This window comes from Ranitomeya variabilis, chromosome 8 (genome assembly GCF_051348905.1).
Source record: "Ranitomeya variabilis isolate aRanVar5 chromosome 8, aRanVar5.hap1, whole genome shotgun sequence".
In the NCBI taxonomy this organism is placed as follows: Eukaryota; Metazoa; Chordata; class Amphibia; order Anura; family Dendrobatidae; genus Ranitomeya; species Ranitomeya variabilis.
In genome coordinates, this window is record NC_135239.1 from 443,277 (window position 1) to 515,365 (window position 72,089).

At 47.2% G+C, this 72,089-nt stretch overlaps 1 protein-coding gene across 3 annotated transcripts; it reads left to right on the forward strand.

Annotated features, from left to right (window-relative positions):
• Positions 1-4,247: 4,247 nt before the first annotated feature.
• EFCAB14 (EF-hand calcium binding domain 14) lies at positions 4,248-52,920 on the forward strand. 3 transcript variants are annotated; one of them, XM_077276663.1, is made up of 10 exons: positions 4,248-4,559; positions 18,284-18,432; positions 18,597-18,742; positions 18,966-19,064; positions 46,644-46,751; positions 46,840-46,884; positions 46,971-47,126; positions 47,200-47,250; positions 50,361-50,454; positions 51,716-52,920. In XM_077276663.1, the coding sequence occupies exons 1-10, from the start codon at positions 4,321-4,323 to the stop codon at positions 51,832-51,834; spliced, it is 1,206 nt and encodes a 401-aa protein (XP_077132778.1). In that variant the 5' UTR covers positions 4,248-4,320; the 3' UTR covers positions 51,835-52,920. The 3 variants fall into 3 exon arrangements, with proteins under 3 accessions (XP_077132778.1, XP_077132779.1, XP_077132780.1); XM_077276664.1 differs by having other exon boundaries at positions 4,252-4,559; positions 50,323-50,454; XM_077276665.1 differs by lacking the exon at positions 50,361-50,454 and having other exon boundaries at positions 4,253-4,559.
• The last annotated feature ends 19,169 nt before the right edge of the window (positions 52,921-72,089 follow it).

Consider the following 72,089-nt stretch of genomic DNA (forward strand, 5'->3'; position numbering starts at 1 on the left):
AAACAGACATCCCCCTATATACAGACACCACTCCTATATACAGACATCCCCCTATATACAGACACCACTCCTATATACAGACATCCCTCTGTATACAGACACCACTGCTATATACAGACATCAATCTATATACAGAAACCACTCCTATATACAGACTTCCCTCTATATACAGACACCACTCCTATATACACACATCCCCCTATATACAGACACCACTCCTATATACAGACATCCCTCTGTATACAGACACCACTCCTATATACAGACATCCCTCTATATACAGACACCACTCCTATATACAGACTTCCCTCTATATACAGACACCACTCCTATATACAGACATCCCCCTATATACAGACACCACTCCTATAAACAGACATCCCTCTATATACAGACACCACTCCTATATACAAACATCCCTCTGTATACAGACACCACTCCATTATGCAGACATCCCTATATATACAGACACCACTCCTATATACAGACATCCCTCTATATACAGACATCTCTCCTATATACAGACATCCCTCTATATACAGACACCACTCTTATATACAGACATCCCTCTATATACAGACATCTCTCCTATATACAGACATCCCTCTATATACAGACACCACTCCTATATACAGACATCCCTCTATATACAGTCATCTCTCCTATATACAGACATCCCTATATATACAGACACCACTCCTATATAGAGATATCCCCCTATATACAGACACCACTCCTATATACAGACATCACTCTATATACAGACACCACTCCTATATACAGACATCCCTCTATATACAGACACCACTCCTATATACAGACATCCCTCTATATACAGACATCTCTCCTATATTCAGACATCCCCCTATATAGAGACACCACTCCTATATACAGACATCCCCCTTTCTACAGACACCACTCCTATATACAGAATTCCCTCTATATCAAGACACCACTCCTATATACAGACATCCCCCTATATACAGACACCACTCCTATATACAGACATCCCGCTATATACAGACACCACTCCTATATACAGACATCCCGCTATATACAGACTCCTGTATACAGGTCAGAGTTGTGGGTCACTTACTTTTTACACATGAGGCCGGGGGGGCACTTACTTTTCACACACGGGGCCGGGGGCGCACTTACTTTTGCACACGGGGCCGCACTTACTTTTGCACACGGGGCCGGGGGCGCACTTACTTTTGCACACGGGGCCGGGGGCGCACTTACTTTTGCACACGGGGCCAGGGGCGCACTTACTTTTCACACACGGGGCCGGGGGGGCACTTACTTTTCACACACGGGGCCGGGGGGCACTTAATTTTGCACACGGGGCCGGGGGCACACTTACTTTTGCACACGGGGCCGGGGGGGCACTTACTTTTGCACACGGGGCCGGGGGCGCACTTACTTTTGCACACGGGGCCGGGGGCGCACTTACTTTTGCACACGGGGCGGGGGGCGCACTTACTTTTCACACACGGGGCCGGGGGGGCACTTACTTTTCACACACGGGGCCGGGGGGCACTTACTTTTCACACACGGGGCCGGGGGGGCACTTACTTTTCACACATGAGGCCGGGGGGCACTTACTTTTCACACACGGGACCGGGGGGGGCACTTACTTTTCACACATGAGGCCGGGGGGGCACTTACTTTTCACACACGGGGCCGGGGGCGCACTTACTTTTGCACACGGGGCGGGGGGGCACTTACTTTTCACACACGGGGCCGGGGGGGCACTTACTTTTCACACACGGGGCCGGGGGGCACTTACTTTTCACACACGGGGCCGGGGGGGCACTTACTTTTCACACATGAGGCCGGGGGGCACTTACTTTTCACACACGGGACCGGGGGGGGCACTTACTTTTCACACATGAGGCCGGGGGGGCACTTACTTTTCACACACGGGGCCGGGGGCGCACTTACTTTTGCACACGGGGCCGCACTTACTTTTGCACACGGGGCCGGGGGCGCACTTACTTTTGCACACGGGGCCGGGGGCGCACTTACTTTTGCACACGGGGCCAGGGGCGCACTTACTTTTCACACACGGGGCCGGGGGGGCACTTACTTTTCACACACGGGGCCGGGGGGCACTTAATTTTGCACACGGGGCCGGGGGCACACTTACTTTTGCACACGGGGCCGGGGGGGCACTTACTTTTGCACACGGGGCCGGGGGCGCACTTACTTTTGCACACGGGGCCGGGGGCGCACTTACTTTTGCACACGGGGCGGGGGGCGCACTTACTTTTCACACACGGGGCCGGGGGGGGGCACTTACTTTTCACACACGGGGCCGGGGGGGGCACTTACTTTTCACACACGGGGCCGGGGGGGCACTTACTTTTCACACACGGGGCCGGGGGGCACTTACTTTTCACACACGGGGCCGGGGGGGCACTTACTTTTCACACATGAGGCCGGGGGGCACTTACTTTTCACACACGGGGCCGGGGGGGGCACTTACTTTTCACACATGAGGCCGGGGGGGCATTTACTTTTCACACACGGGGCCGGGGGGGCACTTACTTTTCACACATGAGGCCGGGGGGGCACTTACTTTTCACACACGGGGCCGGGGGGGCACTTACTTTTCACACACGGGGCCGGGGGGGCACTTACTTTTCACACACGGGGCCGGGGGGCACTTACTTTTGCACACGGGGCCGGGGGCACACTTACTTTTGCACACGGGGCCGGGGGGCACTTACTTTTGCACACGGGGCCGGGGGCGCACTTACTTTTGCACACGGGGCCGGGGGCGCACTTACTTTTGCACACGGGGCGGGGGGCGCACTTACTTTTCACACACGGGGCCGGGGGGGCGCTTACTTTTCACACACGGGGCCGGGGGGGCACTTACTTTTCACACACGGGGCCGGGGGTCACTTACTTTTCACACACGGGGCCGGGGGGGCACTTACTTTTCACACATGAGGCCGGGGGGCACTTACTTTTCACACACGGGGCCGGGGGGCACTTACTTTTCACACACGGGGCCGGGGGGCACTTACTTTTCACACACGGGGCCGGGGGGCACTTACTTTTCACACATGAGGCCGGGGGGGCACTTACTTTTCACACACGGGGCCGGGGGGGCACTTACTTTTCACACATGAGGCCGGGGGGGCACTTACTTTTCACACACGGGGCCGGGGGGGCACTTACTTTTCACACACGGGGCCGGGGGGGCACTTACTTTTCACACACGGGGCCGGGGGGCACTTACTTTTCACACATGAGGCCGGGGGGGCACTTACTTTTCACACACGGGGCCGGGGGGGCACTTACTTTTCACACATGAGGCCGGGGGGGGCACTTACTTTTCACACATGAGGCCGGGGGGGCACTTACTTTTCACACACGGGGCCGGGGGGGGCACTTACTTTTCACACATGAGGCCGGGGGGGCACTTACTTTTCACACAGGAGGCCGGGGGGGCACTTACTTTTCACACAGGAGGCCGGGGGGGCACTTACTTTTCACACACGGGGCCGGGGGGGCACTTACTTTTCACACACGGGGCCGGGGGGCACTTACTTTTCACACATGAGGCCGGGGGGGCACTTACTTTTCACACACGGGGCCGGGGGGGGCACTTACTTTTCACACATGAGGCCGGGGGGGCACTTACTTTTCACACACGGGGCCGGGGGGCACTTACTTTTCACACACGGGGCCGGGGGGCACTTACTTTTCACACACGGGACGAGAGGGTGTCATATTCACTTTATTCTGATGTTTGACTGTGATAAATGATCATGTCCTAAAATGGACACCGTACATTTGCATAGCTGCCATCTTTGGAAGGTCAAGTTGCGGGTAATGGAAAGTTCGCCATTATTTCCTATGGGAAATTTTTTTTTTTAAATGCGATTTAAATAAAATCTACATATCGGATCGACTATAAAAGTCATAGCACACCTGTCCCCACCGAGGCCTTCGAAACGCCGCCTGAACGGGGTCTCTGCGCCGAGCGGTTCGGGCCGCATTAATTGCGGAAAACGCGGAGAAGAAGAAGAATAAAATATAAGAAATCGGATTACAATATGGTGCTTGAACCTAGGAGGTTCAAGCACCATAAATATAAGAAATCGGATTACAATATGGTGCTTGAACCTAGGAGGTTCAAGCACCATAGTAATAATACTAATAAACATGTCGCACTAGCCCCGCCTCCAGTGTGACGCAAACATTTACTCCCGCCCCCGGAGTGACGTAAGGTGAAGACCCCGCCCCCGGAGTGACGTGGCGCCGCAGCCCCCGATCCCGGATGTGAGGAGCGCTCGGCCTGGGTACATGGGCTCCGGCGCTCTGTCCGCCGGGATTCCGGCCGCCCCTGCAGCGAACAAGAAGATGAAGAAACGCAAGGAGCTGAACGCCTTGATCGGCCTGGCCGGAGACGGTGGGAGGAAGAAGGCTAAGAAAGGTTCCGGCCACCGGCTGCTGCGCACCGAGCCCCCGGCTTCAGATTCCGACACCTACACGGAGGAGGACGAGTTCTCTGCCCTGGGGGAGGGCCGCGGCCGCTGCGGGAGGTCGGTAAATATGTCCGGCTGTCGAGTCGTTTGCGGCTGACGGGCGGCCCTGCGGGTTCGGCCGCCTCTGGTGTCTGCTGGGGGTGGTGGTGCCTGCGGGAGGGATCGCGGCTACCTGACCAGAGGGGGCATCTGGAGGGGGCAGGACGTGACCGGAGCTCATCCGCCCGTGAGGAAGAGCGTCCTTCTCAGAGTAGGGCACCGGGAAGACGCCACATCATGAAGAATCATCCCCATTCCAGGCGGAGAGAGATGACCAATATAATTTCCAAATCTTCCAACACGATCAAACACCTTGTTCTTCTATCACATCCACCTTTAATTACAGCCAAAGTTCAGAAGACGTTCCATGATATTTCGGTGCATTATGTGCCTAAAGCGTCTTCACAAATCTTTGTCTCAAAAGGCCCCAAATCAGGTACATGGAAGTGTGGAGACTAAAGCATGGAAATATAGCGCACAACAGACGCTTCTCAAGACTCCGTGGGTGAGCAGAACTCTAGGGGTCTGCATCTCATCAACTGTAGAACGACCGGTTATTTCTAAGCTGCATGTCCCGGTGGACTGATTGATATTGGTACTGGTTATAAGCTACATGTCCCGGTGGACTGATTGATATTGGTACTGGTTATTTCTAAGCTGCATGTCCCGGTGGACTGATTGATATTGGTACTGGTTATTTATAAGCTGCATGTCCCGGTGGACTGATTGATATTGGTACTGGTTATTTATAAGCTGCATGTCCCGGTGGACTGATTGATATTGGTACTGGTTATTTCTAAGCTGCATGTCCCGGTGGACTGATTGATATTGGTACTGGTTATTTATAAGCTGCATGTCCCGGTGGACTGATTGATATTGGTACTGGTTATTTATAAGCTGCATGTCCCGGTGGACTGATTGATATTGGTACTGGTTATTTCTAAGCTGCATGTCCCGGTGGACTGATTGATATTGGTACTGGTTATTTATAAGCTGCATGTCCCGGTGGACTGATTGATATTGGTACTGGTTATTTATAAGCTGCATGTCCCGGTGGACTGATTGATATTGGTACTGGTTATAAGCTACATGTCCCGGTGGACTGATTGATATTGGTACTGGTTATTTCTAAGCTGCATGTCCCGGTGGACTGATTGATATTGGTACTGGTTATTTCTAAGCTGCATGTCCCGGTGGACTGATTGATATTGGTACTGGTTATTTATAAGCTGCATGTCCCGGTGGACTGATTGATATTGGTACTGGTTATTTATAAGCTGCATGTCCCGGTGGACTGATTGATATTGGTACTGGTTATTTATAAGCTGCATGTCCCGGTGGACTGATTGATATTGGTACTGGTTATTTCTAAGCTGCATGTCCCGGTGGACTGATTGATATTGGTACTGGTTATTTCTAAGCTACATGTCCCGGTGGACTGATTTATATTGGTACTGGTTATTTATAAGCTACAAGTCCCGGTGGACTGATTGATATTAGTACTGGTTATTTCTAAGCTGCATGTCCCGGTGGACTGATTGATATTGGTACTGGTTATTTAATAAGCTACATGTCCCGGTGGACTGATTGATATTGGTACTGGTTATAAGCTACATGTCCCGGTGGACTGATTGATATTGGTACTGGTTATTTATAAGCTACATGTCCCGGTGGACTGATTGATATTAGTACTGGTTATTTCTAAGCTGCATGTCCCGGTGGACTGATTGATATTGGTACTGGTTATTTATAAGCTACATGTCCCGGTGGACTGATTTATATTGGTACTGGTTATTTATAAGCTACAAGTCCCGGTGGACTGATTGATATTAGTACTGGTTATTTCTAAGCTGCATGTCCCGGTGGACTGATTGATATTGGTACTGGTTATTTAATAAGCTACATGTCCCGGTGGACTGATTGATATTGGTACTGGTTATTTATAAGCTACATGTCCCGGTGGACTGATTGATATTAGTACTGGTTATTTCTAAGCTGCATGTCCCGGTGGACTGATTGATATTGGTACTGGTTATTTAATAAGCTACATGTCCCGGTGGACTGATTGATATTGGTACTGGTTATAAGCTACATGTCCCGGTGGACTGATTGATATTGGTACTGGTTATTTATAAGCTACATGTCCCGGTGGACTGATTGATATTGGTACTGGTTATAAGCTACATGTCCCGGTGGACTGATTGATATTGGTACTGGTTATTTCTAAGCTGCATGTCCCGGTGGACTGATTTATATTGGTACTGGTTATTTATAAGCTACATGTCCCGGTGGACTGATTGATATTAGTACTGGTTATTTCTAAGCTGCATGTCCCGGTGGACTGATTGATATTGGTACTGGTTATTTATAAGCTACATGTCCCGGTGGACTGATTGATATTGGTACTGGTTATAAGCTACATGTCCCGGTGGACTGATTGATATTGGTACTGGTCATTTCTAAGCTATATGTCCCGGTGGACTGATTGATATTGGTACTGGTTATTTATAAGCTACATGTCCCGGTGGACTGATTGATATTGGTACTGGTTATAAGCTACATGTCCCGGTGGACTGATTGATATTAGTACTGGTTATTTCTAAGCTACATGTCCCGGTGGACTGATTGATATTGGTACTGGTTATTTCTAAGCTACATGTCCCGGTGGACTGATTGATATTGGTACTGGTTATTTCTAAGCTACATGTCCCGGTGGACTGATTGATATTGGTACTGGTTATAAGCTACATGTCCCGGTGGACTGATTGATATTGGTACTGGTTATTTCTAAGCTGCATGTCCCGGTGGACTGATTGATATTGGTACTGGTTATTTATAAGCTGCATGTCTCGGTGGACTGATTGATATTGGTACTGGTTATTTATAAGCTACATGTCCCGGTGGACTGATTGATATTGGTACTGGTTATTTCTAAGCTGCATGTCCCGGTGGACTGATTGATATTGGTACTGGTTATTTATAAGCTACATGTCCCGGTGGACTGATTGATATTGGTACTGGTTATTTATAAGCTACAAGTCCCGGTGGACTGATTTATATTGGTACTGGTTATTTATAAGCTACAAGTCCCGGTGGACTGATTGATATTGGTACTGGTTATTTATAAGCTACAAGTCCCGGTGGACTGATTTATATTGGTACTGGTTATTTATAAGCTACATGTCCCGGTGGACTGATTGATATTGGTACTCGTTATTTCTAAGCTGCATGTCCCGGTGGACTGATTGATATTGGTACTGGTTATTTCTAAGCTGCATGTCCCGGGGAACTGATTGATATTGGTACTGGTTATTTATAAGCTACAAGTCCCGGTGCACTGATTGATATTGGTACTGGTTATTTATAAGCTACATGTCCCGGTGGACTGATTGATATTGGTACTGGTTATAAGCTACATGTCCCGGTGGACTGATTGATATTGGTACTGGTTATTTCTAAGCTGCATGTCCCGGTGGACTGATTGATATTGGTACTGGTTATTTCTAAGCTACATGTCCCGGTGGACTGATTGATATTGGTACTCGTTATTTCTAAGCTGCATGTCCCGGTGGACTGATTGATATTGGTACTGGTTATTTCTAAGCTGCATGTCCCGGGGAACTGATTGATATTGGTACTGGTTATTTATAAGCTACAAGTCCCGGTGCACTGATTGATATTGGTACTGGTTATTTATAAGCTACATGTCCCGGTGGACTGATTGATATTGGTACTGGTTATAAGCTACATGTCCCGGTGGACTGATTGATATTGGTACTGGTTATTTCTAAGCTGCATGTCCCGGTGGACTGATTGATATTGGTACTGGTTATTTCTAAGCTATATGTCCCGGTGGACTGATTGATATTAGTACTGGTTATTTATAAGCTACATGTCCCGGTGGACTGATTGATATTGGTACTGGTTATAAGCTACATGTCCCGGTGGAGTGATTGATATTGGTACTGGTTATTTATAAGCTGCATGTCCCGGTGGACTGATTGATATTAGTACTGGTTATTTCTAAGCTGCAAGTCCCGGTGGACTGATTTATATTGGTACTGGTTATTTATAAGCTACAAGTCCCGGTGGACTGATTGATATTGGTACTGGTTATAAGCTACATGTCCCGGTGGACTGATTGATATTGGTACTGGTTATTTATAAGCTGCAAGTCCCGGTGGACTGATTGATATTGGTACTGGTTATTTCTAAGCTGCAAGTCCCGGGGACTGATTGATATTGGTACTGGTTATTTCTAAGCTGCAAGTCCCGGTGGACTGATTGATATTGGTACTGGTTATTTCTAAGCTGCATGTCCCGGTGGACTGATTGATATTGGTACTGGTTATTTCTAAGCTGCAAGTCCCGGTGGACTGATTGATATTGGTACTGGTTATTTCTAAGCTATATGTCCCGGTGGACTGATTTATATTGGTACTGGTTATTTATAAGCTACATGTCCCGGTGGACTGATTGATATTGGTACTGGTTATTTATAAGCTACAAGTCCCGGTGGACTGATTGATATTGGTACTGGTTATTTATAAGCTACAAGTCCCGGTGGACTGATTGATATTGGTACTGGTTATAAGCTACATGTCCCGGTGGACTGATTGATATTGGTACTGGTTATAAGCTACATGTCCCGGTGGACTGATTGATATTGGTACTGGTTATTTATAAGCTACAAGTCCCGGTGGACTGATTTATATTGGTACTGGTTATTTATAAGCTACATGTCCCGGTGGACTGATTGATATTGGTACTCGTTATTTCTAAGCTGCATGTCCCGGTGGACTGATTGATATTGGTACTGGTTATTTCTAAGCTGCATGTCCCGGTGGACTGATTTATATTGGTACTGGTTATTTATAAGCTACAAGTCCCGGTGGACTGATTGATATTGGTACTGGTTATAAGCTACATGTCCCGGTGGACTGATTGATATTGGTACTGGTTATTTCTAAGCTGCATGTCCCGGTGGACTGATTTATATTGGTACTGGTTATTTATAAGCTACAAGTCCCGGTGGACTGATTGATATTGGTACTGGTTATAAGCTACATGTCCCGGTGGACTGATTGATATTGGTACTGGTTATAAGCTACATGTCCCGGTGGACTGATTGATATTGGTACTGGTTATTTCTAAGCTGCAAGTCCCGGTGGACTGATTGATATTGGTACTGGTTATTTATAAGCTGCATGTCCCGGTGGACTGATTGATATTGGTACTGGTTATTTATAAGCTGCATGTCCCGGTGGACTGATTTATATTGGTACTGGTTATTTATAAGCTGCATGTCCCGGTGGACTGATTTATATTGGTACTCTTTATTTATAAGGCTACTTTCACATTTCCGTCGGTACTCGCCCGTCACAAAGCGTCGGCGCGATGTACCGACGGAAGTTTGTCCTTTCACATTTCCGTCTAGTCCCGGGGAGGAAAGAGAGTGAGTGCGAGATTTCCTGCTGGGCATGCGCAGTCAGAAACACTGGATACAACATACAGAAAAACGTTCCCTTGAACGTTTTTTTGTGAAAGACGGGCTGTCACATTTTGCAGGATCCAGTGCACGATGGACGAAACGTGTGTCCATCCGTCGTGATACGTCGCTAATACAAGTCTATGGGAAAATGCAGGATCCAGCATTTTAAAAAATCGACGTATTGCGACGGCAGAGGAAAGACGGAAATGTGAAAGTAGCCTTGGGCTACTTTCACACTAGCGTTAACTGCAATACGTCGTTTTGCCGAAAAAAACGCATCCTGCAAAAGTGCTTGCAGGATGCCTTTTTTCAGCATTGACTAACATTAGCGACGCATTTGCGACGCATTGCCACACGTCGCGACGGTTGCGCCGTGTTGTGGCGGACAGTCGGGACCAAAAAACGTTACATGTAACGTTTTTTGCTCCCGACGGTCCGCTTTTTCCGACCGCGCATGCGCGGCTGGAACTCCGCCCCCACCTCCCCGCACTTCCCCGCACCTCACAATGGGGCAGCTGATGCGCTGGAAAAATGCATCCGCTGCACCTGTTGTGCGGCGGAGACAACGTTAGCGTCGGTGACCTCGGCCCGACGCACTGCGACGGACCGAGCCCGACGCTAGTGTGAAAGAAGCCTTAGGCTGCTTTCACACTAGCGTCGGTACGGGGCCGTCGCGCTGCGTCGGCCTGATGTACCGACGCATACTGTGAAGAAAATGCCCGACATTGGCAGTGGAAGCAGTCTTCAGACGCTTCCGCTGCTTCATTGTAAGGTCCGGGGAGGAGGGGGCGGAGTTTCGGCCGCGCATGCGCTGTCGAAAATGGCGGTCCCGACGCACAAAAAAAGTTACATGTAACTTTTTTTGTGGCGGCGGTTTGCGCCAAAACACAACGCAATCGTCGCGCGACGGTTGCGACGTGTGGCACTGCGTCGCAATGCGTCGGTAATGTTAGTCTAAACGACGCATTGCGACGTCCAGCCAAAAACGCTAGTGTGAAAGTAGCCTAAGCTACATGTCCCGGTGGACTGATTTATGTTGGTGAGAGCGGAGTGTGTACTTTGGAACACATCAAAACCGCAGAAAAATCTCTTAAGAGAAGGTGAATGCCATTGCCAAACTTAAACCTCTGGAAGACTCTTTCGGGATCGTCCCCTCAGCAGTGGCATCTCCTACTTGTCAAGAGGATTGTATGTGGGCAACCTAGCCCTTTATCAGTAGGGGTACTGTGTTTTTTCTGTTTGCGCTTCCTATGCCCCCATGTAATATGGCTGTGAGAACGCTGTGCGCTGACTGTGTGGGTCATCGGACTGTGACCTTGGTCACGCGTCGGTGACGTAATTCCAGTTGCAGGCGGGACAGTGTACCGGAAGCCTGGGCCTGCAGTGGTGCCAGATAATATGGCACTTCTGATTTGTAATTAATTACAGCTGTTCTCGCCATATATAATGCATCTCCTTCCACCTCACTCCCTGACGAAGCAGCAGCGAAACATGCTCTGTAGCAGGTGGAGGGGGCTGTGTTGTGCCTATGGTCAGTATCTGGTTTTGATATTGTTTACTTATTTTTACATTAACTCATGATCCGATTGATTAGTTGATCCATAATTGGTTAGGCATGCATTCTCCATACATTAATTCGTATGCGCAGGCTATTTACTCTGTGGGTGTGCATGCCTATGTTGATACTATTCTTATGCACTGTGTATATATATTTTACTCTGTCGCCTCATTGGGGGACACAGGACCATGGGTGTTATGCTGCTGTCCACTAGGAGGCGACACTATGCATAATCTGAAAAAAGATTAACCGTGGCTCCTCCTCTGCAGTATACACCCCTGGACGGTGTCAGCCTTCTCCAGTTTTTGTTTAGTGTCGCATAGGAGGCACACCTAAAAAATTTTTTTTTGCTCCGCTTTTTCCAACGGAATTACAGATGAAGAAAAGTGGGTCTCCTGTGAGACTCCCGGCATGGCTCCTTCCTCGGCCCCCTATTACGGGGTGCCCGGTTGAAGTCGAGATGGCCGTTCCCCATGTCGCTCCTTCCCCAGTCCCTCGGGTGCTGGTTCGAAGTCGAGACCCCTTTCCTTCCCCAATTCCTTTTGGTTTCTGGGTTGAGGTCGAGGCGAGGATAAAGCCCCCTGATGGTGGCAGCTGCACCCTCCCTAATCCCCCTTTGGGGGCATTAGGTTGAGACGCCTCAGGTAGGGCCTGTACAGGCAGCACTCTGCAGCTCCCAGCAGCATGGGCCAGCACAATGCGCCTGCATCCAGGGACCCCAGCCCAGCTGCAGGCTCCTGTCAGGGCCGGGGGCGTACAGGCAGGGATGGCACATCTGAGACACAGGGCTCCCTGCACCCCTGTCTCTGCGGCAGCACCAGCTCTACAGTGCCTCAGGGGGACCCCTCACCGGGCCCTCCCTTCCGCTTATAGCCCCACCGCTATCCTGCCTTTAAATCCGGGGGGGGGGTGTCTGGTTCAGATCCGACCCCCTCCCGGACTTTCGCGCCAGCCTGGAGCCTTTCTGGGCATCAGGCATCTAATTTAGGCCACGGCTTCTGCCTAGCTGAAGCCGCCGCCTCCCCTCCGCACCCTCCCCCCTGGCCCGCCGCCAGGATGATAAATATGACACTTCACAGTGTCAGAGTGGGCGGATCGAGACAGAGCACGTTTTTTACACAGCTCTGCCGCCCTTTTTCAGCTCTCCGCCCCCTTCTTCCCCTTCCTCTTCTTCTCGGCGGCCATTTCTGCTGCAGGCCAAGGATTAACCCTGCATCTCCCGGTCAGCAGGACACAGGCCAGCCAGTCTCCGGAGGGCACAGGACTGTGGATCTTCGGCACTGGACCTATGGGCAAACTGGTGGGGTAAGATCACAGCTGTTTTTTTTTTGTTTTGTTTTTTTTTTTTGTTTTTTTTTTTTAACCTCGGCTGTGAATCCATATTCCCTATAAGGCTCCCCTATAGGGTCCTCTGCATAGCCAGCCCTTCTGCACTCTGTGCACTATGCCGGCCTCAAGGTCCAAGAGAACCAGGCAGGACTGTTATTATGCATTCTGCACAGCCTGCAGGACCACTCTCCCCAGTGGCAGCACGTACCCGCACTGCCAGGACTTCATCCAGACTACTGTGTCAGAGCCCCAAGGAGCCCCTGCCAATGCTTCGGTGTCTAATGCTAAGCCGGAATGGGTCACTTAGATGTCGTAATCTATGACGCAGTCTATAGATAACCGAAGCTCCACATTGCTTCAGGCTCTGCAGAGTCATGCCTCGGCTATGACCGTTACCCAGCAAAGGGAGAGCTAGACTCAGGAACAGGACGACCCTGGCACATCCACGTCTAGGTCAGGACGCAAGCGGACCTATAGGTCAAGTCCGTCTGCATCATCCCATAGTACACGGTCATCCCCTTCTAGGGAGAGACACTGTAGTTCCAGGTCATCTAGACCGTCCCCTTCCAGGGGCAGACAATGCAGATCTCCGCAATCCCCGACCAGAGGAGGCCTCTGCCCCAACTCACCCAGCAGGGGACGCCTCAGTGATACACAGGATTCGGAAGGCATCTGTGACTCCGACTCAGACAAGGAAACGGAGGGGTCCCTGATCCCAATCCCCCCCTAGCAATACAGCTCTAGTTGAGGACATAATCTTGTCCATCCATCGGGTGCTGGACATTTCTAATCTGCCACCAGAGGCCCCAGAACACAAGATTTGCTAATCGCAAATATCTGAAGGCGAGGTACCCCTTCCCGCAGAAGGACACCAAGGAATGGACAGATCCACCCGAAGTGGACCCCCCAGTCTCGAGGCTAGCAGCACATACCCTCCTTTCACTGCCAGATAGCTCAACCCTCAGGGATGCAGCAGACCGGCAGGTAGAACGCATGGCTCGTTCAATTTTTGAGGCTGCAGGGGCATCCTTGGCTCCCGCGATCGCTTTAGTTTGGGCTGCCAAGGCCATTCTGGCCTGGGCCAAAAATTCGGTTCAAATAGCAGTTGTAGCAGATTACATGCTTCATGCAGCTCTGGATTCAGCAAGGGGTGTAGCAGGGATAGCATCAAACGCCATCACAATTCGGCGTATCCTCTGGCTGCGAGAATGGAAAGCGGACGCAGCCTCAAAGAAGTCCTCCCCTACCTTAGTGGACGACTTTTCGTTGAACAGTTGGACGCGATGATATCCAACGCCACCGGGGGTAAGAGTACCTCTCTTCCCCAACTGAAACCTAAACGCACTTACAAGAAGCGTAACCAAACTCGATTCCGATCCTTTCAGGACTCCTCGGGCTGGTCCGTCTCGCGTCCAGCACAAAATCGTAACCGTTCCCCACGCAGGGACAACTCACGATTGACGCAAAGGTCGGACAAGACCTGGCAGTCAAAAGCAGGCCAGTCTAAGCCCAGAGGAGGAAAATCTCAGACTTTCTCCTCATCATGACTCACGGAAGGGAACTAGTGTCTTTCGGATACAAGATAGAGTTCACCTCCAACCCACTGGATCTATTCTTCCTCTCTGTCCCCCCAAAACCACCATCCAAGCCTCGTGCCTTCCACCAAGCGGTCTCCTCGCTTTTTTCAAGCAGGAGTCATAGTTCCGGTCCCCACGGCAGAGTGCTTCCGAGGGTTCTACTCCAATCTATTCGTAGTTCCCAAGAAAGGTGGCAGCGTACGACCCATACTGGCCCTAAAACAGCTCAACCAATATGTACGGGTCCGTCATATGTTTTTTTTTGGACTTCCGCATGGAGTCCTTTCGTTCCATCATTGTGTCTATGGAGAAGGGAGAATATCTCGCCTCCATAGACATACAAGACGCATACCTGCAATATACCTACTGCACCCGCCCATCAGAGATTTCTCAGGTTCGCAATCGACCAGGACCACTACCAGTTCGTGGCTCTCCCGTTCGGACTCGCCACGGCTCCCAGGGTGTATACCAAAGTCATGGCAGCCACCATGGACGTCCTGCACTCAAGGCATAGTAGTCGTTCCATACCTGGACGATCTACTCATCAAGGCTCCCACCTTCAAGGACTGCGAGCTCAGCGTCTCAATCACAACCGACACTCTGAGTCGCATGGGCTGGTTAGTCATCCTACAAAAATTTATCATCAACCCCGAGTCAGTCTCTAACCTTCCTGGGAATGCTATTCAACGCCTCCTGGGGTCTAGTGCTCCTTCCCAAAGACAAGGCACTGGCTCTCCGCCTAGGAGTTCGCACCCTCCTCCGCAAACCCCCTCAGTCTCTCCGGTTTGCCATGAGAGTCCTCGGCAGGATGGGGGCAGCAATAGAAGCGGTCCCATTTGCCCAGTTTCACCTCAGGCCTCTCCAACTAGCCATTCTCAAGTCCTGGGACAGGAATCCCTTTTCTCTCGACAGGGAGTTACAGCTGATGTCAACCAGGAGGTCCCTACACTGGTGGCTCAAGCCAACCTCGATAGCAAAGGGGAAATCCTTTCTCACAGGTCAATGGAGGGTTCTGACCACCGATGCGAGCCTGACGGGTTGGGGTGCGGTACACCTACGGCACAGGGCAAGTGGTCTCCAGTGGAAGCGACCATGCCCATCAACAACCTGGAAATTCGTGCCATCCTCCTGGCATTGAGGGCCTTCCATCACTTACTGGCAGCCTCTCACATCAGAATACAGTCGGACAATGCCACGGCCGTGGCATATGTGAATCACCAAGAGGGACCCGCAGTACCCAGGCAATGCGAGAAGTGTCACACATCCTCTACTGGGCGGAGGACACAGGTTCGGTTCTCTCGGCGGTCCACATTCCGGGTGTGGACAACTGGGAAGCAGACTTCCTCAGCCGACAAGGAATAGACTCGGGAAAGTGGTCTCTCCATCCCGAAATTTTTCGCCAGATCTGCCATCGCTGGGGACTCCGGATGTGGACCTAATGGCATCCCACTTCAATGCCAACTTCTCCAACTTCATGGCCGGAACACACGATCCGCAGTCGCTCGGAGCAGACGCTCTGGTTCAGGACTGGACCCAGTTCCAGCTTCTGTACATTTTTTCACCTCTCCCCCTGATATCCAGAGTGGTGAGGAAGATCAAGCAAGAGAGCGTTCCAACCATCCTAATCGCACCGGACTGGCCCAGATGTACACGGTACGCCAACATCGTGCAACTTACAGCAGACGCCCCCTGGTGCCTCCCCGACCGTCCGGATCTTCTATCACAAGGCCCGTTCTACCACCAGGACTCAGGGGCCCTCAACTTGACGGCGTGGCCCTTGAAACCTGGGTTCTAACCCAGGCAGGGCTCTCGCCAGACGTCATTAGGACCATGATCAGGGCACGGAAGCCAGCCAAGATCTATTACCGTACCTGGAAAGCTTTCTTTACCTGGTGCGAATCTCGTGGCCAGACCCCATTCCCTTATTCCCTCCCCAAACTACTTGGTTTTCTCCAATAGGATCTGGAAGCCAGGCTGTCCTTGGACTCGCTTAAGAGCCAGGTGTCAGCCCTCTCAGTGCTTTTTCAAAGGCGCATTGCTACCAAGTCGCAAGTATGGACATTCCTTCAGGGGGTTTCCCGATTGGTTCCCCCCTACAGACGACCACTAGAAACGTGGGACCTCAACCTGGTCCTGACAGCATTGCAGGAACCACCCTTCGAACCCCTTAAAGAGGTCCCGCTCCGCCTGCTATCCCAGAAGGTGTTTTTTCCTGGTGGCAATCACCTCGCTACGCAGGTTGTCTGAACTGACAGTACTCTCCTGCCGACGGCCCTTTCTGGCTTTTCACCAGGACAAGGTAGTCCTCCGTACGGTCCCATCCTTCCTTCCGAAGGTTGTGTCCAACTTCCACCTCAATGAGGAAATTTCTCTGCCTTCCCTTTGTCTGGTTCCGGTTCATAGAGTGGAGGAGGCTCTGCATACGCTTGACCTTGTCAGGGCATTGCGTATATATGTGTCTAGGACTGTGTCCTTCCGGAAGTCTGATTCTCTTTTCCTTCTTCCGGAAGGTGGCCGCAAGGGTCTGCTAGCTTCCAAAGCTACCCTTGCCAGGTGGATCAAATCCACCATACAAGAGGCCTACCGCCTTAAAAATTCTCCTCTTCCAGCCGGTATTACGGCACACTCTACACGGGCGGTAGGGGCCTCCTGGGCCATTCGACACCAGGCTTCGGCCCAACAAGTGTGTAAGGCGGCCACTTGGACTAGCCTACACACGTTTACTAAACACTACAGAGTTCATACCCAGTCCTCAGCGGACGCGAGCCTAGGTAGACGGGTTCTGCAGGCGGCGGTGCCCCAAGTTTAGGGGCCTGTCTGCACAATATTCGTCCATTGCTTCCCACCCAGGGACTGCTTTGGGATGTCCCATGGTCCTGTGTCCCCCAATGAGGCGACAGAGTAAAGGAGATTTTTATGTACTCACCGTAAAATCTTTCTCTTGGCCTCTAGTTGGGGGACACAGCTACCACCCTGTTGCCCTTTCCGGGCCGTTGTTACTGTTGAGTTCTAATATTGTTTTCTTGAGCTCGTACATAGTTGCCTTCTTATAGGCATGGTTGTTATTCATGTTACGTTCCTCCTAATGCTTTTTCACAAAACTGGAGAAGGCTGACGCCGTCCAGGGGTGTATACTGCAGAGGAGGAGCCATGGTTAATCTTTTTCAGAATATGCATAGTTTCCCCTCCTAGTGGACAGCAGCATAACACCCATGGTCCTATGTCCCCCAATTAGAGGCTAAGAGAGATTTTACAGTGAGTACACAAAAATATCCTTTTTTCTAATTAATGTAATTTAGTCAATATTCATTATTTATATGCACTTCCTTGAGAAATTCATGAATGTTATGATATATACTCCTTCTATCAAATCATTGTATTATTTTGAATTTATTTATAAATCCAGTATAAGCACTTTATTGTAATTTATTAGTAGGGTTAGTTGTTGGTGGCTATTACTAGGCACTGATCAATTGTTTTCTTATTCATATTACTTTCTACTAAGTGCACACTCATCCCCCTCCCTACATACATTTTTTTAAAATCCTTTTCCACCCCCATTTTTTCCTTGCTAACTTTATCATGTCTGTTTTGTGTCTCTTTTTTAAATTGTTTAATAAAGGTGACAAATATGTTACAATTCTATTTTGTGCCCAATTTTGGGATATAGTTGTTTAGGTTTATATATGCGGGCATTTCCTTAGGCTTCTATAAATTGGCGTTTTTTTCATCTTGTGCAGGTGTGAGCAGTCTATATTAGAGCCTTCTATCTTTCCTGTTCTCCCAGGTGGAGCGTTCTCCGATGCTGCCGGCTGTGCTACCCGCTCTGCGGCTTCATCGTGCTGGCAGCGTGTGTGGTGACGTGTATCGGCCTTGTCTGGATGCAAGTCGTTCTGAAGGAGAACATAGATGCCCTTAGAGAACAGTTCAAAGCAAGTAAGAAAGTGTCAGCCTGGCATGTTCCCCATCAGGAGCAGGAACTTAACCCTTTCACATCCGGATGGTAACTATTAGATCCCTGGCAGTGGAAGGGTTAAAATTAACCCAAGCTGACATCTGTGTGAGATGAGGACCCTATGATTATGACCTCCTTTTCACAGTGGAATCCACTCAGCGGAGCTCAGGCCAAGAGATCCCCAAGATCAATGAAGACTTAATGGTGAAACAGAGGCGCCTCGAGGAAATAGAGAGTGGAGACAAGGGGTTAAATAGACTGTGGGCAAACATAACGGAGGTGAATAAGCAGGTGAGTGGTGATCGTGGGCACGAGACTACCCTCATTACAATAGACCTGACGCCCCTACTGCTGAGAACCAGGAAGGATGGAGAAGAGTAGATCTGATTTCTCTTGCAGCACAGTGTCCTCTACACCGCTGCAGCTCGGCTGTTGTCCAATCGGTTACCGTGCTCTATACTGTTCCTTGTATGCTCAGATTAATGTATTCTTTTGTTTTGCCATTTTCTTGCAGATTGCACTTCTGACCACCGCTGTCACTCAGCTGAAAATTAGTCTTAAGTCTGCGTCTAATATGATCAACCTGCCTAAAACAATGGAGGAGCTGCAGAAGGTATGAACTGGCCCGGACCCCATACTCCTCATATCTCTTCCCAGCTACACATTGGTCTCTGCAATCTTGTGTTGTGTTGGTCTCCCACCTACAGTGGGTACAGAAAGTATTCAGACCTCTTGAAATTTTTCACTCTTTGCTTCATTGCAGCCATTTGCTAAATTCAAAAAAGTTCACTTTTTTTCTCATTAATGTTACTCGCTGCACCCCATGTTGACTGAAAAAAACAAACGTAGAAATTTTTTGCAAATTTATTAAAAAAGAAAAACTGAAATCTCACATGGTCATAAGTATTCAGACCCTTTGCTCAGTATTGAGGAGAAGCACCTTTTGAGCTAGTACAGCCATGAGTCGTCTTGAGAATGATGCAACAAGTTTTTCACCCCTGGATTTGGGGATCCTCTACCATTCTTCCTTGCAGATCCTCTCCTGTTCCGTCAGGTTGGATGGTGAACGTTGGTGGGCAGCCATTTTCAGTTCTCTCCAGAGATGCTCAATTGGGTTTAGATAATTAGTAAAACACACCAATGTTGACAGGGTCTCATAAAATAATTATTATAATAAAATAGACTATATAAAAATTTAATAAAAAATACCCGGAAAAACACCCAGTGTGTTAATAGCGTAGTGAGACACTACATTTAACTAGAGAACTCGTGCTCATCACATAGCAAGGTCAAGAAAGTAATCACAACAGGGACTGTAATTATATGAATATCCATTTATTAGGTACCAATTATTAAAATATACCATACAATATTAAAATCAAGAATAATTGAATATATGTGTATATGATATACTAGTGCCCATAACTATCTGGCTGCCATAATAAATAATATATCACTATCCATAAGGTCATTAAAAACCGCCCAATATAAAAAACAATGAAATAAAAATGTTTTTGTATATAAAAATGTGCCACGATGTGCATAATACAACATAGGATGGACAAGCAAAAAATCAAGTGATAGTGCAATAGATATTAGGTGCAAACCAATGCAAAAAAGTGCTTAAAGTGTTAATTAATAGGTTCTGTAGAAAGACACTTACTTCAAATATATATAGGTAAATAAATATGGACCGCCAGTAGAATATAGGGCACCCCGACGCGCGTTTCAGACGCACTGTTCCTTCGTCAGGGGGTGTTGACGAAGGAACAGTGCGTCCGAAACGCGCGTCGGGGTGCCCTATATTCTACTGGCGGTCCATATTTACCTATATATATTTGATGTAAGTGTCTTTCTACAGAACCTATTAATTAACACTTTAAGCACTTTTTTGCATTGGTTTGCACCTAATATCTATTGCACTATCACTTGATTTTTTGCTTGTCCATCCTATGTTGTATTATGCACATCGTGGCACATTTTTATATACAATACATTTTTATTTAATTGTTTTTTATATTGGGCGGTTTTTAATGACCTTATGGATAGTGATATATTATTTATTATGGCAGCCAGATAGTTATGGGCACTAGTATATCATATACACATATATTCAATTATTCTTGATTTTAATATTGTATGGTATATTTTAATAATTGGTACCTAATAAACGGATATTCATATAATTACAGTCCCTGTTGTGATTACTTTCTTAACCTTGCTATGTGATGAGCACGAGTTCTTCAATTGGGTTTAGGTCGGGGCTCTGGCTGGGCCAGTAAAGAATGGTCACAGCTGTGTTCTTAGGGTCATTGTCTTGTTGGAAGGTGAGCCTTCAGCCACCTCTGAGGTCCAGAACACTCTGGAAGAGGTTTTCATCCTGGATATTTCTATACTTGGCCGCATTCATGTTTCCTTCAATGGCAACTAGTCGTCCTGTCCCTGCAGCTGAAAAACACCCCATAGCATGATGCTGCCACCACCATGTTTCACTGTTGGGATTGTATTGGGCAGGTGATGAGCAGTGCCTGGTTTTCTCCACGCATACCGCTTAGAATTATCACCAAAATAGTCTATCTTCATCTGATCAGACCAGAGAATCTTGTTTACCATAGTCTGGGGGTCCTTCATGTGTTTTTTTTAGCAAACTCTAATCAGGCTTTCATATGTCTTACGCTGAGGAGAGGCTTCCGTCGGGCCACTCTGCCATAAAGGCTCGACTGGTGGAGGCTGCAGTGATAGCTGACTTTGTGAAACTTTCTCCCATCCCCCTACTACATCTCTGGAGCTCAGCCACAGTGATCTTGGGGTTCTTTACCTCTCCCCAAGGTTCTTCTCCCACGATTGCTCATTCTGGCTGGACGACCAGGTCTAGGAAGACTTCTGATGGTCCCAAACTTCTTCCATTTAAGGATTATGGAGGCCACTGTGCTCTTAAGAACCTTAGGGTTAGGGTACTGCAGAAATTCTGTTGTAACCTTGGCCAAATCTGTGCCTTGCCACAATTGTCTCTGAGCTCCTTGGCCAGTTCCTTTGACCTCATGATTCTCCTTTGGTCTGACATGCACTGAGATCTGAGAGGTCTTAAATAGACAGGCATGTGCCTTTCCAAATCAAGCCCTATCAGTTTAATTAAGACAATAAACATGGAAAAGCGCAGCATGAGAAGCACCAGGTGGTTTGATTGGGATGTTTCAATGGAAAGTGGGGAGATTAGCCTCTCACCTGGAAAGGTTGTGCACCCCTGCACAACTCCGGTAGTGGATGTCTCCGTGTACTCCTGCTCTGTTCCTCCGGGACCGCTCCTTTGCTGTGCTTCCAGGTCTGGTCACGTGGGCCCAGGATCCAGTCACGTCATGCCACTGCACAGGATGTGACGTCACTTCAGGTCCTTTGCCTGGAGATAAACTCTGTGGCCCCAAGCTGCTCCAGCCACAATTCCTCAAGGGGAATGTAAAAGTTTTTTTTGGAAAAAATGTGGTCAATTTAAGGAGCGCTATGGCTGTAGAGCACACTGCACTAGATTAGTGGTAAACAAACCTTTTATTGAACCACTATGCATTTCGGCAGCGGACTGCTACCTTCCTCAGGTGGATTTATAGACAGGGTAGGAAGTGATACATTAAATAGGGGTAGTGACCAATAGGATGGAAGCATTCAATGATGTCGATTTAACCCTTTGTATACAAGCGGTCAGCTGTCAGAATTGCCGCAATAAAACCAAGAAAAAAAATCAATAGTCAAAACTTTATCAATTAATAGTGATATAAAATGTACAATATATAGATGTAAAACTATAGCAATATCATGATAAAATATAAAATTTGACCTAAAGATAATATATTTCAAAGTGATTGAACCACCTAATCACCTGCAAAACGTTTACAAAATCTTTCATACACAATCTAAAAATACTAATAACAGATTATACTGTAGCATATACAATTCTTATTTAAAAACTGTAAGGCTATGTGCACACTCTGCGGCGTGCTCTGCGGGTTCTCCCGCAGCGGAATTGATAAATCTGCAGGGCAAAACCACTGCGGTTATCCCTGCAGATTTATTTCGGTTTGTTCCGCGGTTTCCGCTGCGGGATTACTCCTATACTATTGATGCTGCATATGCAGCATCAATAGTAATGTTAAAAATAATAAAAATTGGTTATACTCACCCTCTGACGTCCCGATCTCCTCGGCGCTGCACGCGGCGCTCCGGTTCCAAAGATGCTGTGCCGAGAAGGACCTTGGTGACGTCACGGTCATGTGACCGCGGCGTCATCACGGTCATGTGACCGCGACGTCACCGCAGGTCCTGCTCGCACAGCAACTGAGACCGGACAGCCGCGTGCAGCGCTGAGAGGTGAGTATAGCATCATTTTTTATTTTTATTCTTTTTTTTACACTATTCATGCTTCCCAGGGCCCGGAGGAGAGTCTCCTCTCCTCCACCCCGGGTAGCAACCGCACATTATCCGCTTACTTCCCGCATCGTGGGCACAGCCCCATGCGGGAAGTAAGCGGAACAATGCATTTCTATGGGTGCAGAATCGCAGCGATTCTGCACAAAGAAGTGACATGCTGCGGGTTGTAAACCGCTGCGTTTCTGCGCAGTTTTTCCCGCAGCATGTGCACTGCGGTTTGCGGTTTCCATAGGGTTTACATGTTAATGTAAACACAATGGAAACTGCTGCGGACCCGCAGCATCAAAATCACCGCGGATCTGCGGTAAAAACCGCAAAGTGTGAACATGGCCTAAGAACACAAACAAATATGAATTGATCCCTTTTTCTTTATTAACCCCTTAAGCCCCGAGGGTGGTTTGCACGTTAATGACCGGGCCAACTTTTACAATTCTGACCACTGTCCCTTTATGAGGTTATAACTCTGGAACGCTTCAACGGATCTTGGCGATTCTGACATTGTTTTCTCGTGACATATTGTACTTCATGATAGTGGTAAAATTTCTTTGATATTACCTGCGTTTATGTGTGAAAAAAATGGAAATTTGGCGAAAAGTTTGAACATTTTGCAATTTTCCAACTTTGAATTTTTATGCCCTTAAATCACAGAGATATGTCACGCAAAATACTTAAGTAACATTTCCCACATGTCTACTTTACATCAGCACAATTTTGGAAACAAATTTTTTTTTTTTTGTTAGGAAGTTATAAGGGTTAAAAGTTGACCAGCAATTTCTCATTTTTACAACAAAATTTACAAAACCATTTTTTTTAGGGACCACCTCACATTTGAAGTCACATTTAGGGGTCTATATAGCAAAAAATACCCAAAAGTGTAACCATTCTAAAAACTACACCCCTCAAGCTGATCAAAACCACATTCAAGAAGTTTATTAACCCTTCTGGTGCTTCATGAGAGCTAAAGCAATGTTGAAGGAAAAAATGAAAATTTTACTTTTTAGTCATGAAAACGATATTTTAGCAACAATTTTTTTATTTTCCCAAAGGTAACAGGAGAAATTGGACTGCAAAAGTTGTTGTCCAATTTGTCCTGAGTACGCTGATACCCCATATGTAGGGGGCGACCACTGTTTGTGCGTATGGCAGGGCTCAGAAGGGAAGGAGCGCCATTTGACTTTTTCAAGCTAAAATTAGCTGGAATTGAGATCGGACGCCATGTCGCTTTTGGTGAGCCCCTGATGTGCCTAAACAGTGGAAACCCCCCACAAGTGACCCCATTTTGGAAACTAGACCCCCTAAGGAACTTATCTAGATGTGTGGTGAGCACTTTTATCCCCAAGTGCTTCACAGAAGTTTATACCGCCCATGCGTGAAAATAAAAAAACGTATTTTTCTCTGTCGCCCATGACGGCACCACGGAGAGAGGGGATCCGCCCACCAAGGACAGGAAACCTACAGATAAAAAGGCGGTACCACTCTCCCGCATCAGTTGGTTTCCTGTCCTTGATGGGAGACCTACGGTCTTACCAGAAGAAGAATCGACGTGGGATTCCGGGGCCAATCAGTCCGACTCAGGCAGCTGGGGTCCCTCTGCCTCGGCTGGTGTGGTCACCCGAAGCGCCACCGCTGGGGCTAGTGGGCCTCTAGGGTGTGCGGGGGAGGTGACATGGAGTACGCGGTCACCTCCCGGGTAAGATGCAGCAGCGCAACATCCAGGGGGGTCCCTCTGTGGTTGCGGGATTAGTGGCAGCCCTCCCTGAAAAAGCGTCAGCCTGCACACTGCATTGCCACCCGGCGTGCAGAGCCGAGCCCGGCGGGCTGCTCCAATGTGCTTTTCGGGCGCCATCTTGGCCCTACAGCGCATGTCTGAGACTCGCAAGTCTCATGATAGCTCGGTGAGCTCTGGAGATGCGCAGGTGCCGGTGGGGGCGCAGGCGCCCGTGGTGATGATCGGCGCAGAGGCCGGCGATGGGCGCATCTGCGCAGGCGCTGGCGGCTCGTCTGCGCTAGCGATTGGCGCTCGGCGCTGCGCAGGCACAAATTTAAAAAAAAATCGGGAATCTCCCGCATAAGAAGGGAGCTGTTCCAGCTACCCTGAGGCACCGCAGCGTCATCCGCAGCACAAGCCTCAAGCAGCAGAAGCACGAGCTTCAAGCCACAGCGCGTGCCTCAAGTCGCAGCACCAGCCGCCACAGCAGCAGAGCAACTGCAGCACCAGCCGCAGCACCAACTGCAGTATGAGTGACCCGGCATCACCCTTGCCAGAATCACCACCACCACCAGTATCGCCGCAGCAGCAGCAAAAACGGCGACAACAGAAAGGACACCAGGGCATCCCCAACCGGTATTTATGGGTCCTTGAGGTGGTAAGTGATCTTCGTGAAAGTCAGAGGCAGTAAGGTTATTATTTGTCTCTTTTATAGGGGAAGAAAAGCTTAGGAAAATCTAAGCATAGAATCTGTGCCCTTTGTAGAGAAGATCTTCCATCTACCTGGGAAAAGAGACCATGTAATACATGCATACAGCAAACAGTATCTGAAAGTCTTCCAGGGTTCGCAGCAGATCTAAAATCCCTGATCAAGGATCAGGTAGAAGACACCTTTAGATCCCTAAAAAAGGGAAAAAAACGGAGGAAGACCAGACACAGGTCCCCGTCTCCGGCATCGAATACAGACAGTGATAGTTCAAGCTCAGTTTCCTCTAACTCCTCTTCTTCATCGTCATCCTCCTCTTCCTTGGGGGGACGCAGTTGTTTTCCCCTAGAAGACACTGATGGTCTCATAAAAGCAGTGAGGAGCACTATGGGGCTAGTAGACTCCCACCCCAAAAGATCGGTTCAGGACATTATGTTCGGGGGTCTAGAGCAGAAAAAGAAAAGGGCCTTTCCGCTTCATAACGCGATATCGGCACTAATTAAAAAAGAGTGGAGAAAGCCCATAAAAAAAGTCGCTGTTAACTCCAAAAAGGAAGTACCCCTTTGAGGACGAATCCTGTTCCTTCTGGGATAAAGCTCCTAAACTAGATGTCGCCATTGCTAAGGCATCAAAGAAATTCGCCCTCCCTTTTGAAGACATGGGGGTCCTAAAGGACCCTATGGACAAAAAGGCAGACGCCTTTCTCAAAAGTTCCTGGGAAGCAGCGGGAGGAGGTCTAAAACCGGCAGTGGCAGCCGCATGTACATCCCGCTCCCTAATGATCTGGTTAGATCAGCTAGAGGGCCAGCTTAAAGGGAAATCATCCCGGGACTCTACTGAACACTTTGCCTGTAATGAGAGGGGCAGCTGCATTTTTGGCGGATGCTTCTGCCGATTCCATCAGATTAGCCGCTAGATCAGCGGTCTTCTCGAACGCGGCTAGGCGCGCTCTCTGGCTTAAATGCTGGCCAGGCGATTTGCAAACAAAAGCCAAATTGTGTACCATCCCCTGCGAAGGAGAATTTTTGTTTGGGTCCACCCTAGATGACATACTGGAAAAAGCAGGGGACAAAAAGAAGTCTTTTCCCTCCCTGAGTTTCCCCTCTTATAGGAAGCCCTTTCGGAGCAAGAGGTTTTTCCGTAAAAACCGGGGAGAGGCCAGGGGAAATGGGAAGATAAGAAAAATAAGAACAAGGGATTTATCTTTAACAAAAATCCCAACGATAACAAAAAGCCTTCCCAATGAAGGTTTGCCTCAGGTGGGGGGGAGACTGTCTCTCTTTCTCTCGGCCTGGAAAAAAATTACCTCCAGTCAATGGATTCTGAGCATAATAGAATCAGTACTGAAACTGAAGTTTCAAAGATACCCTCGTCCCTCCTTTATGATGACATCTCCAAGGTCTTCAGCGGAGGAACAATTGGCATTGGAGAACAAAGTCATTGAGTTAGTGGAAAAAGGAGTGCTCCTGGAAGTTCCCCCACAAGAAAGAGGGCAAGGGTACTATTCCCCTCTGTTCCTGAGAAAAAAACCAGACTGGTCCTACAGGACGATCATAAACTTGAAAACCCTAAACAATTTCTTAGAAATTCAAGCATTCAAGATGGAAACAATAAAGTCATCTATAAAAATGCTGTTTCCTCAATGCTTCATGGTAGTCCTGGACCTGAAGGACGCGTATTACCACGTCCCCATACACAAAGATCACCAAAAGTTTCTCAGGATGGCAGTTCACATCGGGGGGGGGGGGGGGGTGTTACGCCACTTCCAGTTCTCGGCCCTACCTTTTGGCCTAGCCATAGCCCCGAGAATTTTCACGAAACTAATTGCGGAGGTAATGGCTCATCTCAGGGAACAAAACACCCTGATTGTACCATATCTAAACAACTTTCTGGTGATAGGCTCCTCCCCCAACACTGCGAAAATCAGCTGGCAACGGTAATACATTCTTTAAAGGAGTTAAGCTGGCTAATAAACTTAAAGTCCAGACTGTCGCCTTCCCAGGTCCAGGAGTATCTAGGTCTCACCCTAGACTCCATAAAAATGGAATGTCTGCTCCCAGGGGACAAAATACAAAAAGTAAAAAGTCTATCAAAAATTCAATCTCTACCCTCCATAACTCTCCGCCAGGCCATATCCCTCTTAGGCTCCATGACTTCATGCATCCCCGCAGTCCAGTGGGCTTAGCTTCATTCAAGAGACCTCCAATGGCAAATCTTGTCAGAACAGGTCTCTCTAGGGGGGCATTTAGAAGGGCGGTTAACATTATCTCCTTGAACAAATCACTCACTAATCTGGTGGACATCGCAGGAAATTTTTTCCCGGGGAGTTCCGTGGGTGTTCCCTGTTTCAAAGGTCCTGACCACGGACGCGAGTCCCACGGGGTGGGGAGCTCATCTCGGCGATCTAGTAGCCCAGGGCACTTGGTCGTCAGCGCTAGCGAATAAATCTTCCAATATGAAGGAACTTCTAGCGGTCAAGTTTGCCCTGCGGGAATTCTTGGGGGCCCTTCACTCTCACCATGTCAGGGTGATGTCAGACAACTGGGTGGTGGTATCATACCTAAATCACCAAGGGGGTACTCGTTCACAAAATCTAATGGAGGTGACCAAGTCAATCCTACAAATAGCCGAGAACAGTCTTCTATCCCTGACAAGCCTGCATATAAAGGGAGTGGACAATTTCAAAGCAGACTTCCTCAGTCGTTCCAGTCTAAAACAAGGGGAATGGGAGCTAAATCGGGCGGTATTTACCCAGATCACAGAAAGGTTGGGTGTACCCGAGATAGACCTCTTTGCAAACCATCTAAACAAAAAAGTAGACTCTTTTTGCTCCATAGCTCCCCTGGGGAACCCAGTGGTCGTGGACGCATTCCTAATCCCAATTAGTCCTGAGTACGCCAATACCCCATATGTGGGGCGGAACCACTGTTTGGGCGCATGGCAGGGCTCAGAAGGGAAGGAGCGCCATAAGACTTTTTCAAGCTAAAATTAGCTGGAATTGAGATTGGATGCCATGTCGCGTTTGGTGAGCACCTGATGTGCCTAAACAGTGGAAACCCCCCACAAGTGACCCCAATTTGGAAACTAGACCCCCTAAGGAACTTGTCTAGATGTGTGGTGAGAACTTTGAACCCCCAAGTGTTTCACTAAAGTTTATAACGCCCTGGCGTGAAAATAAAAAATGCTATTTCTCGGTCTCCCATGACAGCACTACGGAGAGAGGGGATCCGCCCTTCAGGGACAGGAAACCTACAGATAAAAGGGCGGTACCTCTCCCTCGCATCAGTTGGTTTCCTGTCCCTGACAGGGAACCTCTCTATCGGACAGTACCTGACATGAAGACCGATGGACCGAGACCGGGACCGGGCGGTCGAGTTCTGGCAGCGAGGAGGCTCCTGCCACGGCTTGTCCGGCTCCCGAAGCCGCCACCGCTGGGACCGAGGGGTCCTTCAGGGTGAGCGAGGGGAGAACGCCGCCAGACTCCATAGGAAGAAGGGGCGCTGATCACCCGGAGCTCCTGCGCCAACTGCTGCACGCTCCGGGTGTACAAAGATGGCCGCCGCACCGGAAATGCGGCAAGGACTTCCGGGTCATCGCGCGCGCATGCGCAGTAAAATCTTCTCCCTGGGAGCAGGAACCGGAAGTGCGGCAGACGCCGGGGGATTGGCGCCGGTTTCAAAAAGGGAGATTGTGCGCACATGAGGGTCGCACTTTCTCCCTGTAACCATGGAGGACAGCGATCCACAGGAGCTGCAGCCAGGGCAGCAGCGCCAAAAGAGCACCAGGAGTGGATCTAGCAGCCGTTCCACACGGCGCAGCAGATCCGCTGCGAAGACTGATACTCCGTCTCAAGCACCTTCCTTAACAGGCCCGAGTCCCCCTCCAGAACCGGTACCTGCCTCCACGTCCAGGTGGTGAGTGATCTTCGTGAATGTACATATTTATAATGGGGCTCCCTCTTCTCCCTTATTAGGGTAAGAAGAGCACGGAGAAAAGGAAAAATAGGGTCTGCCCCACCTGTAACAAAGCTTTACCAGTAACCTGGGAGAAAAAGCTTTGCAAGTCATGCATTCAACGCTTACTATGTGAGGAGACCCCCGACTTCGCTTCTGAACTTAAAAACGTAATCAGATCTGAGGTTCAGAATGCCCTTCTATCCTCCAAAAAAGAGGTGAAGAAGGTGAAGGAATCAGTACATTCCCACTCGGCCCGATCGTCATCCGAAAATGCTGATTCGGACGATTCAAAGTCCCCCCTTTCCTCATCTGAGGAAGAGTTGGGCCGACATTGCTTCCCACTAGAAGAAGTGGATTCCTTAGTGAGAGCAGTTAGGGCTACTATGGGGGTGGAAGATCCCAAACCCGACAAAACGGCCCAAGATGTGATGTTTGGAGGTCTGGGACAAAAAAAGAGAAGAACCTTTCCCCTAAATCCTAATGTCCAGACATTAATTAAAAAAGAGTGGGAGAAACCGGACAGAAGAAATTCCTCGGTACCCTCCCTTAAAAGAAAATATCCCTTCGAGGATGAGGCTTCCTCTTTCTGGGATAAGGCACCAAAACTAGATGTTGCAGTGGCCAAAGCCTCGAAAAAATTCGCGCTGCCATTCGAGGACATGGGTACCCTCAAAGACCCACTAGATAAAAAAGCGGATACTTTCCTCAAGGGAGCGTGGGAATCAGCTGGGGGTAGCCTGAGACCTGCTGTTGCAGCTACTTGCACCTCAAGATCCCTTATGGTGTGGATCGACCAGCTGGAAAGTCAGATCAAAGACGGGTTACCCAGAAAACAATTGCTGGATTCGTTCCCTGCAATGAGAGCAGCAGCAGCGTTCCTGGCAGACTCCTCGGCGGACTCTGTACGCCTAACATCTAAGGCCGCTGCTCTTTCCAACGCTGCCAGAAGAACCTTGTGGCTAAAGAGCTGGCCGGGAGATCTACAGACAAAATTAAAATTATGTTCTATCCCATGTGAGGGCAATTTTTTATTCGGAGAAACCCTGGATGACATCCTCCAAAAGGCGGGGGATAAGAAGAAGGGGTTTCCAAATCTGGGTCCAACTCCTTTTAAACAGTCTTTTCGGAGCCGCAGATTTTTTCGTCGTAGACCCCCCAGAGAGCAGAATAAGTGGGAAGAAGGAAGGAGAAGGGATAGGGGTTACCTCTTTGGCAACACCTCCCGTGACAAAAAGTTCTCCAAATGACATTTATCCTCCGGTGGGAGGAAGACTAACATCGTTCCTTCCCGCCTGGGAAAAAATTTCCAACAACATCTGGATCCTAAATCTCATACGGTATGGCCTAAAAATAGATTTTGTGTCTTTCCCTCCCCGGAACTATGTGATAACAAAAACAAGATCTTCGGCTGCAGAACAGACTGCATTAGAGGAGGAAATCATGACCCTACTACAAAAATCGGTGATTCGGGAAATATCTCCTCAGGAGGTAGGGGAGGGGTTTTTCTCCCCTCTATTTTTAGTACCAAAGCCCGACGGGTCCTTTCGGACAATTATAAATCTAAAAAACCTAAACAGATACGTCATAAATTACAAATTCAAAATGGAGACGATAAGGTCCACTATAAAGATTCTCTTCCCGAACTGCTACATGGTCGTAATAGATCTAACCGACGCATACTATCATGTGCCCATCCACAATCAATCCCAAAAATTCCTCAGGATGGCAGTCTCCATAAAGGGCCAAATAAGGTTTTTTCAATACAAAGCTCTTCCATTCGGGATTTCAATAGCCCCACGTATATTTACAAAAATAATAGCGGAAATGATGGCCCACGTGAGGGAACAAGATATACTAATAGTCCCTTACCTGGACGACTTTCTTATCGCAAGCAACTCAGCACAAAGTTGCAGAGAAAAGAGAGACCAAGTGATGACCATCCTGACGGACTTGGGATGGCTTATAAACGTAAAAAAATCGAAATTGGAACCCTGTCAAGTACAAGAGTTCCTAGGACTGACATTGGACTCTCGGGTCCAAGAATGCCGGCTTCCGGGTCCCAAAAAAGACAACATACTGTCCATGATAGCGCGAACATTACACAATCCCTCAATGACTCTAAGGAGGGCAATGTCGCTTCTGGGCTCTCTGTCCTCATGCCTACCAGCGATACCCTTTGCGCAATTTCATACAAGAGAGCTTCAGTGGCACATCCTGGAATGGCAATTATTACTAAAAAACAAATTGGAAAACCGGCTCACCCTAGATTCGTCAGTTATTCATTCCCTTCTCTGGTGGGGAAAAGACCAAAACCTGTCAAAGGGAGTCCCTTGGGTACCAAACATCTCTCGGATAATAACAACCGATGCGAGCCCCAAAGGGTGGGGGGCCCACCTGGGGGACAAAATAGCCCAGGGAAATTGGTCAGATCAAATACTATTGGCATCCTCAAACCAAAAAGAACTTTGGGCGGTATATCATGCTCTTCTTTTTTTCCTAGCCGATATTCAGGGACACCATGTCCGAGTTCTTTCGGACAACAAAGTGACTGTAGCCTATATAAACCACCAGGGGGGAACAAGGTCTCGTTCACTGATGAGTTCTTCAGCCAAAATTATCAAACTGGCGGAAGAAAACTTACTATCCCTCTCGGCACTACACATCCAGGGTTCAAACAACGAAAGGGCAGATTACCTGAGCCGGACTCAGTTAAAACAAGGCGAGTGGTCCCTAAACCAATCCATCTACAATCAGATCACAAAAATGTGGGGGACACCAACAATAGACCTGTTCGCCAATTGCAAAAACAAAAAAGTAGGCAAATTTTGTTCTCTAAGCCCAGAAGGGAATCCCCAGGCTCTGGATGCTTTTCTGATTCCATGGACACACAAACTGACATACGCCTTTCCGCCAACCATTCTGATTCCAGCAGTCATTCGGAAAGTCAGAGAGGACAAAACAAAAATGATCCTGATTGCCCCATTCTGGCCAAAAAGAGCATGGTTTTCCTGGCTAAGGATACTATCGATATCAGACCCGTGGGTTCTACCGGATATGCCAGACCTTCTACATCAAGGTCCAATCTTCCACCCACAGGAGTCGAACCTCCATTTGACAGCCTGGTTTTTGAACGGGGACTATTAAGAGAAAGAGGTTTCTCAGATAACTTAGTGGCTACACTCTTAAAAAGTAGAAAGCCCATCACCACTAAAATTTATGGGAAAACATGGAGGAAATTCCTATCTGTCTCCAAGGTAAAGATCCAGGACAGGCCTTCAATTCCTAAAATTCTGGAGTTCCTACAAAAAGGTCTGGAGCAGGGGCTGGCAGTCAGTACCCTTAAGGTACAAATAGCAGCTTTAGGAGCCTTATATAACCAAAACATTGCTGCTAACCCATGGGTAATAAGATTTATTAAGGCGGTTACAAGATCAAAACCCTTAGTTATTCAAAAAACACCCTCATGGGACCTAAATTTAGTCCTTTCAGCATTAACGGGCCCTCCATTTGAACCCATACAAACGATTTCCATGAAAACATTATCACTTAAAACTATTCTCTTAGTAGCTCTAACATCTGCGCGCCGTATAAGTGACATCCAAGCCCTCTCCTCTAATCCACCTTTCACTAAAATCTTGGATGATAGAGTCATTCTTAGACCCGACCCAGCCTACTTGCCAAAGATGACATCAAAATTTCACAGGTCACAGGAGGTATCCCTACCATCCTTTTGTCCAGACCCGAAAAACGAGAAAGAGCTAAACTTCCATAATCTAGATGTTAGAAGATGCCTAGTCCAATACCTAGATTCCACCAGGGAGTATAGGAAGGAAGGCTCTTTGTTTATCTGTTTTCAGGGTCCCAGAAAAGGATTCCGGGCGTCCAAGGGGACCTTAGCCAGATGGATTAAGGAGGCAATAGCCTTGGCATATTCATCTTCGGGGAATACAATCCCGGATGGTATAAAAGCGCATTCCACAAGAGCAGTAGCTACCTCATGGGCTGAGAGGTCGGAGGTATCAATAGAGCAAATCTGTAAGGCGGCCACCTGGTCATCACCATCAACCTTTTTTAGGCACTATAGACTAAATCTAGCCTCTGTATCTGACTTAACCTTCGGACGAAGGGTCCTTGAGGCGGTGGTCCCTCCCTAAGCTTAATCTCTGCAATTCTCTCCGTAGTGCTGTCATGGGAGACCGAGAAAGTCATAGTTACTCACCGTTAACGGTGTTTCTCGGAGCCCATGACAGCACCTGCTTATTCCCTCCCATCACGAGTGCGGTGAGCACTTTTTCTAAAATATAATTTATATAATTTATATGATGTATACACTATGCGTTTAGGCACGGGGTTCCTCTATTAAGAAATGTTATAAAATAATGTTCTCTCTGTTGCAACTAACCTGGAGGTCCTCTGATGCTCTGTAAACCAACTGATGCGAGGGAGAGGTACCGCCCTTTTATCTGTAGGTTTCCTGTCCCTGAAGGGCGGATCCCCTCTCTCCGTAGTGCTGTCATGGGCTCCGAGAAACACCGTTAACGGTGAGTAACTATGACTTTTTTGCCCACAAAAATGATCTTTTAGTCCCCAGTTTTTTAATTTCCCAAGGGTAACAGGAGAAATTGGACCACAAAAGTTGTTGTCCAATTTGTCCTGAGTAGGCTGGTACCCCATATATGGGAGAAAACTACTGTTTGGGCACACGTCAGGGCTCGGAAGGGAAGTAGTGACGTTTTGGAATGCAGGCTTTGATGGAATCGTCTGCGGCCGTCACGTTCCGTTTGACGAGCCCCTTATGTGCCTAAACAGTGGAAACCCCCCACAAGTGACCCCAATTTGGAAACTAGACCCCCTAAGGAACTTGTCTAGATGTGTGGTGAGAACTTTGAACTCCCAAGTGTTTCACTAAAGTTTATAACGCCCGGGCGTGAAAATAAAAAATCCTATTTTTTGCCCACAAAAATGATCTTTTAGTCCCCAATTTTTTAATTTCCCAAGGGTAACGAGAAATTGGACCACAAAAGTTGTTGTCCAATTTGTCCTGAGTACGCTGGTATCCCACATGTGGGAAAAAACTGTTTGGGCACACGTTGGGGCTCGAAAGGGAAGTACTGACGTTTTTGAATGCAGACTTTGATGGAATCGTCTGCGGGCGTCATGTTCCGTTTGCAGAGCCCCTGATGTGCCTAAACAGGAAAAAAACCCACAAGTGACAACATTTTGGAAAGTAGACTCCCAGATAACTTACGTAGATGTGCCAACTTTGGAATTATTCTATTTCCTGTAAAGTAAATTAGTAGTGCATGGAGGTGTGGTACAATTTAAAGCAATCCTTCATACACAGGCCAGGTTTGTCGGGGCAGGTGTCGCATTGATAGATGGTGTCCCTTCGAATTCCTCTTTTGTAGCACACTCGGCACCTTTTTTGCGGCTTACCTTTTTTTTTTCAGTTGGCGGGACCACCCCAGGAAAATGCTGGCCTGGTACGATACGTGCACCTTCTGTTCCAGAAGTACTGGGGCCCGCTCCTTCCCTCGTGCCAAACATCAGGGCCTTAACTACTACCTCCTGGAAATGAAGGTACGACGTATCGGTGTTGCGTGCACATCGTGACCGCAGGAAAGCGTTGAGCATTGCCATTTGTACGATGTGCACGGACAGCTTTTTGTACCACACCCTGGCCTTTCTCAAAGCACTGTACAGTTGGAGGAGTTGATCGGAGAGATCAACGCCCCCCATGTTTTTGTTGTACCCAAGTACACAGTCCGGTTTGAAGACCTGTGCAGAGGTACCCCGTACAGTGCTGAGGGCGCTGCCATCACCCTGTATGGTGGTCAACAGAAGGACATCCCTTTTGTCCTTGTACTTGACAACCAGCAGGTGGTCGCTACATTGGGCTTTGCTCTCGCCTTTTCTGAGAATCTGCCCAAGTAGTGTCTTCGGGAGGCCTCTCTGATTTTTGCGGACAGTACCGCAGGCTGCGGTACCTCGCGCAAAGAGAGATTTGTAGAGTGGGATGCTGGAATTAAAGTTATCGGTATAGAGGTGATAACCTTTATCCAGCAGTGGGTGCACCAAATCCCACACCATTTTCCCACTCACTCCCAGGATAGAAGGACACTCAGGCGGTTCAATCCTGCTGTCCTTCCCTTCGTAGACTCTAAAGCTGTGGGTGTACCCTGAGGTACTCTCACACAGCTTGTAGAGTTTGATTCCGTACCTGGCCCTCTTGCTGGGCAGGTATTGACGGAATCTAAGCCGCCCCTTAAAATGAATTAAGGACTCATCCACGCAGATGTCCCTTTGAGGCACGTACACTTCTGCAAACTTTTGGTTGAAGTGTTCGATGACCGGCCGAACTTTGAACAGACGGTCAAAGTTGGGGTCATCTCGTGCGGGACCCTGTGCATTATCGTTGTAATGCAGGAACTTATGGATGGCCTCAAAACGCGTCCGGGTCATGACCATTCTGAATACTGGAGTGTTGTATAAAATATCCACACTCCAATATTGCCGAAGTTCAGGCTTCTTCAGGATCCCCATGTAGAGGACCAGGCCCCAAAACTGCATCATTTCAACTGCGTCTACAGGAGACCAGTTAGAATATGATGAACCCAAGTTTTGGTCCAAAAATTGCCGAGCATACAGATTAGTTTGCTCCACCATGAGGTTGACGAAAGCCTCAGAGAAAAAGACTTTGAAAAAGTCTAGTTCTGTGAGGCCGGTGGTGTCAAAGTTGATTCCTGATTCTGCCACAAAATCAGGAATCAGTGGCTCGTAATTTTCGGGTGGCGAGGTCCATATGGGGTCCGCAGTGGGGTGCGCTGGTTCGTCTTCAGCAATGGTGGGCGCTTCATCTTCATCAACGATGGGCCTAGCCTCATCTTCTGTCCTGCGGCGTCTGCGTGGCGGTTCCGCAGGGCCGGAGGAGGAAGATGAGGAGTGGGAAGAGGATGAGGAAGAATCAGAAAAATAAAGAAAAGTGGGATCCTCTCCCTCGCTACCAGTGTCGGAGGCAAGGAAAGAATATGCCTCCTCCGCTGAATAGCGCTGTTGGGACGAGCGGGACATTTTTTTTGTAAGTGTGGTGCTTGGGTGTACTTTATTGGTAACTATGTGTAAGTGTGGGGGGATAGTGCTTGGTGCAAACTACTCTGAAAAGAAAAAGCTAAAGGAAAAAAAAATACCTGTGAAAGAAAAGTATAAAACAGCAGGCCCTAGCTCTGATAAGTGAACCGCGTCACTTATCAAAGTTTAGCGGCTGCTGGGTGTGTGAACGGGGATGTGAAAAGAAAACCGCAGGCACGAGAGCTCTGATAAATGAACCGCGTCACTTATCAAAGTTCAGCGGCTGCTGGGTGCCTGCACAGGGATGTGAGAAAAAAAAGAAAAGGAAAGCACAGGTTAGACGCGGCGGGGTGAGCGCACGGAGATGTGGGAGAAAAAAAAAGGAAAGCACAGGTTAGACGCGGCGGGGCGAGCGCACGGAGATGTGAGGGGAAAAAAAAGGAAAGCACGGGTTAGACACGGCGGGGTGAGCGCACGGAGATGTGGGGAACAAAAAAAAAGGAAAGCACGGGTTAGATGCGGCGGGGTGAGCGCACGGAGATGTGGGGGGAAAAAAAAGAAAAGGAAGGCAAGGGTCAGATGTGGAGGCTGGGTGAGCGCACGGGGATGTGTAAAAAAAAAAAAAAAAAACGGCAGGCATGAGAGCTTTGATAAGTGAACCGCGTCGCTTATCAAAGTTCGGCGGCTGCTGGGTGTGCGCACAGGTGTGGTGAAAAAAAAAAAGGAAAACGGCAGGCACAAGCTCTGATAAGTGAACTGCATCACTTATCAAAGTTTGGCGGCTGCGGGATGGGTGTACGGAATTGGGCAAAGGGGGCTGCTGGAAAAAAGGGAGCACGAGTGTTGATCGGTGAACTGCGTCACCAATCAACGCTCGGCGGCTGCTAAACGTGCGCACGGAGGCGGCGCAAAGAGGGACGGAGGGGGTAAAAAAGGGGGGAAGGGGGGGATGGGTGGATGGGGGGGTGAAGTGAGACCGGGTAGGGGCTGTTAGCACTTACCTTTTGTAGTCTCTCTTCTTTCTTTGGTTTTCTTTCTTCTTTCTTTCGCTTTTTTTGTATTGCAGGGGATTGTGGTGTTACAGGCTTCTGTAGCACCACAAGGCCCAGCAAGACAGGATCTGGCTGTGTGACCGCTCAGCAGGAGTCCCTCAGCTAGAGTGAGGACCCCTGCAGAGCGGTCACACATGTCACCTGCAGGTGACAGACAGGTCACAGAGCGGTCACACCGCTGCTGTGAGCTGTCATTGGTGGGATCGAATGATAACATCGATCCCACCAATCCCTGCAGGGCTTGGTGACCATGGCAACTGCCTAGGATCCCTCCGATCCTAGGCAGGTCACTGCCAGGTCACCAGCAGGGCACACAGCGGCCCCTGCTGGGCCTGCACTAGTCACTGGCCTGTGATCGGTGCCATTGCTGTTATGATCTGGTGATCTTGGAGCCGCATGAAACTTTCTCTGGAGTCCGTGGAACCTGTACTGACCGCAATCCTGAACTAACACCGCAACTAGAAGTAGCCGTGGGGTGTGCCTAACATACCCTAGACACCTCGACACAGCCGGAGGACTAAATACCCCTATAGATGGAAATAGGAATGCTACCTTGCCTCAGAGCAGACCCCCAAAGGATAGGCAGCCCCCCACGAATAATGACTGTGAGTAGGAGAAGAATAGACACACACAGGTAGAAAACAAGATTTAGCAAAAGAGGCCACTCTAGCTAAATAGGAAAGGATAGGACAGATTACTAGGCGGTCAGTATTAAAACCCTTCAAAAAATATCCACAGCAGATAATACAAAAAGTTCCACAATCTAACTAAAGACATGGAATGTATATCTGCCACTCCAGAGAATCCAACAAGACTGAGAAAATACTGACACAATCTAAGATGGACAAGAAAACACAAAGAATAGCACTGAATTGTGAAGCACACAACATGTGTGCCACAGGAAAAAAAAACAGACACTTATCTTTGCTGATTTGGCAGAAAGGCAGGAGGAACCAGGCAGAGGTCCTACACCTCCCAACAACAATTGACAACTGGCAAGGACTAATGAATCCTGCACGCCTAAATACCCCAGTCAGAACTGCAATCAGCAGATACACCTGACCAGGACTGCAACTCAGGGGCAACTGCATTACCACCTAAAACCACCGGAGGGAGCCCAAAAGCAGAATTCACAACACATTGCAGCACCGATCCAGGCCGCTACAGCAGGGGACAGCAGGGAGCTGGGCGTATGGTACAGCCGGGCACAGCGCGGTAATACCGCCGCTGTGCCCTGTGATTGGCGCGATCTTCGATCGCATCGATCACGCCAATCAGCTCCTGCAGGCCCTGCTGGGCCTGCCCTAGGCTCTGGCCTACGATCGGTGCTATTGCAGCACCGATCCAGGCCAGTACAGCAGGGCACAGCAGCGGTAATACCGCCGCTGTGCCCTGCGATTGGGACGATCGATACGATCGGCGATCGCGCCAATCCGGGGGGGGTTTTGCCGGTGCCTGGCGTTGCCAGGCACCGGCCCTAGGATCGAGTACATCGGTACTCGATCCTAGCCTGCGACCTCATTGTTTCAGCCGCTCCGATTGGCTGAAACAATGAGGAACGCTGTGATTGGCTGTTCAGAATTGATGCAGAAGCAGAACAAAAACTCTAGGGTGTATCAAATATAGATACCCCAAAGACTCCTCAAATATGATCAATCACAAATAGCCAAGGGAATCTCCTATATATAATAAAACATAACTTTTAATAATAATGGTATAAAAACCGTTTCATGGACGACAAATGTGATAAAGTGCAAACAGTGCTCAAAATACCAGTGCAAATTAAAAAAATGGTTTTGTCTCACCAAATCAGTCTCTTTTTTGCAGGAGCTTTCAATTGTACACCGGGGGAGGGGAAAAGAAATATTTTTCTATTCTATCCCGGTCGTGCCCCTGTATTGCTCCTGCCCTGACAAGGGCAGTCCCCAAGTCAGGCTCAATAATTGTACCCACCACAAGTTAGGTAGATTTCCCTGGGAAAGAGACAAAACCATTTTTTTAATTTGCACTGGTATTTTGAGCACTGTTTGCACTTTATCACATTTGTCGTCCATGAAACGGTTTTTATACCATTATTATTAAAAGTTATGTTTTATTATATATAGGAGATTCCCGTGGCTGTTCAGAATTGAACAGCCAATCACAGCGATCCAGAGGCCTGGGGGGCGGAGCCAGGCCCGGGGATGTCGGCGCCATCTTCCTCCAGGTAAGATGGTGCCGGAAATTTAATGCGATCACCGCAACCTAAGTCGCGATGTCGCATTAAACAGTATGACGTACTATCCCGTCAGTGGGAATTAAGGCCCACCCCACCTTGACGGGATAGTACGTCATATGGGATTAAGGGGTTAATGTCTTAACCAGAGATTCCCAGCCAGTCTCAACCTGCTTAGCATCTGAAATCTGACGAGGAAATGCACATTCCGTCCTTTCCTCCTATCCTTTTCTAATCATTACCATACAGTGCATGTCTTTTATCCTTACTACTGTTACTGAGCCACATTCTCAATGGTTAAATTCAGACCCTCAGGACTCAAACTACCCAATTTAAAGATCCAAAAACTTTGTGTCTTTATCAAGTTGCTATAACGATTTGGAGCAGTAACAGCTACTTGATCTATAATTATACGTTTTAAGAATTTTGGGTCTGAAAGTGCAAAAATGTTCGGACACACTATGTTGTTGAAACCCATTGCGTATATTGTGACGATGCTTGTTTAACCCCTTAACGACCGCCGATACGCCTTTTAACGGCGGCCGCTAAGGGTACTTAAACCACAGCGCCGTTAATTAACGGCGCTGTGGAAAAAGTGAATAGCACCCCCCAGAGTCGGATTTTCTCTGGGGTCTCGGTTGCCGAGGGTAGCCGAGACCCCAGAGAACATGATTCGGGGTTTTTTTACCGACCTCCGAGTTGTGATCGCCGGTAATTAACCGTTTACCGGCGGTCGCAACAAAAAAAAAAAAACGCGATGTGCCGTTTAATTTCTCTGTCCTCCGATGTGATCGCACATCGGAGGACAGAGAAATAGGGTCCCCGATGGCCCCCAATAGCCCCCCGATACTTACCTACCTCCCCCGGTGCTCCTCGTGGGTCCCCATGGGCGCCGCCATCTTTTTTCCGGGAAAAAATGGCGGGCGCACGCGCAGTACGCCCGGCACCCGGAAGATCTTTGGGGTCTCGGCTGCCGGGGGTAGCCGAGACCCCAAAGAACATGATCGGGGTCGGTTTGCACCGACCCCTGTTTTGCGATCGCCGGTAATTAATAGTTTACCGGCGACCGCAAAAAAAAAAAAAAAAAAGCGATCTGTATTTCTCTGTCCTCTGATGTGATCACACATCAGAGGACAGAGAAATAGGGGGATTCGGGGACCCTAACATACTCACCCGGTGTCCCTGGGTCCTCTTCTGTCTTCTCCTGCCAGCCGGCTTTTTCCTTATGGCGGGCGCATGCGCAGTGCGCCCGCCATCTGCTGCCATCTGCCGGACGGCAGGAGAAGACGAGTTGGGGCTAAAATTAGGGTTAGAGTTAGGGTTAGGGTTAGAGTTAGGGTTAGGGTTAGGGTTAGAGTTAGGGTTAGGGTTAGAGTTAGGGTTAGGGTTAGAGTTAGGGTTAGAGTTAGGGTTAGGGTTAGGGCTAGGGTTAGGGCTAGAGTTAGGGTTAGGGCTAGGGTTAGGGTTGGGGCTAAATTTAGGGTTAGGGTTAGGCTACTTTCACACTAGCGTTTTTTGGCTTCCGTCGCAATGCGTCGGAGAAAAAACGCATCCTGCAAAAGTGCTTGCAGGATGCGTTTTTTCTCCATTGGCTTGCATTAGCGACGCATTGCGACGGATTGCCACATGTCGCATCCGTCGTGCGACGGATGCGTCGTGCTTTGGCGGACCGTCGGCACAAAAAAAGCTACATGTAACTTTTATGTGCGACGTGTCCGCCATTTCCGACCGCGCATGCGCGGCCGGAACTCCGCCCCCGCCTCCCCTCACAATGGGGCAGCGGATGCGTTGAAGAAACAGCATCCGCTGCACCCGTTGTGCGGCGCTTACAACGCTAGCGTCGGTACGTCGGCCCGGCACACTGCGATGGGCCGAGTACGACGCTAGTGTGAAAGTAGCCTTAGGCTTCTATCACACTTGCGTCGGTACGGGGCGGTCGCAATGCGTCGGCCCGACGTACCGACGCACGTTGTGAAAATTGTGCACAACGTGGGCAGCGGATGCAGTTTTTCAACGCATCCGCTGCCCAGTCTATGTCCTGGGGAGGAGGGGGCAGAGTTACGGCCACGCATGCGCGGAAATGGCGGACGCGACGTACAAAAAAAAGGTTACATTGAACTTTTTTTGTGACGACGGGGCTAAAGTTATGGTTACGGTTGGGGCTAAAGTTAGGGTTGGGGCTAAAGTTAGGGTTAGAGTTGGGATTAGGGTTTGGATTAGGGTTGGGATTAGGGTTACGTTTGGGATTAGGGTTAGGGGTGTGTTGGATTTAGGGTTTTGATTATGGTTAGGGTTGAGATTAGGGCTGTTTTGGGGTTAGGGTTGTGATTATCGTTAGGGTTGTGATTAGGATTATGGATCGGGTTAAGATTAGGGTTAGGGGTGTGTTAGAGTTAGGGTTGGAGTTATAATTTGGGGGTTTCCACTGTTTAGGTACATCAGGGGGGTCTCCAAACACGACAGCCAATTTTGCGCTAAAAAAGTCAAATGGTGCTCCCTCCCTTCTGAGCTCTGCCGTGCGCCCAAACAGTGGTTTACCCCCACATATGGGGCATCAGCGTACTCGGGATAAATTGGACAACAACTTTTGGGGTCCAATTTCTCCTGTTACCTTTGTGAAAATAAAAACTTGGGGGCTAAAAATCTTTTTTGTGGGAAAAAAAAATATTTTTTTATTTTCACTACTCTGCATTATAAACTTCTGTGAAGCACTTGAGCATTCAAAGTTCTCACCACATATCTAGATAAGTTCCTTAGGGGGTCTAGTTTCCAAAATTTGGTCACTTGTGGGGGGTTTCTACTGTTTAGGTACATCAGGGGCTCTGCAAACGCAACATAACACCCACAGACAATTCTATCAAAGTCTGAATTCCAAAATGGCGCTCCTCTTCCGAGCTCTGCCGTGCGCCCAAACAGTGGTTTACCCCCACATATTGGGTACCAGCATACTCAGGACAAATTGGACAACAACTTTTGGGGTCCAATTTCTCCTGTTACCCTTGTGAAAATAAAAACTTGGGGGCTAAAAATCTTTTTTGTGGGGGAAAAAAATATTTTTTTATTTTCACTACTATGCATTATAAACTTCTGTGAAGCACTTGAGCATTCAAAGTTCTCACCACATATCTAGATAAGTTCCTTAGGGGGTCTAGTTTCCAAAATTTGGTCACTTGTGGGGGGTTTCTACTGTTTAGGTACATCAGGGGCTCTGCAAACGCAACATAACACCCACAGACAATTCTATCAAAGTCTGAATTCCAAAATGGCGCTCCTTCTCTTCCGAGCTCTGCCGTGCGCCCAAACAGTGGTTTACCCCCACATATTGGGTACCAGCATACTCAGGACAAATTGGACAACAACTTTTGGGGTCCAATTTCTCTTGTTACCCTTGTGAAAATAAAAACTTGGGGGCTAAAAAATCTTTATTGTTAAAAAAAAATATTTTTTATTTTCACGACTCTGCATTATAAACTTCTGTGATGCACTTGGGCATTCAAAGTTCTCACTACACATCTAGATAAGTTCCATGGGGGGTCTAGTTTCCAAAATGGGGTCACTTTTGGGGGGTTTCTACTGTTTAGGCACATCAGGGGCTCTCCAAACGCGACATGGCGTCCGATCTCAATTCCAGTCAATTTTGCATTGAAAAGTCAAATGGCGCTCCTTTGCTTCCGAGCTCAGCCATGCACCCAAACAGTGGTTTACCCCCACATACGGGGTGTCGGCGTACTCAAGACAAATTGTACAACAACTTCTGGTGTCCATTTTCTCCTGTTACCCTTGGTAAAATAAAAATTTGGAGGCAAAAAGATCATTTTTGTAGAAAAAATGTGATTTTTTTATTTTCACGGCTCTACGTTATAAACTTCTGTGAAGCACCTGGGGGTTTAAATTGCTCACCACACATCTAGATAAGTTCCTTAAGGGGTCTAGTTTCCAAAATGGTGTCATTTGTGGGGGGTCTCCACTGTTTAGGCACATCAGCGGCTCTCCAAACGTGACATGGCGTCCGATCTCAATTCCAGCCAATTCTACATTGAAAAAGTAAAACGACACTCCTTCTCTTCCAAGCTCTGCGGTGTGCCCAAACAGTGGTTTACCCCCACATATGGGGTATTGACGTACTCAGGAGAAATTGCACAACAACTTTTGTGGTCTAATTTCTCCTGTTACCCTTGTGAAAATAAAAATTTGGCAAAAAGATCATTTTTGTAGAAAAAATGCGATTTTTTTATTTTCACGGCTTTACGTTATAAACTTCTGTGAAGCACTTGGGGGTTCAAAGTGCTCACCGAATATCTAGATAAGTTCCTTAAGGGGTCTAGTTTCCAAAATGGTATCACTTGTGGGGGGTTTCCACTGTTTAGGCACATCAGGGGCTCTCCAAACGCGACATGGCATCCGATCTCAATTCCAGCCAATTCTGCATTGAAAAAGTCAAACGGTGCTCCTTCACTTCCAAGCTCTGCGGTGCGCCCAAACAGTGGTTTACCCCCACATATGGGGTATTGACGTACTCAGGAGAAATTGCACAACAACTTTTGTGGTCTAATTTCTCCTGTTACCTTTGAGAAAATAAGAATTTGTGGGCGAAAAAATCATTTTTGTGAAAACAAATGCGATTTTGTATTTTCACGGCTCTACGTTATAAACTTCTGTGAAGCACTTGGGGGTTCAAAGTGCTCACCACACATCTAGATAAGTTCCTTAAGGGGTCTAGTTTCCAAAATGGTATCACTTGTGGGGGGTTTCCACTGTTTAGGCACATTAGGGGCTCCCGAAACGCGACATGGCGTCTGATCTCAATTCCAGCCAATTCTGCATTGAAACAGTCAAACGGTGCTCCTTCACTTCCAAGCTCTGCGGTGCGCCCAAACAGTGGTTTACCTCCACATATGGGGTATCGGCGTACTCAGGAAAAATTGCACAACAAAATTTGTGGTTAAATTTCTGTTTTTACACTTGTGAAAATTAAAAAAAATGGTTCTGAAGTGAAATGTTTGCAAAAAAAAGTTAAATGTTCATTTTTTTCTTCCACATTGTTTCAGTTCCTTTGAAGTACGTAAAGGGTTAATAAACTTATTGAATGTGGTTTTGAGCAGCTTGAGGGGTGCAGTTTTTAGAATGGTGTCACACTTGGTTATTTTCTATCATATAGACCCCTCAAAATGACTTCAAATGAGATGTGGTCCCTAAAAAAAAATGGTGTTGTAAAAATGAGAAATTGCTGGTCAACTTTTAACCCTTATAACTCCCTAACAAAAAAAAAAATTGTTTCCAAAATTGGGCTAATGTAAAGTAGACATGTGGGAAATGTTATTTATTAACTATTTTTTGTGACATATCTCTCTGATTTAAGGGCATAAAAATACAAAGTTTGAAAATTGCAAAATTTTAAAAATTTTCGCCATATTTCCATTTTTTTCATAAATAATCGCAAGTAATATCGAAGAAATGTTACCACTAACTTGAAGTACAATATGTCACGAAAAAACAATCTCAGAATCAGTGGGATCCGATAAAGCGTTCCAGAGTTATAACCTCTTAAAGTGACACTGGTCTGAATTGTAAAAATTGGCTCGGTCATTAAGTACCAAATTGGCTCTGTCACTAAGGGGTTAATCTAACCTGCATCGTCTGAATAGTGCGACCCACATATTGTAGGCCGTACGTGTCTTGCAGGAGATAAACAACATAAGTGGAAGACAGTCCACCCTGCAATTGATGGTGAAGCTTTCCCCAGTGGTTTGTGATCTGAAAGATGTGGCTCCAGCAACAATTGTGCTACAGCACAGACCTTTTGGGGTGTCGCAATGTCTGTGCTGTAGCTGCATGTTAGATTAAACAAGGATCATCACAATATACGCAATGGGTTTCAACAACATAGTGTGTCCAAACATTTTTGCACTTTCCATCAGAAAGACCCAAAATTCTTAAAACTTATAATTATAGATCAAGTAGCTGTTACTGCTCTGAATCGTTATAGCAACTTGATAAAGAAATAAAGTTTTTGGATCTTTAAATGTGGCTAAGTAACAGTAGTACGGATAAAAGACATGCACTGTATGGTAATGATTAGAAAAGGACGGAATGTGCATTTCCTCGTCAGATCGCAGATGCTAAGCAGGTTGAGGCTGGGTCACCACTAGCATGGTAGGACATTAATAAAGAAAGAAAAAATAAATGGATCAACTCATATTTTCTTTGTGTTCTTATAGTTTTAAATACGAATTTTATATGCTACAGTATAATCTGTTATTAGTATTTTTAGATTGTGTGATAAATAGTTTGTAAAAAACGTTTTGCAGGTGAATAGGGGGTTTAATCACTTTGAAATAGATTAGCTTTTGGTTAAATTTTATATTTTATGATATTGCTATATTTTACATATTTCTACATCTGTATATTGTACATTTTATATCACTATTAATTGATCATTTTTTTACTTAATTTTTTTTTCTTGGTTTTATTGCTGCATTTCTGACAGCTGACTGCTTGTATACAAAGGGTTAATCAACATCATTGAATGCTTCCATCCCATTGGTCACTACCCCTATTTAATGTGTCACTTCCTACACTGTAAATCCACCTGAGGAAGGTAGCAGTCCGCTGCCGAAACGCGTAGTGGTTCAATAAAAGGTTTGTTTACCACTAATCTATTGCAGTGTGCTCTATAGCCATAGCGCTCCTTAAATTGACCACTTTTTTTTTTTTTTTTTTTTAAACTATAAGTTTAATTACACACAGCTGGACTCCAATGAAGGAGTAGAACCATCTCAAGGAGGATCACAAAGAAATGGAAAGCATGTGACTTACATGAGTGTCTGAGCAAAGGGGCTGAAGACTTACGGCCATGTGATGTGATATTTCAGTTATGTGATATTTAATTAAAGTTGCAAAAATTTAAGATGGGGTGCAGAGTGTACATTAATGAGAAAAAAATGTACTTTTTGAGTTTACCAAGTGTCTGCAATGAAACAGTGAAAAATGTATAGGGGTCTGAATACTTTCCGTACCCACTGTATTGTTTGCATAGAGTATGCAGTGCCTGCTTTTCTTCTACTACAGAGTGTGGCTACTTTGGGCAGTACGTTGACCAGTGTCCATCATGATGTGGAGACATTACAGATAGCAGCAGAGGAACAGAAGAAGAAAGTAGAGGCTCTTCAGAGCGATGTGAGTGGCCACCAGTAGATCGCTTCTCTCCACGACACCGTCCATTTGGGGAGGAATGCTTGTTCACCTTCATGGTCATCTTTTGCAGGTCACATCTGAGCCCTCAGCTACAGCCATAAGTAGTGTTCTTCAGGTAGGATCGCTATCACTCACCTTCTCTGTCCTGGGTGGTATGGTGTCTGGGGTGGGATTATGATTGCTTCCTATTCTATGCTGCAGGTTCAGGACTCCTTGGAGAGTCTGAACAGCACTTTGCTGATGTATGTGAAGCAGAATGACCAGCGGCTCCTCCACATGGACTTCACCATGGCTAACCTAAGCCAGAGACTGGCTGCCCTAGAGAGCAGTCGTCTGCATTATAAGGAGGGTGGTATGGTGAGTGTCTGATCCAGTGGCCTATGTCTTTGGTTTGGTAGCTACAGGCTCAGCAAAGTATCCTTGTTTCTAGGTGGAAAATTCAACATATTCAAGTAACGCAAGCCGAGCGGATGCCTCCGAGGTAAGAGCCAAGTGCACGCCTACCGTTGGAATGACTTACAATCATGCTTTGAATTATTAAAGTTCTGCAACAGGGTTACAATGGAATACAGGGATGCACAATCCCTCGGGGGTTTGCAACCAAACATGTTCCTCTTACCATTGGCTGGCTCACTGTGAAAAAATGAAAAACAAAATCCCTTCTGTGATGGCTTCTAATTGCTGCTATATGTAACCCTGGGTGCTTCTGTTTGCCAGACCCTGTATTACTAGGCTCTCGTGCTAATGCATTGTAGGCGGTGGGTGAGGAAAATGTAGCCTGATGGTTGTGCACTCTTGCAGCTTTTTCTGGACCCCCTCTTTATGTAGGGTATTGCTCTAGTTTTGTTGGTTACGGCATATTGGTAATCTAGGAGAAGGATTATTATTTATTATAGCTCCATTTATTCCATGGCGCCTTACTTGTGAGGAGGGATATACATAATAAAAACAAGTACAGTAATCTTAAACGATACAAGTCACGTCTGATCCAGGAGGAAAGAGGACCCTGCCCGTGAGGGCTCATAATCTACAAGGGATGATGGAGGATACAGTAGGCGAGGGTAGAGCTGGTCATGCTGTGGTTTGGTCGATCAGTGGTTACTGCAGGTTGTAGGCTTGTCGGAAGAGGTGAGTCTTCAGGTTCCTTTTGAAGGTTTCCATAATAGGCAAAAGTCTGATATGTTGGGGTAGAGGGTTCCAGAGTAGGGGGATGTGCGGGAGAAATCTTGTATGCGATTGTGGGAAGAGGAGATAAGAGGGGAGTAGAGAAGGAGATCTTGTGAGGATCGGAGGTTGTGTGTAGGTAAGTACCGGGAGGCGAGGTCACAGATGTATGGAGGAGACAGGTTGTGGATGGCTTTGTAGGTCATGGTTAGGGTTTTGAACTGGAGTATTTAGGTAATGGGGAGCCAGTGCAGGGAGGGATTGACGAGAGAGGCCAGGGAATAGCGGGGGGGACAGGTGCCTTAGTCGGGCAGCAGAGATTAGAATAGATTGGAGGGGTGCAGATTAAGGGGTGTCATCCAACTCACTAGGCATGACTGTGAGAATGAGAAGAGGTGCGTCTTGGACATGTGGGTAAGCCAGTGAATCAGAAGTGGAATATAAATATATGGCTTCTGTTTTCTGAGATTGCTTTCCCTACTCAAACCCCCCCCTACAGATACTTTCAGACTCCACCCTGCTTCCCCCAGGTGCTGCCTTCACACTCCATTCCTCCCTGCTCCCCCTAGATGGTAACTTCATACTCCTCCATGCTCCCCCAGATGCTTTCTCCAGACTCCTCCCCCAGACGCTTCCTCCTCCCCCACATACTTTCTCCAGACTTCTCCCTCCCCAGATGCTTTCTTCAGACTCTTCCCTGCTCCCCCAGATGCTTTCTCCAGACTCTTCCCTCCTCCCCACATGCTTTCTCCAGACTCCTCCCCCACATACTTTCTCCAGACTTCTCCCTCCTCCCCAGATGCTTTCTTCAGACTCTTCCCTGCTCCCCCAGACGCTTTCTCCAGACTCCTTCCTCCTCCCCCACATACTTTCCCCAGACTCTTCCCTCCTCCCCAGATGCTTTCTTCAGACTCTTCCCTGCTCCCCAGATGTTCTCCAGACACCTCCCGCAGATGCTTTCTCCAGACTCCTCCCTTCTCCACAAGACGCTTTCTCCAGACTCCTTCCTCCTCCCCCACATACTTTCCCCAGACTTCTCCCTCCTCCCCAGATGCTTTCTCCAGACTCCTCCCCCAGACGCTTCCTCCTCCCCCACATACTTTCCCCAGACTTCTCCCTCCTCCCCAGATGCTTTCTTCAGACTCTTCCTTGCTCCCCAGATGCTTTCTCCAGACTCCTCCCACAGATGCTTTCTCCAGACTCCTCCCTTCTCCCCCAGACGCTTTCTCCAGACTCCTCCCACAGACGCTTTCTCCAGACTCCTTCCTCCTCCCCCACATACTTTCCCCAGACTTCTCCCTCCTCCCCAGATGCTTTCTTCACTCTTCCTTGCTCCCCAGATGCTTTCTCCAGACTCCTCCCACAGATGCTTTCTCCAGACTCCTCCCTTCTCCCCCAGATGCTTTCTCCAGACTCCTCCCACAGATGCTTTCTCCAGACTCCTCCCTTCTCCCCCAGATGCTTTCTCCAGACTCCTCCCACAGATGCTTTCTCCAGACTCCTTCCTCCTCCCCCACATACTTTCCCCAGACTTCTCCCTCCTCCCCAGATGCTTTCTTCACTCTTCCTTGCTCCCCAGATGCTTTCTCCAGACTCCTCCCACAGATGCTTTCTCCAGACTCCTTCCTCCTCCCCCACATACTTTCTCCAGACTTCTCCCTCCTCCCCAGATGCTTTCTTCAGACTCTTCCCTTCTCCCCCAGATGCTTTCTCCAGACTCCTCCCACAGATGCTTTCTCCAGACTCCTTCCTCCTCCCCCACATACTTTCTCCAGACTTCTCCCTCCTCCCCAGATGCTTTCTTCAGACTCTTCCCTGCTCCCCCAGACACTTTCTCCAGACTCCCCCCTCCTCCCCACATGCTTTCTCCAGACTCCTCCCCCAGACACTTTCTCCTGACTCCTCCCTCCTCCCCACATGCTTTCTCCAGTCTCCTCCCTCCTCCCCACATGCTTTCTTCAGACTCTTCCCTCCTCATCCATACTTTCTCCAGACTCCTCCCCCAGATGCTTTCTCCAGACTCCTCCCTCCTCCCCACATGCTTTCTCCAGACTCTTCCCTCCTCACCCACATACTTTCTCCAGAATACTCCCTGATCCCCCCCCACCCAGTGCTTCCTGCAGTCTCCTACCTGACCCTCTCTGAGATTCTTCCTCCCTACTCCTGTTTCTCCCCCTCTCCAGATACTTTGTGCAAACTCCTGCTTGCTCCCCCCACACCATGCTTTCACCACGGTTCTTTTTCAAGACTCTTCCCTTCCCTCCCCTCATTATTTTTCCAGACTTTGTTGTCCTCCATGCTTCTTTCAGTCTCCTGCTTTTCTTCCCCAGCTGCTGCCTCCATTCCTCTTTGTGCAATGCTTCACTATCTTTTCTTATGCTCTGTTGAGGTATCTTATCCATACATTACTGATTGTTGTCTTCTAAGAACCCAAAGCAAGAAGATGTTTCTGACATCCAAGAGCAGCTGCAGCTCATCCATGTGCTGACTAATGCCCCAGACAGTGACAAGATGAAGGCAGGTTAGTGACATGGAGCATAAACCACAAAAGAAAATTCAGACCCTGATTTCTAGTCTGAGCTTCTAATGAAACTGCAGCTTCCCGGTCTCTGGACTGCTCTGCGGGGTAGAGTTTGGGTAAACCATGCCTATATGAGCTCCTGGAGCATGATCTGGGTAATGAGTGGCTGGCCCCAATCCAGGCCCCCAAATTCCTGACCCACTGAAGAGCCACTTTAATTGAAAATAAACTGATGATTAATTAAAGAGGAGCGGTGACCATTGTCATTGACGATGTGCACGTGTCTCGTCACCAGCGCTCATGCACAATGGCTGCTATGCTGGACACACGCCTTTATGGCCTCTTTCCAGCAGCTAATAATAAATCCATGCCACTTACCATCCAACCAGTGAGCAAATGGCTGATTTGACAGTTTATGCAGATATGAAAAACACTTGAAGCAATGGGCCAGAGCATGCACGCTGTATACGGACAAGGACATTGAGATAAGAGAGTGCAGCTACTTTATTTTACAAGATGCATCCGAGACTTTACAGGTTTTTGCCGACTTCCTCACGAATAGTCTGAACTGGAGGAGCAGATGTGTCCATTCTATACGACATGTGCTTCGGTCTCCTGCTCCTTCATCAGCAGATGTGAGACTGCAGTCTGTGCGCATGGCGAAGCTCTTATGCTTCTGTACTATGATCATGGTTACAACACTTCTACTAAAGTAATTGCCAAAGAATCGGCCATGCTGGCTCCATGCCATTTGTTGTACGTGGTGGTGGTCTCACTTCATTACATCCTTTGGAAGATTACCAATTTTCACGCTTCCGCTGTGCTTTGTTGGGTGTCACATGAATATATTGATGCCCTTAATTGATCCAAACTCAAGAATTGATCCAATGAGAAACCTAAAGGGCAAAGAACATTCCCACTGCACCACCAGCGTGTTCCTCAGGCCTGAGACATGCAGCAGCTGTGATGGGCATGATTGAAGTTAATGTTGAACCTCCTGGCTCGTGGGGAAGAAAATGCTGGCCAATTGTTCTGTGTGTAGTGCCACATCTCGTTTTTGGCCCATACGTTATGGGTTTCAGACTGGAGCTTGAAGCATTATTGGTGTTTTAAAATAAAACAGTATGCACCACATTATGCTGAAATTTGAGGAAGAAATGTTGCAAAGTATTACAAGCTATAGGTGGTGCGTAGGCAGAAGACACTGCCTGTAATCCATCTCGAGGAGGTAAGTGAGTCTGTTTCTTGTTGTTTCCTACAGATGATGCAGTGACATCTCCACCACAGGAGAAAAAGAATCCAAGAACAAGACGACGACAGCAGCGTGACTTGTTACAGGGAATTTCTACAGGACAAGGCAAGGCTATGCCTCTTCACTGAGACTGAAGGTTCCATTATGTTCTGAATCCTGATGGCAGCTTAAATCTCTTCTCCCTGGCGGTAGCAATTTTGATGTTCCCTCCTGGGGCCATTGGTGTCAGCTTAGGCTGCCCCCTCTCCTGGATACATTGTGAAATGGGTCAGTTGTTAACCCTAATGACTGCTGTCTTTTAGCTCTCCAAATATTGAGATCTTTATGAAATCTGCCCTTTGCATCTATGTGACAATTTTCCTTCCATGATCTCCCGCTCTCACTCATTTGGGGTCTACTGCATTGTCAGTTTTTGAAGGCGTATGATCGCAATGGAGACAATCGTTTCGCACTGACAACTGAATGCGCTGGTTTGTGTGTAGCTGGCCTGTGCTGACTGTAGGACCAGCCTGTGTACCCTCATTCACCGGCAGCACTCAGCGCTTGAGTCGGCTTCCACAGCAATAGGAACGCAGACGTTTTATCATTTGTGTGAAAACGGTCTTGCAGTTCACATGGACTTGCCTTAAACTTGTCTTGCACTTTACCCTTCTCACGTCACATAGTGATAAGGACTCTGCTCTTGCACTGAGTTGCAGTGTCTGCTGGGAACTCGGCCTGGGATCAGTGGGCGATCGATTGAACACAGTCTAGAGATGAATAACTGCGGAAAATGTTACTGACCCTGGCTTCTAAAAACCTGCAGCAATTATAGGGTTAATTTTCAGCTACATTTGACACTCATAATATTTGGGCCAATCTTCGGGGATGCAGATTACTCAGATTTGGGCCCAGTTTTCTGTTTAATGTTCTTTGGTGACACTTGTGTCCTGAGATGGTGTAAAATGTGAAGGCCCTACTGCTGAACAGTGCGATGTGTAGTATTCATACTGGTAAATTATGCAGCGATTCTTACCTCTGATAAGTGCACTTTACATGATGAATTTTAATAGGAAGGTCTTCCATACAAAGCTGTAACCAGAGCGTAAATACCAAGGACTCTACTGGACGTCAGCTCCGCTCCAACAAGGGAGGAAGAAACTTGGAAACTGTCAGAACATGTAATAAACTCCAAAGTTGTACGTTGCTCTAATAAAACTGTTTATATTAACGAAGAGATGCCAGAGCATGAGTGAGACAAAAAGCTGTGTACGCTAGCTTTTCATCTAAATGGGAAGCTCTTTCTTTCCTTACATTGGGTTCAACATTCTGCACATAAGATTCTGTCTGCCTGCGGTCACTGGAGGAGAGAGGCTCCCTGTATACAGACATACATAGGATCCTCTCTGCAGTCACCACTAGGGGGAGCTCCCTGTATACAGAGATACATAAGATCCTCTCTGCAGTCACCACTAGGGGGAGCTCCCTGTATACAGAGATACATAAGATCCTCTCTGCAGTCACCACTAGGGGGAGCTCCCTGTATACAGAGATACATAAGATCCTCTGCAGTCACCACTAGGAGGAGCTCCCTGTATACAGAGATACATAAGATCCTCTCTGCAGTCACCACTAGGGGGAGCTCCCTGTATACAGAGATACATAAGATCCTCTCTGCAGTCACCACTAGGAGGAGCTCCCTGTATACAGAGATACATGATAAGATCCTGTCTGCAGTCACCACTAGGAGGAGCTCCTGTATACAGAGATACATGATAAGATCCTGTCTGCAGTCACCACTAGAGGGAGCTCCCTGTATACAGAGATACATGATAAGATCCTGTCTGCAGCCACCACTAGGGGGAGCTCCCTGTATACAGAGATACATGATAATATCCTGTCTGCAGCCACCACTAGGGGGAGCTCCCTGTATACAGAGATACATAAGATCCTCTCTGCAGTCACCACTAGGGGGAGCTCCCTGTATACAGAGATACATAAGATCCTCTCTGCAGTCACCACTAGGGGGAGCTCCCTGTATACAGAGATACATGATAAGATCCTCTCTGCAGTCACCACTAGGAGGAGCTCCCTGTATACAGAGATACATAAGATCCTCTCTGCAGTCACCGCTAGGAGGAGCTCCCTGTATACAGAGTTACATGATAAGATGCTGTCTGCAGTCACCACTAGGGGGAGCTCCCTGTATACAGAGATACATAAGATCCTCTCTGCAGTCACCGCTAGGAGGAGCTCCCTGTATACAGAGTTACATGATAAGATGCTGTCTGCAGTCACCACTAGGGGGAGCTCCCTGTATACAGAGATACATAAGATCCTCTCTGCAGTCACCGCTAGGAGGAGCTCCCTGTATACAGAGTTACATGATAAGATGCTGTCTGCAGTCACCACTAGGGGGAGCTCCCTGTATACAGAGATACATGATAAGATTCTGTCTGCAGTCACCACTAGAGGGAACTTCACGTATAATAATAATTTTAATAATAATTTTATTTATATAGCGCCAACATATTCCGCAGCGCTTTACAAATTACAGAGGGGACTTGTACAGACAATAGACATAACAGCATAACAATAATCACTGTTCAAAACAGATACCAGAGGAGTGAGGGCCCTGCTCGCCAGCTACAAACTATGAGGAAAAGGGGAGACACGAGAGGTGGATGGAAACAATTGCTTTCGTTGTTTGGACCAGCCATAGTGTAAGGCTCAGGTGTTCATGTAAAGCTGCATGAACCGATTATCAGCCTAAATATGTAACAGTACAGACACAGAGGGCTATTAACTGCATAAAGTGTATGAGAACATGATGTGAGGAACCTGATTATGCTTTAAGTTTTTTTTTAATAGGCCACACAGGGATAGTTAGGTTAATGCATTGAGGCGGTAGGCCAGTCTGAACAAATGCGTTTTTAGGACACGCTTAAAACTGTGGGGATTGGGGATTAATCATATTAACCTAGGTAGTGCATTCCAAAGAATTGGTGCAGCAGGTGTAAAGTCTTGGAGACGGGAGTGGGAGGTTCTGATTATTGAGGATGTTAACATCAGGTCATTAGCAGAACGGAGAGCACGGGTAGGGTGGTAGGCTAAGACCAGGGAGGAGATGTAGGGTGGTGCTGAGCCATGGAGTGCTTTGTGGATGAGGGTAGTAGTTTTGTACTGGATTCTGGAGTGGATGGGTAACCAGTGTAATGACTGGCACAACGTAGAGGCATCGGTGTAACGGTTGGTGAGGAATATGATCCTGGCTGCAGCATTCAGGACGGATTGGAGCGGGGAGAGTTTGGTAAGAGGGAGGCCGATTAGGAGAGAGTTACAATAGTCCAGACGAGAATGAATAAGTGAAACAGTAAGAGTTTTTTCAGAGTCGAAAGTAAGAGAAGGGCGAATTCTAGAAATGTTTTTGACATGCAGATAAGAGCGAGCCAGTGATCGGATGTGGGGGGTGAATGAAAGCTCGGAATCAAGTATGACCCCAAGGCAGCGGGCATGTTGCTTGGGAGTAATGGTGGAACCACACACGGAGATGGCAATGTCAGGCAAAGCGTTACACACTTCACAAGCAACAAAAAAGACCAAAAGTGATAATTATCCCGTGATAGTACACGACAGAAAATGATCAGGTGCTTGCTATGGACCATTCGGCAAAATTCAAATAGCAGATAAAAGAGAAAGAACCGAACTGTAAGGTCAAATAATGAACATGAATAAAAATGTATGATGCAAAAAATAGTTGTTTATTGTTGAAGACAAAACCGGGGGGGGGGGGGGGTAAGGAATGGCAACACGGTACTGGTAACACACAGTCTGTATCTGCCCATAAAACACACAAAACCAAAAGATAGTTTTACATGACTTGACAACAATAATTGTATGGCCTGATCATGCACAAAGATGGAAATAATGCCGCAAAGTGCACTATATGGCAGATATCGTGATGTCTATTGCGCCAGTGCACTAACAAGTACAGGTCCCTTCTCAAAAAATTAGCATATAGTGTTAAATTTCATTATTTACCATAATGTAATGATTACAATTAAACTTTCATATACTATAGATTCATTATCCACCAACTGAAATTTGTCAGGTCTTTTATTGTTTTAATACTGATGATTTTGGCATACAACTCCTGATAACCCAAAAAACCTGTCTCAATAAATTAGCATATTTCACCCGTCCAATCAAATAAAAGTGTTTTTTACTAACAAACAAAAAAACCATCAAATAATAATGTTCAGTTATGCACTCAATACTTGGTCGGGAATCCTTTGGCAGAAATGACTGCTTCAATGCGGCGTGGCATGGAGGCAATCAGCCTGTGACACTGCTGAGATGTTATGGAGGCCCAGGATGCTTCAATAGCGGCCTTAAGCTCATCCAGAGTGTTGGGTCTTGCGTCTCTCAACTTTCTCTTCACAATATCCCACAGATTCTCTATGGGGGTTCAGGTCAGGAGAGTTGGCAGGCCAATTGAGCACAGTAATACCATGGTCAGTAAACCATTTACCAGTGGTTTTGGCACTGTGAGCAGGTGCCAGGTCGTGCTGAAAAATGAAATCTTCATCTCCATAAAGCATTTCAGCCGATGGAAGCATGAAGTGCTCCAAAATCTCCTGATAGCTAGCTGCATTGACCCTGCCCTTGATGAAACAGTGGACCAACACCAGCAGCTGACATGGCACCCCACACCATCACTGACTGTGGGTACTTGACACTGGACTTCAGGCATTTTGGCATTTCCTTCTCCCCAGTCTTCCTCCAGACTCTGGCACCTTGATTTCCGAATGACATGCAAAATTTGCTTTCATCAGAAAAAAGTACTTGGGACCACTTAGCAACAGTCCAACAGCTACAGCTGCTTCTCTGTAGCCCAGGTCAGGCGCTTCTGCCGCTGTTTACCTGGGGAATGCGGCACCTGTAGCCCATTTCCTGCACACGCCTGTGCACGGTGGCTCTGGATGTTTCCACACCAGACTCAGTCCACTGCTTCCTCAGATTCCCCAAGGTCTGGAATCGGTCCTTCTCCACAATCTTCCTCAGGGTCCGGTCACCTCTTCTCGTTGTACAGCGTTTTCTGCCACATTGTTTCCTTCCAACAGACTTACCATTGAGGTGCCTTGATACAGCACTCTGGGAACAGCCTATTTGTTGAGAAATTTCTTTCTGGGTCTTACCCTCTTGCTTGAGGGTGTCAATGATGGCCTTCTTGACATCTGTCAGGTCGCTAGTCTTAAGGTACCGTCACACTAAACGATATCGCTAGCGATCCGTGACGTTGCAGCGTCCTCGCTAGCGATATCGTTTAGTTTGACACGCAGCAGCGATCAGGATCCTGCTGTGATGTCGCTGGTCGCTGAATAAAGTCCAGAACTTTATTTGGTCGTCCGATCGCTGTGTATCGTTGTGTTTGACACCAAAAGCAACGATACCAGCGATGTTTTACACTGGTAACCAGGGTAAACATCGGGTTACCAAGCGCAGGGCCGCGCTTAGTAACCCGATGTTTACCCTGGTTACCAGCGTAAAAGTAAAAAAAACAAACAGTACATACTCACCCAGCGTCATACCTCCCCCAGCGTCTGCTTCCTGACACTGACTGAGCGCCGGCCCTAAAGTGAAAGTGAAAGCCGCTGTGCTGTTAGGGCCGGAGCTCAGTCAGTGTCAGGAAGCGGAAGCTGGGGGACGCTGGGTGAGTATGTACTGTTTGTTTTTTTTACTTTTACGCTGGTAACCAGGGTAAACATCGGGTTACTAAGCGCGGCCCTGCGCTTAGCAACCCGATGTTTACCCTGGTTACCCGGGGACCTCGGCATCGTTGGTCGCTGGAGAGCGGTCTGTGTGACAGCTCTCCAGCGACCACACAGCGACGCTGCAGCGATCGGCATCGCTATCGCTGCAGCGTCGCTTAGTGTGACGGTACCCTTACCCATGATGGGGGTTTTGAATAATGAACCAGGCAGGGAGTTTTTAAAAGCCTCAGGTATCTTTTGCATGTGTTTAGAGTTAATTAGTTGATTCAGAAGATTAGGGTAATAGGTCGTTTAGAGAACCTTTTCTTGATATGCTAATTTATTGAGACAGGTTTTTTGGGTTATCAGGAGTTGTATGCCAAAATCATCAGTATTAAAACAATAAAAGACCTGACAAATTTCAGTTGGTGGATAATGAATCTATAATATATGAAAGTTTAATTGTAATCATTACATTATGGTAAATAATGAAATTTAACACTATATGCTAATTTTTTGAGAAGCACCTGTACATTATATCAAACAAAATGATAGATATAACACTTAGGCCTCTTTCACACTTACGTCTTTGAGCTCCCGTTGAAATCCGTCGATTTTTGAAAAAACAGGATCCAGCAAATTTTTCTGCTGGATCCTGTTATTTCCCATAGACTTGTATTAGCGACGGATTGTGACGGATGGCCATCCGTTTCATCCGTTGTGCACTGGATCCGTTGGAAAATTGCTGTCCGTCGGGCAGAGAAAACGTTCAGAAGAACATTTTTTTCTGCATGTCGGAGAATCGCTCAGCGACTTATCCTGCGCTGCCCGTCGTTGGCTATAATGGAAGCCTATGGGCGCAGAATCCGTCGCTGACTGTCAAAAGCAGGAATCCAGCGACGGATTCTGTTTTTTGAAACTGAGCATGCCTGGAAGAATTTCCCATCAGGGAAATTCTCTCTCGCTCTCTCTCTACTATTGATGCTGCCTATGCAGCATCAATAGTAACAAGATAAAATGTTAAAAATAAAAAATTGCAATATTCTCACCTTCCGTCGTCCCACGTACCGATGCCCACGATGCTCCCGGCAGCTGGCGTTCCCAGTAATGCATTGCGAAATGACCCGATGACGTCGCGGTCTCCACTACGTCATCAGAGGTCATTGCATGCAAGACATTACTGGGAACGTTAGCTGCCGGGAGCATCGGTAACGCTGTGCGGGACGCCAGAAGGTAAGAATATTGCGATTTTTTTGTTATTATTTTTAACCTGGTTTGTGTTGTGTATGCGTTTTCGCAATGGAAAACTGCTGCGAAGACGCATAAACAGGTGCACATAGCCTCGACGGGTCCGTCAGAAAAACGGGCCCAGTGCACCCGTTTTTTACAATCTGCACAGGATCCGTCATTTCAACATTTTGATGGATCCTGTGCAAATTGTAAAAACGGAAGTGTGAAAGAAGCCTAAGGCTACTTTCACACTTCCGTCTTTTAGAATCAGTCACAATCCGTCAAAGTGTTGAAAAGACGGATCCTGTGCAGATTGTAAAAAACGGAGGCACTGGATCCTATTTTTTGACGGATCCGTCGATGCTGCAGGAAGAATGGGTTAGGCTGGGTTCACACTGTGTCTGTGACGTCCGTTAGACGGACTACGTTACACCGCGGCATAACGAGGTGCAATGTAGCCTGTTAACGCTGCCATTAAGTTCTATGTCGGAGGCATCACTAGCGCCCGCACACAATGGGCATGCGCTAGCCATGTGCCGTCATTGACGGGGATGCGGGCTGCAGCGTTTCCAGGTCCGTCACTGCTAGCGCAGATAGAGTAGGCTGTAGTTAAATAATAAAATATAACTTTTAATAAATATCATTAAAAGAGCCTAACAGGCTCATAAAACGACATGAATCACAACGTACATATACATATACTGGCTGCTACAACCAATGAGCTATATAAACCGCTCCAAAACAGCACGGTGATAAGCACCACCACCTTATTGATAAAGACTAACAATGTGCAAGAGGTTTCTTCTCTTATATGCCCTCTATATAATAAATTTTATCACAAAATAATTCCAATCCAAGGGAGTAATCATTAGTTGCTATTAATAATCAGAACAATCTCACCCAAGATGGACGTTGCTTCACGGGATATTGTGGTCTGAGAATCCGTACATATAAGGTGGCACTCTGCGTGCCCGTTCCAAACCTCACTCATGTGGATTTCATCCCGGCAAAAATTTATTCTTCCCTCATTCCAAGTTTCTCCCAACGCGTTTCTTGTGGCAATATCATCAGGGGAGAAGCCACTTCAAAAAATTCTTAAAGTGTGTGTCGTCCATCCGGCACACTTAGGAGGGTTAGGGTTCTAAGTGTGACCCTCCTAAGTGTGCCGGATGGACGACACACACTTTTTTTTTTGATTGGTGTCATTACATTAATAATTCTAGCGCAGATAGAGCTAGCAGATGCTCTATCTGCGCTAGGGATGTGACAAGTCGGCACTTGCGTTAACAGCAGCCCGTTAATGTATGTGTTGAACCGGCTGCTGTTAACGCAGTGTGAACCTAGCCTTAAAGGAATAGAAATCCTTCCAGGCATGCTCAGTGTAAAAAAAACCGGAATCTTTTGCTGGATTCCGTCATTTGACGGACAGCAACGGATCCTGCGCCCATAGGCTTCCATTCTAGCCAACGATGGACGCCGCAGGATCCGTCGCTGTACGTTTTTTCGATGCAGACAAAAAACGTTGCATTGAACTTTTTTCCAGGCGACGGTTCCCCAAAACACGATGGATCCGAGGCACGACGGATGCGACGTGTGGCCCTTCGTCGCGATCTGTTGCTAATACAAGTCTACGGGAAAAAACGGATCCTGCGGGCACATTTGCAGGATCCGTTTTTTTTCCCAAAACGACGCATTGCAACGGATCTGAAAAGACGGAAGTGTGAAAGAGGCCTAAGCCTGCAAATATAGCTAGCACCCAATAATTATGTAAAACCTGTGTGTCAGTGTGTCATAAAGATAATGGTGAAGAGTGCACTATATGGCAGGTACAGTTATATGAAAAAGTTTGGGCACCCCTATTAATCTTAAGCTTAATGTTTTATAAAAATTGTTTTTTTTGCAACAGCTATTTCAGTTTCATGTATCTAATAACTGTTGGACACAGTAATGTTTCTGCCTTGAAATGAGGTTTACTGTACTAACAGAAAATGTGCAATCTGCATTTAAACAAAATTTGACAGGTGCATAAGTATGGGCACCTCACCAGAAAAGTGACATTAATATTTAGTAGATCCTCCTTTTGCAAAAATAACAGCCTCTAGTCGCTTCCTGTAGCTTTTAATGAGTTCCTGGATCCTGGATGAAGGTATTTTTGACCATTCCTCTTTACAAAACAATTCCAGTTCAGTTAAGTTTGATGGTCGCCGAGCATGGACAGCCCTCTTCAAATGATCCCACAGATGTTCAATGATATTCAGGTCTGGGGACTGGGATGGCCATTCCAGAACAGTGTAATTGTTCCTCTGCATGAATGCCTGCGTAGATTTGGAGCAGTGTTTTGGATTATTGTCTTGCTGAAAGATCCATCCCCTGAGTAACTTCAACTTTGTCACTGAATCATGAACATTATTGTCAAGAATCTGCTGATATTGAGAGGAATCCATGCGTCCCTCAACTTTAACAAGATTCCCGATGCCGGCATTGGCCACACAGCCCCAAAGCATGATGGAACCTCCACCAAATTTTACTGTGGGTAGCAAGTGTTTTTCTTGGAATGCTGTGTTTTTTTGCCGCCATGCATAACGCCTTTTTGTATGACCAAACAACTCAATCTTGGTTTCATCAGTCCACAGGACCTTCTTCCAAAAAAAAGAAATTGGCTTCTCCAAATGTGCTTTTGCATACCTCAGCCGACTCTGTTTGTGGCGTGCTTGCAGAAATGGCTTCTTTCGCATCACTCTCCCATACAGCTTCTCCTTGTGCAAAGTGCGTTGTATAGTTGACCGATGCACAGTGACACCATCTGCAGCAAGTTGATGCTGCAGCTCTCTGGAGGTGGTCTGAGGATTGTCCTTGACTGATCTCACCATTCTTCTCTGCCTTTCTGATGTTTTTCTTGGCCTGCCACTTCTGGCCTTAACAAGAAGTGTACCTGTGTTCTTCCATTTCCTTACTATGTTCCTCACAGTGGAAATTGACAGGTTAAATCTCTGAGACAGCTTTTTGTATCCTTCCCCTGAACAACTATGTTGAATAATCTTTGTTTTCAGATCATTTGACAGTTGTTTTTAGTAGCCCATGATGCCACTCTTCAGAGGAGATTCAAACAGGAGAACAACTTGCAAGTGGCCACTTTAAGTAGCTTTTCTCATGATTGCATACACCTGGCTATGAAGTTCAAAGCTCAATGAGGTTACAAAACCAAAAAAAGTGCTTTAGTAAGTCAGTAAAAAGTAGGTAGGAGTATTTAAAACAAGAAAATGATAAGGGTGCCCATACTTATGCACCTGTCAAATTTTGTTTGAATGCAGATTGCACATTTTCTGTTAGTACAATAAACCTCATTTCAAGGCAGAAACATTACTGTGTCCAACAGTTATTAGATATATGAAACTGAAATAGCTGTTGCAAAAAAAACAATTTTTATAAAACATTAAGCTTAAGATTAATTGGGGTGCCCAAACTTTTTCATATAACTGTATATAGATGTCTGCACAAGTGCACTAACAAGTATAATGTATCAAACAAGATGATAGATATACCACATGTGAGGCCTGCAAATGTTATAAATAACTAGTATACAATACTTAAGGAATGTACATGTGTCAGTTATACTGTAAAAAGCATGTGCCTCAAGGTAAAAAACAGGTAACCAACATAATTATAGTACCATCCAAGGGAAATATGTCAGAAAAGCGCATGTAAGAAGAGATAAATGCAAATATATGTCCAAAAATGGCGCAAGAGGACAGAAGAATTTCAAAAAATAGTAGCCTGAGAAAAGGTTATTCAGCGCTGCAATATGTCTCAGATGCATAGACTATAAACTGTCCATAATTGCGCCAAAGCAGCCTGAGTACTGAGTAGAAACAAATCATACTGCTAGTGCAGCCGCTGGACAAAAAACCCCAATGGCTACTAGGGAAAACTAAATAGTGACCTAAAAGATGGTTACCTGTGTGGGTATGAGCAGACACGCACCCCGACGCGCATTTCGGATCGAGTCCTTCGTCAGGGGGAGTGGCGTCCATGTCAGATGGAGGGGTTTAAAAAGGAAGATGTGGCCAATGAGGGCAGACCGTTTATGAATTGACGCATGCGCCGCCATTAGGAAGCCGTGAGCACCAGGGTCATGGGTGCGATGACCGAGCACAGACGTGATCCATCTCCACGGTAACATGGAGACGCCGGCGTCCTACAGTACCCGGAACACAGGCGGCGCATGTGTGCAGAACAGGTCTGCCGTCATAGATTTATGTATGTTAAAGGAAAATCAAAGCGATGTGGACTGGGATATAGAGAAAACCGAAGGAAATGAGAAAAATAATAATGGAAATAAGAAAAATAATAGAGGAAGTGGCTATAATGATCAAACATATAAAGATTGTGAAGGGATGAAAGTAATAAGTGTATATGAATAAATATCAAAAAAAATAAAAAATGTGTGTAAGTGGAGAAATCTAAATGGAAAAAATATATAATGTGTGAACATAAAAGTGACAAAACAGAAATTATATGTACTGTGTATATATAAAAGAAGGATGCTAATATATGTTGCATATAAAATATGCGAGTGACAAGTGCATAAAGTATATACCCATAAATAGATTTATACAAAGTGTATATTTTACTATATCCAAAATAAACAAAATCAGGAAAAATAAAAAGTAAAAAAAGAAATAAAACATGAAATGAAGTAAAATAAACTACAAGACATAAACGTTAGCCAAAAAAATATATATATACATGTATAGACATATAAAATAAGAAATAAACAATGAATACAAAACAATAAAAAATGAATGAACTCCCAGTCATCAGTTGGATTGTCACTGTAGTGTAACCAGGCTGGACCTGTGAACATCGGGATCAAGCTGAAGAATGGAGGACCACATCAATCGAATAAAACTAAAAACAAGGTAAGTAAAAACACAGTTAAAAGCAAAAAATATATATTCATAGTAATAATATACAGAATTAAATGGACACAAATGGTCTACAGAAAAGGAACAAAGCTGAGGTGTTCATTCAGGCCCAGAGGATGTACTGTCCTTAGTGTCCAAATCCACCTTGCTTCAAGTCTTGCTAGGGGGTTAGTAATAGGGCCACCTCTGATATTGGATTGGATCATGTCTATGACTTTCAAGACTGAGGCATCACAATTGTGGTAAACCCCTAAAATGCCGTGGTAGCGTTTTAAGAAGAGAGCAGTCCTCAACCTCCTTGGCAGCAATAATGCCAAGTACATGCTCACGTACTCGAACTTTAAGGGGGCGAGTGGTCAGGTCAACATAAACTAGCGAACAAGGGTAGGTAGCATAGTATATAACCGCCCTGGTATTACACGTGATGGCATGTTTGATGGTATAGGATGTCTGTCCATCTGAGCTAGAAAAAGTTTAAGCTCGGACAATATTTGGGCAGGCCACACATTTGCCACATGGTCGGCAGCCAAGGTCAGGCAAAGGTAGGTTAGTAGAGGGAGAGAGCACGAGGAGTTCAGTTTTTGACAGGTTCAGTTTCATATAGAGGGAGGACATGATGTTAGAGACAGCAGTAAGACAATCACTGGTATTTTCTAAAAAGGTCGGCGTGATAACAGGAGAAGAGGTATATAATTGGGTGTCGTCAGCATAGAGATGGTACTGGAAACCAAATCTACTGATTGTCCAATAGGGGCGATATACAACGAGAAGAGAAGGGGGCCTAGGACGTATCCTTGAGGAACCCCAATAGTAAGGGGAAGGTGAGAGGAGGACGAACCAGCAAAAGATACAGTGAAGGAGTGGTCAGAGAGAGAGGAGGAGAACCAGGAGAGAATGGTGTTCTTGAGGCCGATGGAGCGGAGCATAGTGAGGAGGAGCTGATGATCCACAGTGTCGAATGCTGCGGAGAGATCCAAGAGAATTAGCATGGAGTAATGACCATTAGATTTAGCTGTTAGTAGGTCATTAGAGACTTTAGTGAGGGCAGTTTCAGTAAAATGTAAAGAGCGGAAACCGGATTGTAGAGGGTCGAGAAGAGAGTTTTCTGAGAGATAGCAGATAAGAAGTGGACCAGGCATTCCAGAAGTTTAGAGATGAAGGGAAGATTAGAGACAGGCCTATAATTAGAGGCACAGTTTTGATCGAGGGATTTTTTTAAGTAATGGATGTATGATGGCATGCTTAAATGAGGAGGGAAAGATACCGGAAGAGAGAGAAAAGTTGAACATTTTTGTTAGGTGAGAGGTGACAACCGGGGAAAGGGACTGAAGGAGATGTGACGGAATGGGGTCACTGGTGCAAGTGGTCGGGCGAGAAGATGCAAGGAGCCTGATTACTTCTTCTGTAACTGGTTCAGTCAGAGTGAACTAGGTGCAGTGGGGGAGGGAAGACAGTGCATGGTATGAAGGGATTGGGAGATAATTTCCTGTTGGATGTGGTCAATTTTTTCTTTGAAGTAATTGGCCAGATTGTCAGCGTGGAGATCTGTGGTTGGGGCCTGCACTCTTGGGTTGAGTAGGGAATGAAAAGTGTCAAAGAGACGTTTAGGGTTATTGGACAGTGAGGTGATGAGGGTGTTAAAATAGGTTTGTTTGGAGAGATGAAGGGCAGAGTTGTATGATTTAAGTATGAACTTATAATGGATGAAATCTTCGGGTAGATTAGATTTTCTCCACAGACGTTCGGCGCACCTGGAGCACCGCTGCAGAAAACGTGTTTGCAGCGCGTGCCACGGTTGTCGCCATCTGTGCAGAGTTGTTCTATGTATAGGAGGTGCAGCTTCATCCAGGGCACTTTGCAGGGTTTCATTGTAATGCTTCAGAGTAGAATCAGGACATGAGATGGAGGAGATTGGGGCCAATGAGGACTGCAAGTTCTTCATAAGTTTCTGGGTGTTAATGGCCTGTATGTTTCTATAAGTGTGGAAAGTGGGGGTGACCTGAGGGGGATTGCAGTTCTTGATAGAAAATGAAAGAAGTGTCACGCTCGCGCCCAGACTGGTTGGCGCGGGCGTGTGGGGGTGTGGCCCCACTGGACCACAGACCAAACTTTCCTGGAAGGGGCGTAACTAAGTAGCTTCCTAGGTGTTCGCTGGAGCCTCTGATGGTGAGGTCAGACTTGTGCAATAGGAAGCTACCAGGTACCACTCCAGGGTGGTGTCTGGCTGTGGCTGCTGATCCCACCAGGGAATGGAACATAGTCAGGCAAGTGGGCACGGCTGGCACTCTGGCAGACAGGCGGGCACGGCTGGGACACAGGCAGGCAGATGGGTACAACAGAGACACTGGCAGGTGGGCACGGCTGGCTTTCTGGTAGGCAGACAGGTATGGCTGGATCTCTGGCAGGACAGACGGACAAGACTGGTACACTGGAAGAACCGGTAGAGACCGGTCTGCAGGCAGGTATGTAAAACAGGTAAGAACCTGTTCAGACAGGAGGACTTAAGAATAGGTAGATAAAGACCGCAAGAGCGGATGCAGAGTGAAAGCACAGGAGCTAGACCCAAAAACAGATGCAGGAGGCGGAGCCAAGCACAGAAATGCAGGAGGCGGAGCCAAGAGAAGGTGGCAGAACCAAGCACAGATACGCAGGAGGTGGAGCCAAGAGCAGGAGGCGGAGACAAGCGCGGAAACGCAGGAGGCGGAGCCAAGAGCTGGAGGCAGAGCCAAGTGCAGAAATGCAGGAGGCGGAACCAAGAGCTGGAGGCGGAGCCAAATGCAGAAACACAGGAGGCGGAGCCAAGAGCGGGAGAAGTAGAACCGCAAGGAGCGGAGCAAAGTAGAACCACAAGAAGCGGAGCCGCAGAGCAAGAGCTGAGCGGAGCTGCAGAGCAGGGCCACAGAGTACAGAGCAAAGTCATAGTACAAAGCAAAGTGCAGAGCAAAGCCACAGAGAGCAGAGCTGAGAGCAAAGCCACAGAGTGCAGAGCTGAGAGCAGAGCAAGACAGTGAAGAGCCCAGAGCAAAACCAAGGTTGCAGAAAGCGGAGCTGAAAGCAGAGCAAAGCAAGACACAGAGTATGCACAGCAGGGAAAGGAAACCAAGGCAAGGATATAAACGGACACAGGAACAAGACTAGGCTAAGACAAAGTCCGGAACCGAACAAGACACAGAGACATGGACACAAGCCAGGGTACAACGCCCCTCTGGGTGGCAGACATAGCCCAGGGTACGAAGCCCGCTGGGTGGCTACACAAAGACATAGGCCAGGGTACTAAGCCCCACTGGGTGGCTACACAGAAAACAGACCAGGGTACAACGCCCCCCTGGGTGGCAGACATGAGAGTAAGCGAGACAGGGCCTGGCACCTCAGCAGCTAAGAACTGACTGAGGGAGTAAGTTGCACAGGCCCCCACCAATGGGTGGGGATGTCTTAAATACAGGAAGCCTCATGGCGATTGGCCAGGGACACCTTAGCAAGGTGCACACAGTCTCTATAAGAAACAGGAGTTGCTGGCGCAGCCCCCCTATGCATACAGACAGAGCATGAACAGAGCAAACAGCAGACATGAGGCACACAGCATGGAGCTTTTGATATGGAAATTTGGGTTCTATAAATCTATCCCTGTGTGTGTGCTGCTGCCGTTCCCAATAAGACTGAGTATTTTGAGCGCTCAAGGAATGAGACTGCACACCATTGTTGTGTCAATAACATTCCATCAATACTGATACTTTATTGTACATACATAGTTTTATAATTGCATATAGAAAGGAGTGGTTAGGGGTTGTTAGGGGTGGTTAGTTAATTACCATATTGTCTAGCTCCTCTGTCATTGGTTATCTAAACATATATGGAATATTATGATTAATGCACATATGAGTGCTGAATAAGCAACTAAAATTGAGCTCTCTGCATCTAGGACAAAGTTGAGACATCTGATCAGCACTCTTGGACGTAGCTGTCACCCTTATCCTGCTATTTCAGCAAGACTTAGCGATATTCTAGACATTATTTCAGGACATCTGGCCTAAGTTCTTGTTTTTGCATGGAAAACCCCATATAATCTGTCTGGCTTATATCAGTTTATGTCAGCCATTTTAAACCATTGATTATAAACTAGCTGAGTAATATATTAGCTGTGGATATATGAGTATATATGATTATAGAGGAGTATACAAGCAAGTGAGATCTACATGATATATATATTTCTATCACTAGCCCTCCTTAGATATCACTTGCCCTAATCCTAGCCTCCTGCCCCGAAGCGCTTCAACTCTTTTGTGCTGCCGGTGAACTGACACAAGCTTAACGCCTGCGCCCAACTCCGTACAGACTTTTCGCAAATGGGCGGTCAGGAGATCTGTCCCTAACGGGGGTTCGTTGCAATCAGACTCTTAATCAACAGCATGTGTAGTGAGCGATGTGTAGTCTTTATCAGGTAGGTCATCTATTCGGTCAGGCAGGGCATCCACAACATCATTCTGGCTTGGGTGTCATCTTCTGGTAGGGGAGCTTTCTTGCAATGCGATGAGTGGATCCGAGTGGGTCTTCCCTCCAGTTTCACAGAGGTTGGTGTCATCAGCAGCACTTGAACAGGACCATCAAATCTGGGATCGAGTGGTGTTCTCCTTACAAACTTTTTTCACCAACTCCCAGTCTCCTGGCTTCTAGGAGTGCATACCGGACACTGAATCTGGATCTTGCAATGAAGAAAAAAACTCAAGAATGGATGTTAGCAAGTTTCTTGGTGAGTTCAATTACATAAGCAGACAAATTATCATATTGCATAATCAGCTGCTGAGGGAAAGGATACCCCTAACCTGGGACTAGACCCAAACAAAATTTCATATGGTGACAGCTTTTCTGGGTCTCTGGAAGTATGCCTTACACTAAGTAGTGTGATTGGGAGTGTGTAGGCCTAAGTCTGACCCTACTGCTGACCAGATCTCTCCTGTGAGATTTGCTGTGAATGCAGGTCCCTGGTCACTCTCTATCACTTCTGGGACCCCATAGCTGCACATCTCATCTCTGAGAGTACCTTCTCTGCAGTAGTCTTTGCTGACTGGTTCCTCACTGGGAAAGCTTCTGGCCATCCTGAGAACACGTCCATGGCCACAAGGGCATATTCGAATTCTCCACTTGGCGGCATTTGGATGTGGTCTATCTGGATCCTCTGGAAGAGGTACAGTGGTCTGGCAAGATGATGTGTGGGAACTTTCTCCATTCTTCCATGGTTGCATTTGCCACAGATCAGACAGCTGCTAGTGAACTTGGCTGTTAGGGTGGGGATCCCTGGGGCGAACCAGTAAGCACCAATCAGATCATTCATCTGTGTCTTTAATCTGTGTGTGGGCCCATGTGCCCACTGGACCACGATTGGGTACATGCTTCGGGGTAAACAGGGTTTGTCTTCCATTGAGTATACCCTTCCCACTTCATGTGTTGCTTGCTCCCTTCCGCATCCAGCATTTCTTCTTGTCCTTTGGGGCTTGCTCTTTGCAGCTTTTGAGCAGATCCCAGGACGTCATCTGGTCAGGTTTCTTGTCTTCAGTCGTCATGTAGTAGCCGTCTGGCTCTACGACCTCTCCCACTTTTCCATATTGTCTTCCTTTGACTGCTTCTTTGGCTGCCATATCCGCCATGTTGTTGCCTCATACCTCTACTGTGTTTAGTTTTCCATGCACTTTGACTTTTAGTACTGCCACCACTTTTGGAAGTTGAAGTGCGTTCAGCAGGTCCTTAATGGCTCCATGATGCTTCACGGTTGTTCCGCTTGCTGTGATGAAGTCCCTTGCAGCCCAGATGGGCCCAAAGTCATGTGCTATGCCATGCAAGTACCTTGAATCGGTATACATTTTCGCAGTCTTGTCTTCTGCCATCTGGTAGGCCTTCGTCAGCGCTATCAGTTCTGCTTCCTGGGCTGACAGACTAGGCAGCAGAATTCTGGACCACAGGATCTCTTGATTGCTGGTCACTGCACATCCCGTGTGGAATCTTCCTTCATCATCTGCAAGCGGAACAACTGTGAAGCATCATGGAGCCATTAAGGACAGAGAGAAGAAGAGAAGGTAGAGAGAAGTCACAAGATGGCCCAGAGAAGTGAGTGAGTTGAGTGTAATGCAGGTGGGGGATGGGAGACCATGCAGTGATGCCAGCAGAGTTGTTACATTACCCCCTCCTTTACGGCTCCTCTACTTCAAGCCAGGATGATTTGCAGAAGAATAGGTTCACACACAGTCCAGGCCAACATGACATCTTCAGGGTAGAATAAGGCAGGAGGGTCACCAGGTATCTCAGAAAACAAAGTCTCTTGGTGCTCAACAGGGTTGGGTTTCACAATAAGCTGTACCACCTCCTCCAGGTAGACAGGTAACAGGGACTTGAATGCTGCTGTCTTAACATCTTCACCAGCCGGACACATGGAAACTGGAAACCTTCTTATAGGATTCAACTTTTGCCCGACAGGTAGCAGATATGTTCTTAGGTACGCAACACAAGAAAAGTCATTAGAGATGAGTGTGGAGAACAACAGCTCCTCCGGGTCAGAGAAAAATTGAGGTGAACAAACTTCTGTTTTGAAATCTTCACCAGCTGGCCACAAGGAAGCTGAAGGTATCCACATAGGAACCATTTCTGCCCGTTATCCAGAAGAAATCGTCCAAATGGCAGGGATGTTCCTAGGAATGGATTACAGGTATAGTCGTTGGAGATGTGTGGAGAGATCATCACCGCTTCCCCATCTTCGGTGACGTTAGCACACCTTGACTCGATGACTAACTGTTTACTGGTATAGTCGCTGGAGATGTGTGGAGACATTGTCACCGTTTCCCATCTTCGGGGTCATCAGCACACCTTGACTCGACGACTAGCAGACCAGCTGAAGAAGATGACACTGCTAACTGTCTTTGACACATGGGAACCAGACACTTCTCAAGACTGGGTAGATTCAAACGAAGCACTTTACTGGAACTCTTGACCAGAGCGGTTGGTAGAGTCCTTGGCTCAGAATGACCCATGGGCATAACAGACAGCATACGGAAAACAAACTTCTTCATATATAAGGCTCCAACTTGGAGCTGTAGTTGTCCTTGCAGGACTAGACTGCTCTTTAGCAGGGTTCGGCCATTATCGGGCAACGCCCACACCGGGTTCTGGAGCTGTAGAACGGAGACCATACACCGACTCCGTATGATAGGCAGCTTGAACACACCAAAGCTCCCAGAAGGCAGAGAAACAGTCATTATCTTAGATGGAGAGGAAGTACTCTCGCCAGGGACAGCCTCTCCTACTGGCCCAGGGTTTTGGAGTACAGGCTTCACAGGGCAAAGACCATCTGAATGTTCTTTACAACCACAGGGATAACGCATTTCAATCTCAGCACCAGATTCAGGCTACAGATTTGCCAGCCCACTCTTATTAGACCTCTTGGATCTTGCTCGGGTGGCCACTTTGGCAGGTTGTGGAACAGGTGAGTCAAGGACAGTCATGGACGGAAGCGACGGTTTATCTACAGGTTTCTTTCGTCTGGACAGTCTCTGTGAGCTTGGAGGGGAAGACTTTTCAGGAGATGCAGTACTTGGCTCATCGAAGGCTTTACAGAAGGCCACCAGGAAGGCCGGCAGATTCGAAATGATGGGGTCACCTGCTTCCCAAAGGGGGTCGCTGTTGTGAATTCTGCTCTTGGGCTCCCTCTGGTGGTTATAAGTGGTAGTGCTGCTGTCTCTGGATTGCAGCATTCATCAGGTGTTTCCACCTTTTGTAATTCGGACTGGGCTATTTAGTCTTGCTTGACCCTTTAGTCAGTGCCAGTTGTCCATTGTTCTTGGAGGATTCACATCCCTGCCTGGTCTCTTCTACTTTGCTGTTCATTTCAACAAAGATAAGTTCTGGCCTTGATTTTTTGCTGTCCACATGCTGTGGGCCTTATTGTTCAGTTCTTTTCCATGTTTTTGTCTAGTCCAGCTTGGTCTGTATAAGGATTTGTTTAGCCAAGCTGGTATCTCTGGAGATGCAGATATACCCTCCATATCTTTAGTTAGATGTGGAGTTTTTGTATTTTCTGTGGTGGATATTTTCTAGTGTTTTTATACTAACCGCATAGTACTCTGTCCTATCCTTTCTATCTAGCTAGAAGTGGCCTCCTTTGCTAAATTCTGATTTCAGTCTGTGTATGTTTTTTCCCTCTCCTCTCACAGTCAATATTTGTGGGGGGCTGTCTATCCTTTGGGGATTTTCTCTGAGGCAAGATAGTTTTCCCGTTTCTATCTCTAGGGGTAATTAGTCCTCCGGCTGTGTCGAGATGTCTAGGGAGTGAAAGGTACATTCCACGGCTACTTCTAGTTGCAGTGTTAAGTTCAGAGTCTGCGGTCAGTACAGGTACCACCTTCTCTAGAGTACGTCCCATGCTGCTCTTAGGCCACCAGATCATAACAGTACAACTGGCCAACAATGAGTTAACCGCATCTCAGAAGAAGGGAAAGAAAGTGCTGAGCCATT

Bases quoted from the DNA above. Each gene is read 5' to 3' on its own strand.
- EFCAB14 (XM_077276663.1), top strand. From the start codon at position 4,321: ATGGGCTCCGGCGCTCTGTCCGCCGGGATTCCGGCCGCCCCTGCAGCG. The intron at 4,560-18,283 runs GTCGGTAAATAT...CTGTTCTCCCAG, and splicing joins GGCCGCGGCCGCTGCGGGAG to GTGGAGCGTTCTCCGATGCT. The intron at 46,885-46,970 runs GTAGGATCGCTA...TCTATGCTGCAG, and splicing joins CCATAAGTAGTGTTCTTCAG to GTTCAGGACTCCTTGGAGAG.